The sequence below is a fragment of the Macrobrachium rosenbergii genome, unplaced genomic scaffold (genome assembly GCF_040412425.1).
Source record: "Macrobrachium rosenbergii isolate ZJJX-2024 unplaced genomic scaffold, ASM4041242v1 13864, whole genome shotgun sequence".
Lineage (NCBI taxonomy): Eukaryota > Metazoa > Arthropoda > Malacostraca > Decapoda > Palaemonidae > Macrobrachium > Macrobrachium rosenbergii.
Window position 1 is genome coordinate 550,697 of NW_027100715.1, and position 72,089 is coordinate 622,785.

General features: G+C 43.5%; 1 protein-coding gene and 1 long non-coding RNA gene across 2 annotated transcripts in view; one reads left to right on the top strand and one right to left on the bottom strand.

Moving 5' to 3' along the window:
* Positions 1–9,878, bottom strand: part of LOC136837808 (uncharacterized) — a 110,446-nt gene extending 100,568 nt beyond the window's left edge. The window contains exon 1 of the mRNA XM_067102714.1: positions 9,750–9,878. Coding sequence (XP_066958815.1) covers positions 9,750–9,779 — 30 coding nt within the window. The 5' untranslated portion in view covers positions 9,780–9,878. The remainder of the gene's footprint in view (positions 1–9,749) is intronic.
* Positions 9,879–21,442: 11,564 nt separating this feature from the next.
* LOC136837798 (uncharacterized) lies at positions 21,443–32,946 on the top strand. Its single transcript, XR_010852777.1, has 2 exons — positions 21,443–21,562; positions 31,228–32,946. It is a non-coding gene; the product is annotated as an uncharacterized lncRNA (long non-coding RNA).
* The last annotated feature ends 39,143 nt before the right edge of the window (positions 32,947–72,089 follow it).

Below are 72,089 nucleotides of genomic sequence, written 5' to 3' on the forward strand. Positions count from 1 at the left end.
TGTCTGAGAAGATTTCTCCTCTGAGGAAGCAGCCTTGGGAAGTCTGTCAAAAGGCTCAAAAGATCGGGAAACCACTCTGTGTGGCCAAAAGGGAGCAACTAGTGTCACTGACACGTTGACGTGAGAACTGAACTTCCTCAGCACTTCCCTCACCATGCTGAAGGGAGGGAAGGCGTAAAGGTCGAGATTCGACCAGTCCTACAACATGGCATCTGTTGCCCATGCTTGTGGGTCCAGGGCTGGGGAGCAATACAACGGAAGACGATTGTTCCTAACGTCGTGAACAGGTCTATCAACGGCTTTCCCCCACAGTTTCCACAGGTCGGTGCATACCTGTGGATTGAGTGACCATTCCATCGGTAGGACCTGTTTTCCTCGACTTAATTCGTCCGCCAGGACGTTCAATTTGCTGTGAATGAATCGAGTCACTAAATGAGTTTCGTTGTTCCTTGCCCAAAGAAGAAGCTCCTTCGTCGCTTCATTGAGTGTAAAAGAATGGGTCCCTCCTTGGTTCTTGATGTACGCTAGTGCGGTCATGCTGTCCGAATGAACCGCTACTGTTTTGTGGTAGGTTATCGTTGCAAAATGTAGAAGTGCAAGTTGAATTGCTTTTAGTTCCTTCACGTTGATGTGGAGGTTTCTCTCAGAAGGAGACAAAGTTCCCGATACTTTCATGTTGTTGTGGAGGGATCCCCAATCCAGATCCGAAGCGTCGGAGAATAACGTTAGGTCGGGGTTCGTTGGAGCTAGAGACCTTCCTGCCGAAAATCTCTTTTGCCAACCACCATCTGAGGTCCTCTTTTATCTGGGAAGTGATGTTGAAAATGAATGAGTCCGGGAATGACTTCCTGTTCCAATTGGCTTCGAGGTAAAATTTAAGTGCTCTTGAATGCAGTCTGCCCAATGGAACGAACTTCTCGATGGATGAGAGAGTTCCGAGAAGACTCACCCATGCGTTGGCTGAGCAGGAGTTGCGAGTCACGAAGTCCTGGACTTTCCTTCAACAAGAAAGTATTTTTTGTTGGGATGGAAAAGCCCGAAAACTCCGAGAGTCTATCACTATCCCCAAATAGAGAATAGACTGAGTGGGGACTAATTGCAACTTCTTGAAATTTATCAAAAGTCCTAATTCTTGGGCAAGATGAAGCGTTTTCCGTAAGTCCTCCGTGCATTGATAATTCGAGGGGGAGCGTAGGAGCCAGTTGTCCAGGTACAGAGAAATGTTTATCCCTAGAGGATGAAGCCACTTCGCAAGGGGTGCGAGTACCTGGGTGAAAACGTGAGGGGCTGTGGATAGTCCGAAGCAGAGTGCCCGAAACTGGAAGACTCTGTCCTGGAACACGAATCTTAAGATACTTCCTGGAGTCCGGATGAATTGGAATATGGAAGTACGCATCTTGCATGTCGATTGTGACTATCCAGTCTCCCTGATGGATGGCCGACAAAACTGATTCGTCTCCATTCTGAATTTCGTTGTTTGAGAGAAGCGGTTCAGGGCACTGACGTCCAGGACAGGTCTCCATCCTCCCAATGATTTGGGAACCACGAAGAGACGGTTGTAAAATCCCCTTGAGTTTACATTCTCTACTGTTTCCACTGCTCTCTTTTCCAGAAGGGTTGAAACTTCCCGAGATAGGGCTGAAAACTTCTCTGAGTCTACTGAGTGGGCTGCTAAGCTGATTGGAGAGGTTACTAATGGAGGTTTTTCCTCGAAGGGGATTGTATAACCTTCTCTTAAAACCTTCAGCACCCACGGTTCCACATTCCTCTTCTCCCATACTGGCCAGAAATGTGACAGTCTAGCTTCCACTGGGACACGGAGGACAGAAGTCTCATTTTCTAATGTTGGACTTGATGAATGGTTTTCTAGATGGTTTGGAGGTTCAAAGGTTGGTTCTCGAACGGGACTGTAGACGGCCTCTAACCTCCTCGAAAGGGATGTTGTTGCAGGGGTGACAACGTCCTAGTAGTTGCAGTAGACGTTGTTCTTGCAGGAAAATTCAACCTCTTGGTGGATTAGGTGATGAGGTCTTGGGTTGACTTCTTCTGAAGATCGACGGAAATCCGATCTATGATGTTTTGCGGAAATAGGTTATCTTTGACTAAAGGAGCAAACAGAAGCGAGGAACGTTCTGATGGAGTGACACCTTTAGCTGCAAACGAGCACCATAAATGGTAGCTAGCTCTACTGCTCCATCTCTAACAGCTCTATCTGAACACCCCAAAACACCCAGCCAGTCCAATGCAAAGTTTTCTTGTAGTGACGCACAGTCTTCTATTTTCTTAGTCAAGGCTCCTATAGTCCAGTCTAAGAAACTAAAAATCTCAAATACTTTAAAAATATCTTTGAGAAGGTGGTCCAATTCTGAGGATGAAAAAAGAATTCTGGCTGAAGCGTAGACCGAACGACGAGAGCATCAATTATACTGGAGAAGTCTCCTTGAGAGGGGGCAGCACCTCCCAAGGATGGAGCTTCTCCCGTTGCCTGAGACAGATACTTCTGTCTTACTAAGCGCAAAGGAGGTGAACAGAAAACTGCCTTCCCGACTTTCCTCTTCTCTGCAAGCCAGGCATCCATACGGCCGAAAGCTTTCTTCGAAGACGAAGAAAACATTAGACGCGGAAGTCTGGTGGTACCTGGAGGTTGACGCATGCCGAGGTAGGCTGAACCCGGCGATAAAGGAACGACTGGGGAGAAGGACGACGGGTAGCAGACCAGGAAAAACCTGAGTAAAGCCAAGTAATGAGAGGTAGGATGTTCCTCTTCTACAGGTTCTTCAGCGGACAAAACGGGAGATCCTGGAGGTTCTATGGAGTCCTGTGCGGTGTCCTGTACTGCTGGAGTTGGTTTCTCAAGAAGGCTCAACATTCTGTCAAGCCAGAGTTGAAGCGGCACCAAAGAAGGGTCTATAGGGACTGGAGGAAATTCTTGAAGAGAGGTCACGACCGCATTAGAAGAGGGGTTGATTGAAGATGCGCCACCCGCAACTGGGCGCATGGATGATATGCACCCACCCGCTGTAGAAGCAAACAGAGACTCCTTTGAAGCAAATGCCCTGTCCGTGGACGCTTGGTTCGCCAATAATGGGCGCTCTGAAGACTGCCGTTCCCGCTCCGAATGGACCAACACGGGCTCTTCCGTCTTGGAAGCTGGGTGTTCCCGAACAGGTAAGGTTGGAGCTGTGCGCTCATGTGATGGGCGCTCAGACGAAGGTGTGCGCTCATATGATGATGGGCGCTCGGATCTTGGGCACTCTGAAGGTGAAAGGTCGGATTCTGAACCATCTGTGAACTGGCGTTTACGAACATTACCTGGGCATTTTCTTGCGCGAGAGAGCGAGAATCTCTTGTCGGTGACACCCAGAAACTACAAGACGGGAGAGGGCTATGATCTCTCTCAACTGCTCGCTTACGAGGCTGGGGAGAATCGGAGTCCATAGAAGGGCCTAGCCTTTTCCATGGTCTAGACACATGCGAGAAATGGTAACTACGTCTCTTAGATGTGGGCGAGTCTGATCCACTCAAAGAAAGAGTGAGAGTATCTAATCTAATACCTTTCCAACGGTATTTGTCCGCAGCCTGGGATCGGTGGACAACGGGTTCGGATGAGGCGACGACTGCTCGTGGGCAAACCCCACCGACCTCCCTTGGACTGTCAGTTTGCTTCCTCCCATGTTTGCAAGCAGAGTTTAGCAGGGACCTTGGTCTAGGAGCAACGGTGGGACGAACAGCCGCCCCCTCCACTGACACATCACTTGACACAACACTATTAAATTTGTCCATTAGGACTTTCACAGAATTCCCAACTTGGGACACCGTATTTACAAGTAAATTAAATTTCAGGTCTACCCATGCTTCTAAGCTGGCAATGGCATTGGGTTCAGCACAATAAGAATTAGGTACAGGAGTGACAGGAAAAGCTGTAGGGCTGGAAATGGGAGAAAAGCCTGTCACAGGCGTCGAAGGGATAGGTAAAACATCAATATCTTTCCTTGAAAAATGGCCCATACTAGCAGGAGTCTTTGCTTTGGCCCTAGCTGTGGCTTTCCTAATTCTGTCCCTTTTCAATTTGTCGAAATGAGACTGTCAAGTTTTCCATTTACCCTGATCCCAGTCTTTACATTTGTCACAAGTCAATTCAGGAGAACAAATTTGTTCCCTACAAGTACAACAAATTGTATGTTGGTCGTATTTAACCGACGTGAGTCTAGTTTTGCAGCCTTTGCTGCAGTACCTAAAGCTGGATAAACTAGAGTCGGACATAATGGTCAAGAATTCCAAATGAATAAGTAACAATCAAATTATCCAAAAAACTAGCTAAGCTAATAGCTGCGCTACCAACAAAAGAGTACTTCACCAAAGACAATCTCCGACATTTGGTGAAAACGAAAATGAGAGCTGCTAATAACTGATGTTCAGTCATTAACCGGCAGAAACGAATTGAGCTCCTTAGCTAAGTTGTACCTATTCTTCCCCGAAAGTGGGCGGGGCAACATACCTACTCAAAACAAAAGAGTGCTGCCGCGAATTTCGAATTTTGAGCTGCCACGTAAAGTAGAAACTATAGCTATGTAATTATTTGGTAGGTTACTTATATAAAACTGATTTTTCACACCCCAGCTCAGTTTCTTTACTTTCCCCCAGAGCCACAAAATTTTTGGGTTTACTTTTATAAGTTTCTCTGCCCTTGGTTGCACTCACTGTCACTTGTTGCAACACAGGTATCCCCCATCGGAGAGCCAGACAAAACAGAACATGTTTCTTTCTCACAGGAACGCGATTTCAACCATACAATACCTGCCTACTACCAGTCACGGGAAATGCATTTATTGCCCAAGCAGTACTAATCATGACTAATCTTCCAGCCAAACCCAAATGTGAAAACTCCATTTCCCAAACTTATTTTTATGCTTTCCGTTCCATTAAGCCACAAATTTTTTAGTTTACTTTTGATGTTGTACCCCACCCTTGGTTAATCACTCTTGACTGCCACCTGTTGCAACACAGGTAAGTTTCGTTTTACCTGTCTCAGCCAGTACTAAGCATTTGGTTTCTTTCAATAACATTCAGAACGCAAGATTCTTACATTTTTCAGTAAGGAACAACTTTTATAAACCAGCCATCTGAAATGCAGTTTCACTGTCACTTGTTTGCAACACAGTAATAAGCCAGTACTGAATGCGACACAGGGAAATTTGTACCCCTGAAAAATAGTTTCACAGGGAAATGCATTTACCCCGCCAACACAGACTAAACCCAGCGAAAGTGTCAAGCTCCATTCCTTACTTTCCCCCAAAGCCACAAATTTTTAGTTTACTTTTGTCCAAGTTTCCCCAGTTGCACTCACTGCCACCTGTTGCAACACAGGTAACCCTCTCAGCCAGTAATAATGTGGCAGGGAAATTCAATGCCCAAAGATAACATCATGGTGAAATGCATTTACCCCCGCCAACCCAGTAATAAACTCCAAAGTGTATTGTACCCCTTCAGTTTCCCAAAACACATTATCCACACCTCAACTCCATTTCTTTCATTTCCGTTTAAAGCCAAAGAGCTTCCATATCCAATCCAGTACTGAACCCAGCATAAGTGTCTATGTCCCCCCAAAAAAACAAATCCTTCAAAGACATTTTTCACCCCAGCTCCGTATCTTTGCTTCATGTCCAAACTGCTGGTTTACCCCAAAATAATATTTTATATATATATACACTTTAAACAGCAACCCCAGTACTGAACTATAAAAGTTATTCTCTATATAAAATATATATATATATATATATATTCTCAACGCAATTTTTCACACCCCGAGTTGGTTTCATTGCTTTACTGTCATAACCTACGTCAAGCCTTTTCAGCCGAACCATTCCTGTTACCGCCGCCTAAGTTTCCCTCTTCTCCCCCAAGTTCTGCACCCATTCCCTCCCCCAATCTATTGTGCCAAAATCCCCCATTTTCACCGCCCCCCTGTAACCCACCACACCCCTTATCTGCTACCCACACCTATCCAATATTACATATATATGCTTTTTGCGTGTTTAACTTCAGTACAATGGCTGAATCTGCTCCGTCCACTTCGCGCCAGTCTGAGCCGTTCACTCGGCACACCCTAGCGTTAACTTGCAGTAACTGCTATGTCAGTTACCGTAACTTTTCCGCACATTACTTAGGCAGGTACAAGTGGTTAATAAAGCTGTGCCAGGACCACAGACTCCTCAAAACTCAGTGCTTTTGTCCCAACTGCGGCAGGGAGTACCGTCTCAACCTCCACAAAAGGGCTTTCAGGTGCGACAGGACCTACGGAGCAGCAAAAAAGGGCCGGAAGAGGTGCAACTTTTACCAGTCGCTGTTCCAGATAACTTGGTTTTCTGGTTCCCACCTGACGTTGAATGGTTCCACGCATTCCTAAAGGCAGCCGCTGACCTATACCCTCCCGGGCCCTAAGGTAAGGCCACCTGTTTCTCTTCCTCTGAAGGTTTTTTTGTGTGCAAACTATTATTTGTTTACAAGTTGCTGCTATCAGTTGGCATTGAATACCTTCCTGCCCTTGTTTTTTCTCCACTTTTAGGTGTCTTGGTACCGGTGGTGAGATTTGTTTGTTCACGGTCATATATTCTGCCCCCTGGTTTGTTACTTGGCAGTGTTCCTTCCCAGCCCCCACCCCCTCCCTTACGCTTATCCCCAAACCCGTCCCCAACATGTTTCCCAATTGCATAACTTTCCTCCCACCCTCCGTCGCTCTGCTCCTCAGTTACCCCTGATGCTGGGGTATTAGAGGTAATTTCTCCCTCCCTCCCCCGTTGCTCCCGGCGCTTTCAGCCGCTCCCTCGTTTCTGCGTATGGCTCCCCCTTGTCTTTCCCCTCTACCTTGAGCATCCGTAACAAACATTTCCTCCCCGCTTCTCTGTTGTTCCCCACCCGCAACCCCGTGTTCCCACGCTTCCCCCTTACTGTTGAGTTGAGGTAGGGGGCAAATGACACTTGACCGCCAACAAGCAAGTCCATCTCCACTACCAGGAGACCTAAAAGTCTAGGAAAAACAAGTTCCCATGGTAAAAACAAGCACGGAGCTACTATATAGAATTACCAATAATTCTTGCTAGTGACAGCCAAAGAAAAGTTCTTGGTGATGGCAAGTGAGTAATGGGTCTTCCCAAACTCAACTGCATCAAGGCCACCACTCACATTAAGTAAACCTGCACAGGTGACCTTTGCAGACAACCAAAGTTTTTTTTCTATTAATGCATAAGACATAAGCATAGCTCATCTCAACTGGTATGCTTGCATCAAAACATGCACAGGCAAACCTTAAAGTTAGTGCAGGGAGGCAACTTTAAAACTAAAGTTCCCTTTACATACATAAAGTATGTTCCAGTCATAAACAGAAGTGCTGAATTTCATTAAAACAAGTTTTTATACTTAGTGATGTACCAATTTAACTTTGTTAATGATTGATGGGGATGTCAGTTTTATGTTTACATTTTTCCACTGAAAAAGTAATTACATCTAACGATGACTGAACCCAGCATTCATGAAAGTCCTGATGTCATTGGAATCTATATTAATGAGCATTGTCTTTGGTCTTTGTAAGTAACATCCCCAAATACTGTAAGTGAGAGGGTATTATTTTACTTATGGACATTAATTGCTTTCAACATAAAATATATGTTTTTCTGTTGTATTATGATGTGATTTGCATGATTTTGAGGTTTATTTCCATCGCAAATGAATACTTATCCTTCCCCGGCAAATGATATACAGTATACATAATTAATAAAATTACGACTTGTCAGAATACTGCACCCCCCTCTCCATAGCTAATACGGCAAAACTGTAATCAGTATATCATTTGCCGGGGAAGGATAAGTATTCATTTGCAAAACCTCAAAATCATGCAAATCACATCATAATACAACAGAAAAACCTATATTTTATGTTGAAAGCAATTAATGTCCATAAGTAAAATAATACCTTTTATAAGTTGCCAATACACAATATGAAATTGTAACCTACAATTTTGAAAACAGCTCTTCATTCTCGTTATTTTGAACCCCATAAACACTATGCGCAAATAAATAAAAAAATTTATCAAGTTATGACTTATAAGGTAAAAATACCAGCCTACTCGTCCCTCCATAGCTAATATTGCACAACTGTAACCAGTAATCATCCCTATGTTATGTTAGGTTGGTATTTTTGGGCTCTTCTGGTGCCCTATCATTTCCTAACCATTTTTGCATGAAAAACCCAACTTGGTTTTTCATGTAAAAGTGGCTGGTAATTCTAAGCCGGCTGTCCGCGGTGAGCTAGACTATGGCAATTGACGTTTTCCTGAGTTATTTTACTTGCTTTACAAGAATTTAAAGTAATTTTTTGTCGGCCGGCTGTAACTAAGCTGTCGTTGACCTTTGAAGACTACGCGACTTGAATTGCCAAGTGCAGGGTAGGCCTAAGCCAGCATTCCGCAGCAAGCCCCCCTCCACAGCTAATGCGGCAAAATTGTAACCAGTAAACACCCTTAAAAATACCAACATAACGTACCCTAGAGGTGTTTACTAGTTACAATTTTGTCGTATTAGCTATGGAGGTGGGGGGCGGGCTTGGCGCGGAATGCCGGCTTAGACCTACCCTGCAATAGGTAATTCCAGTCGTGTAGTCTTCAAAGGTCAATCACAGTTTAGTTACAACCGGGCGACAAAATATTACTTTAAATTCTTGTAAAGCAAGTAAAATAACATATAAAAACGCCAATTGCCACAGTCTAGCTCACCGCGGACAGCCGGCTTAGAATTACCAAGTGGCTGGGTGGAGTCTTATGGCAACTTATAAAATGTTACCAGTGACAGAATGAGACCATATTTTTAATGTCAAACGCTAAAGGAGTCTGATTCCACTGCTGACACTGACAGTTGTGAAAAAATTTAACTGAAGCAATCACATGCTAAAAGAAAAAAAAAAGTTGAACACATCTTTTAAATCGGGCATTTACGACTTTCTATTGATATCGGGAAGGTAATTACTGACTAGTTTTGTCTGCTGACGCCATGGCCGAACTGGGAACTGGTAAAATTTAAAAAATTTTTGTGGAGAAGGTATGCCGGTAAAACTGAAGACTACTACCGCGCCCCTCTAGATCTATAACTATCAGTTCAAGTGCTAAATGGGAGGTGTGCTTCATACTAGCCCTTTGCGGATGAACAGAAAAACAAAATGGCGGCCATTGAAGTCACCGGCTGGCGGGAACCAGGTCGCGGTAGTTTAGCAGTCTTCAGTTCCAGCCGAAAGCTAGCCTAGCTTAGGAATCTCAAGACCGTCCCAAAAGGCCACGGTCATTACTTCTGTCGGTACAAATTACAATCTTGAACTGATCAGCTTACCCAGAAAATGATCAAAATTTCAAATCAACAACCGCGACCCCGAGAAGATATCAAGCATTCAAAAGGGTTAGGCTAAAGCCACCGGACAGGAACTAAAAGGCTAGGCTTGGATTGCCTAGTCTGCTACTATAGTACATTATGATAAAGCTGTCAGCATGTCCGACATACAAGGCCGATTGCCAAAGGATGCCGTATATTTTCAAGTAAAGAAAACGATCATATCCTCCTGGGGTCATCCAATACGGAATGTGGCCTAACCGATAAAATGGCGGCACGGCTCCGGCTACCCTGGGCCGGTCGAATCTTTCCCAGAAGAGTTACCGTTTACGGATTGGTTTAAACTTAAAACTAACTGCCTTCGTTTTGATTACTCACCGAAGCACTTCGCTTTCGGTTCCTACGCATCTTGAAAAGCTAGGGTGTAAACCACTTTCGCTTGGATTTCTGGACAGAAAAATCACTGGAGTCACCTAGACGGTAGCACAAACAGTAATGCCGGTTCAACGGTTGCCTATCAGATCTTGATATGATCACGATTGCCGAAAGTTGACCAGCAAATGATATATTTATTAATTTAAATAAAAATGTATATAATTATGAATATTCGCTTTATTTTCCCATCTTTTACTTTTATACGAAAATGAAAAAATGTAGATTCTTAAGAATGATGACCCTTTTGAGTGCAACAAATGCTGAAAAAACATGGTTGTCCTTAGAGAATGATTAAGAATATAGTTAAAATAGTATAAACATTTACTTCCTCCATAACTCATTAATTAGTTACATATATATCAGATTTAAATTCCTCATCGAATTTAAATTTTGTTTTTATGTGGCAACGCCGCGTTTCCGTTTGTAGCGTCATCATGCCTCCGGACCGCCCGCCTCGCCAGTGTTGCAAGTATGGATACGAAAGTATCCTTTGGATACATTTTGATGTTGCTGGTGCGTTTTTACGACGCTGGACAAAAGGATACGAAATTGAATAAAGAGGCCGAAAATGGATACGTTTTACTATTTTTTTAAGAATTGGATACTTTTTACATCCACAATGTTGCAGTCATTATTTTTTACAAAAAGTAAAAACCAGTCAAAACTCATAAATACTAGATCGCTCCTAATCGTATGATAGAGTAACACTTTTGCTCCCAAATCTGTCAAAATTTATGTTATGTCTTTTATTTCTGCCTCATTTTTCTGCTGCAGTGGAGAGGATATTTTCTCAGGTCAAACTAATACAGACACAAGAAATAGGTTGAATACTGAATCAGTAAATGGACTGTTATTATGGCAAAGGCAACGGGGGAGCAGTTCGTTGCTATCAATGGGAGCCTAGTAATTTGATGATAAACTCTGCCCAAAATGTATTCCATTGAGGAAGGATAAACAGTGAAGCATATGTAGCTGTATAGGCAGAAGACATAAGTTTGTATTTTTGTAGTTTTAGATTTTTTTAGTAAAGGTTTTCGTATAATCGTATTGTGCAGTGTTAGTGTATTACATGCAACTTCAATATATTTTTGTTCATACAAAGCATTAATAAATATAATATTTTTTGAAGATCTAACCAATAGTATAAGTTTCGCTCCAAATTTATAGTGTACGACTGTACGTCACTGTGCAATCACAATCACCAGGCAGCAGATAGCAACAGGGTAAGAATTAAAGAATGTTAATAAATTAAAAATACTTTTCTTAACCACATTCTCATTAACTATAACGCATTTTTAAAGAGAATATATTGGATACATTTTGGATACTATTTCATATTATTTGGATACGTTTTGTACATTCTGAATACTTTTTGGATACATTTATATTTTTCCCACATGCAACACTGCTCCGGAGTCACAGGACACAGGTCTTTATTCCGTGGAGTCGTGGACCTCGAATCCTCGCGCTATTGGGCTCGCTCAGGTGTCCCTTGCAAATCTACTCACTGTTCCGATCTATTGACCAACAATTTTTACCGCCATTTACATGCCAAAATTTATATATACATCTGCTACTAATTTCAGAGTGGTCAAACTTTTGATAAAGAAAACAAAATTTCCCTTTTCTATGGTTAACAAAACTACTTAACAGATATGCCACATACACATCACTATTGTTTTTACTAGAGCATATTAGTTGATTCTTTTACCTTTACCAGGCATTCATGCTAGTGTCAAAAAACGCAAGCTATGATGGAAACAAAAACTGATATGATTGTACGGCCAAATGAGATGGGTCTACGACTGAATTATGGCGGCGTTTTCGTTTCGCTCAATCAAGGGCTGATCGCTCATGTATATGAACAAACCACCTGTAGGGATTGTTCAACGCAGTCAGGTGAGCGGGTGACAAATAAACAAAACTTGAATTTGACGAACAATGATTGTTATAATTTCTATCTCTAAACCTTACATGTCATTTAGTGTTATATGAGCACTGTTTGGTACTACAGTATAATAAGAAATTTAGTGCTCAGAACGCGAAAATGTTAATTTTTTTTTTTTTTTTTGTAACAACGAATCCTTTGAAAAACGCATAATTAAAACGTAATTAAATATTTTAGTAAGAAGCTGAGTTAAAACAGAGGTGCTTTTTCGTATTAACGTAACATCTGCTATTTGTAAACCAAATAAACTCATTCTAGAAGTTAATGCAAAATGAAGTGAGCTGTCTTGACGATTATTGTAGGCGCTAATGTCAAAAAGGATTTGCAAGAACTGTTTCCACGACTATTGAGAGCATCCTCATTTTCACCAAATGTCCTTGGATCTGTTTTCCCTAAGTTGTAGTACTGTGAAGGTGTGGCGGAATTCAAACCCACTAACAAACAACACTCACCCTGATCTTCGGTTGCTGGAGATGGAGAAAAGGTCCACGGTCGCCAATCACAGCACACAAAACCACAAAACAAAACTGAGAACAGACCCTCCACCAACAACGAACAAAAAAAAAAAAAGAAAAGAAGAGACACATGAACCATGTACACAACAAGAAAACCAACAACTCTCAAAAGCACAAAAAACTGTCCAAGACCAAACGACTGACCGGCACTAGCTCTGACTCAAGACACTAAAAAAACGAAAAATCCTTCACATATTCCACAGACAGACAGCGCCGTAAACAAACTAACGGCCTCATCCCTCTTCCAACAACCGAAGCACTCACTAAAGACAATTACACTCGCTCTCTCTCTCTCTCTCTCTCTCTCTCTCTCTCTCTCTCTCTCTCTCTCTCTCTCTCTCTCTCTCACTCTCACACACACACAAAACGTTGGGAAATGCTAAATACAAACAAATTTATTCATCCCTCTATAATTCTCCCCCCCTTTTAGCATTTCCCAACCAACACTTTTCACACTGCATTTAAATTGCCTTACGCAACACCCACGGATGCTCACTAGCAGGTCCTCTAGAACGCGTTCGCGGGCACGCAGTCGTTCTCTCAGACTCGCTCTCTCTTCCAGCAACATTCAGATTTACATTTTCTCCTCCATTCTCTCTCAGATTCATGCTATCTTCTTCACTATTACCACTCTCAATTTCATCCACAATCTCATCTATACCCTCTAACTCGTTCCCAAATACCTCCCCCAATTCTTCAACTAACCCATCCCATTCGCTCATTGGCCTTTCCAATTCTTGCAACGATTCATTCATGCTTTCGATCACTCGTATATTACTGCTACGCTCTCTTACTCTTACACTTTCGCTCATCTCCAACCGTTCACTCACCCCTACACGTTCAGTCAACTCAGTTATATCAAACCCGCATATGCTATACGTTCTATTCATACCATCCCATTCATCCGTATTACACGCTTTATCACTCATTTTCACTTTGGCACTCACACCCCTATCACACAACTTATGATCACTCCGTTCACTTACGTTCTTCCCTTTCTTACGTTTCCTACCATACTCTATCAAAACAAATTGCAGATCCTCATGCAAAAACCCCTCACGTACATGCATCACACGCACCGCTTGCATCCTGGAGGATCCACCCATCTGAACCCCCTTCACACTCAGTTTCCCGAATTCGCTGTCACAGTCACCCTCTTTCGTATACATACACTTGATACATGTCCTTCCATTCCACATTCGACACACTTCGCTCTCGGTTCTGAACTAATTCTCGCATAATGCCCATTCTTACCACAGTTGCCACATATTACATTCACTCGGGTACCCCTACAACCATTAGCAATATGACCTACCTATCCGCACCTGTAGCATTTAACCCACCTATCTTTCGTACACTCACTTACCAAATGTCCCGATTGCCCACACCCGAAACATGCTCCTAAAGCCCACCTACACTCATTCTTTGTATGTCCTTCCTTTCCACATCTAAAACACTTCGCTCGACTTCCACTCACCGACCTTCCCTTTGTACACTACTATCCCTAACCTGTCCAACCCGTTGTTCCCTTACAAACCCATTTGCACCATTCATCCTCACTGGCACCTCCACATTACTTGCTCTTACACTCCTATCTATTACACTATCGGCCATTCTCATTGGGCCCCTCAACACTGCATCCCTAAAGCTTCCAAACTCTGGCAATCTCTCATCTACCCCAGCCCTTACACTCACACTTCTGCTCTCTTTTATAACCCTGTCAAGCTCATAATCTTCTACAATTTCCAAAATTTATCCCCAAGTCAACCTTTCACTCGTCCATCTTTTCTTCTCCTTCCGCTTCAAGTTCACAAATTCTCTAACTCCATCTGGCACTGTCCCTAACAACTTCCGTACTAACTCCTTACATTCATCTATCCTATCATCCCCAAACTTCTTCCTTGCCAACGTCTCCAGCCTACAAGCATACAGTGACAAGGTTTCCCCAGCTTTCATTCTTGCCTCATCAAATTCATTCTTTCTCTTATACTTAACACTCGCTTTCATACGCCTCGCTTGCTCAACTAGTCTAGCTTTCACCTTGTCATACTCAACATCTCCCACACTCATAATAACCCTATACATATCAAGCAAAAACCCAGTCAAATATTCTCCTAATTCTCGTGCCCACACTCTCTTACTCTCCCCATACTTATCCTGACAAAACCTTTCATACTCCCTAAAGAAATCATGCACATCCCTACTTCCATACTCATTATACCTTTCACACCGGGGTACCTCCCTCACATACATAGCCTTTCTCACTTCTTTCTCACTTTCACTACTTTCACTCTGTCCTTTCATACCCTCTTCCGAATACAAAGAGTCCACTTCCACACTTACATTCATCTTACTCATTACACTCTTCTTCTTCCTCTTATTATCCACTTTTATCCATTCACCTCCATCCACCTCACTATCACTAGTATCTTCACCCTCTCCCTTCTTTCCTGCCTTTCCCACTTCCTTGCCCTTCTTACCAGTTTCGTTTCCTTTTCTCTTCTTCCCTTTTTCTTCCCCTGACTTATCCTTACCTTCCTTCTGTTCCTTCCCTTGCTTTTCATTCCCCTTTTCCTTACCCTGCCTCTCATTCCCTCGTTTCTTACTTCCTATTCCCATATCACTTTCATCACTCACGCTTCCATTCACTTATTCCTCCTTTTCTTTCTCTCTTGCCCCTTCACGCGTTCCAGAGGACCTGCCTCCAACAGCCCCTTCTCCAAAAACACCCTTGAACATACCTTTCACCATTTCTTCCACACTTTTCATCATTCCCTCCAACTTTTTATCCACCCTCTCTTCCATTCTCTCTTCTGACTCTTTCATCTCCCCTTTCATTTCCTCTTTCGCTCCTTTCACCAATGATCCCATCTCTTCCAACTGAAGCCTCAATCTCTCATTCTCACCCCTCAACCATGTATTCTCCTCTTTCAACCTCACCAGTTCCTCTTCCATCCTTCTCTTCAGTCACACTACCAGCCACCAATCTCAATTGCAGCTGCAACACCAGCTGCCCCACGTTGGGCGCCAAATATAATGTGGCGGAATTCAAACCCACAAACAAAACAAGGAAAAATAAAAAAAAAAGATAGAACTGAACCATATACACAACAAGAAAACCAACAACTCTCAAAAGCACAAAAAACTGTCCAAGACGAAACGACTGACCGGCACTAGCTCTGACTCAAGACTCACTCAAAAACCGAAAAACCCTTCACATATTCCACAGACAGACAGCGCCGTAAACAAACTAACGACCTCATCCCTCTTCCAACAACCGAAGCACTCACTAACGACAATTACACTCGCTCTCTCTCTCTCTCTCACACACACAAAACGTTGGGAAATGCTAAATACAAACAAATTTATTCATCCCTCTATAAAGGAATCTCAGTAGATTGTATCGTGTGCTGTTCATTTGGCAGCACTTTCCAAATCAATAAGCTTCAAGCTCTCTGTGTAGCAAGACTACCTACAAAAGTTGAAACTTGGGATTGCGCGTGCGCTTTTGTTCTTTTACTTTTGCGTTGTCGATTTTATTTCCTAATACTATGATTATGATTACTGAATCTGTTCTGTTAATATTTCTGCTGGTCCTCGCGTTTCCAGTGGCAAACATTAAAAAGGAGTTTCTGTGTATAAATGAGTGTCTCACTTCTGCAGTTAAACTGGAGGAAAGTTGTATTCTGTTAATTTTCTGTTTTGAGTATTAGAGACAGGTTTGTTGTAAAACAATGCTTAACATTTCATTCTTATTTTGTAGCAGATAATCATGAACAGGGGGCTTCACAACGAAAACCAAAGGTGATTCAAACTTGTCGTAAACTTTTGAGTCAAGCAATTCTATTTTTACGGAGAAGGTTAGGAGACATTCAGAGCGGTCAGAATCTATCGAAATCACAAGAAACGGCTAGAAAGAAAAGAGAAATTTACAGGTGAAATTGCCCCCGTTCTCATCGGCAATGAGATACCTGCCTCCAAGGTCTGTAGAGATGTATGTCTATAGACCATGCCTGCCTCTTCAACGGAGGCACGGGGCATTGTGCGGATAAGAAAAATCTCTTTTTTAGCCAGTTGCTCTATGATTTCAAAGCGCAAGTTCGGACCGGATGTGCACCATGGTATAAAGGGCAGGAAACGTGGACAAGAGCAAAAGGAGTTCCAGCTGGTAGATGTGGTTCGAATGCATGGTTGATAAAAGGGTATATTGCAAGTAAGGGAGAGGCAGTAATTCTGGAAAAGCAATTTCCATCCAGCCCGTTTTACGAATTAGTATTTAGAGAGAGCATTTTATATATATATATATATATATATATATATATATATATATATATATATATATATATATATATATATATATATATATATATATATATATATATATCTCCATATAATATATATATATATATATGTATATCATTTATATATCATTTATATAATATTGTATGTATGCATATATATATATATATATATATATATTATATATATATATATATATACGTATATGTATGTAGAGTATATAGAATTTAGGCAAAGGCCAAGCGCTGAGACCTCTGAGGTCATTCAGCGCTGGACGGGAAACTGACAGTAAGAAGGCTTTAAAGGTATACACAGGAGTAAAACCTCCCAGTTGCACTATAAAACAATTGTTAGGAAAGGATGGAAAGTAAGATGGAAGAAAGAAAATAAGAACGGATGCGCAATTAAAGGAATGAAAGGGGTTGTGGCTATGGGCCGAAGGGACATTGCAAAGACCCTAAAGTAATGCCTACAGTGCACCACCACCTTACGAGGATATAATATGTACCGTATGTATGAATGTATATACATATATATATGTAAATATATGCATCAATATGTAATTGAGTGTAGACACAAACACATACATGTCCACGTATTCCACAAAAAATGCTAAAAACCTTTGTACTGAAACAAAATGCATACCTATTGAATACGTATGTGTCAGAATAGAGCAAAACAGTGCTGTTTTTATGTATTGCTATTATACTAACAGGCGAAGGTAAAATTTTTCCCAGTCATTATCCTTGTCATTTTAAGGTTCAGCTACTGTAATTATAATTCTCGTTAATTCCAGTATATTTTCCAGATAAAATTACTCCCCTATTAACGTCATGCGCTGTTCCTGGGAGTGAGGCTGACCTTTTGGCCTTTAATGGTTCCCCAGCCGCCCCACCTATGGATGTTCATGACAATGAATATGATTTCTATATTGTTCGTAAAGGCCTTGACGGAGGTGGCGCGTGTTTGTCTGGATGTGTGCGAGCAGATAATATGCGTCTAATGTATGTTTCTATTTCAAGGTCTTACGATTATGATATGTTGCTCAGCAGTACTAAGACAAGGAGGCTTGACCTACGGAATGGAGTGGAATGTCAAATTTAGGCCCAAGGCCAAACACCGAGACCTATGAGGTCATCCAGCGCTGAAAGGAAAATTAAGAGCAGAAAGGTTTGAAAAGCTTAACAGGAGGAAAACCTCAAAGCAGTTGCACTATGAAACAATTGTTAAGAGAGGATTGGAAAGTAAGATGGAAGAAAGAGAATATGAACCGAGGTACAGTAAATGGAATGAAAGGGGTTGCAACTAGGGGCCGAAGGGACGTTGCAAAGAACTTCAGTAATGCCTACAATGCATCGCGTGAGGTGCACCGACGGCACTAACCCCCTGCGAGGGTCTGACCTACGCTACGAAGGGATTGACTTACACTGTCTTCTAGGTTTAGAATAGACGGCGAAGAAAGTGTCGCAGAAATTGCTGGATGGAATTAATAGTAGACACAAGGTCAATCTTTTAAATCAATGAGAGGACTCTTGAACTGAGTCAAATTTATAATGGAAGAAGTGGTTGATGGATGTGTATTCATACAATAAACGAAATTCGTTGAAGTTAACTTTCTTTGAAGTGTATCTGGAAATAGCAGAGCAGATGAAAAGGTGAAATCGAACGTACGAAGATAGTTGGGTGGCAGGAGAAGAAAAATTAAGGGGAAAAGATTGGCATGCATTGTGTATAAGATATTTCAGAGTTGAGAAGATCATCTCAAAGGGCTTGCAAGTTAAATAGTTCAGTAGTTTCGGTGAGTATGTAATGGGGCACAAGCATTTCATCCTAAAGGTAGCAGCCGGAGACTAGTAGTATTAGTTTTGGTAGCTGTAGTAGGATTATTTCCTTGTAACGTCTCATCCATTGCATGGAGAAAAAGCTGTAGCCAGCTTTTCTCTGAAGTACCCTGGTGGAATGACAAACAATTTATATATATATATATATATATATATATATATATATATATATATATATATATATATATATATATATATATATATAGATATATATATATATATATATAAAACACTATTTGAACGTTGTAATAGATAGATATATTTCAGGCACTAAAACACTATTTGAACGATTTGTAACCATATTCACTGGAAAATATTTTCCAGTGAACAGGGGCACAGAAGGAAGTGCCTGGAAATATATGGTTACAACGTTCAAATAGTTTTATGGGCCTTCTTATCTTCATATTATACTGTAGTATTAATTTTGCTGAAAACAAAATCTACTCTGAGAGAAGCAGTGATCAAATAGCAATACTATTGGCAAAATGCAAAGCAAAAATGGGAATGTTGTTCCGTCACTTCAAAACAAGAAAAGCCGAACACGTGATTATGCTTTATAAAACGCGTGTATGTAGTCCACTTGAATATTGAAATATGATATGGTACCCACACTACCAAAAGGATAATGCACAAATAGAGAGTGTACAAAGGTCCTTTACAGCTAGAATAGAAGAAGTTAGGGACCTAGACTGCTGGGAAAGACTACAATTCTTAAAATTATATAGTCTTGTAAGGACTGGGGTATGAGCGACATACTGGCTGGGTGTTTACTGGTTGTTCCTTACTGAGATTAATGTACATGTTGTTTTAGATTTAGCTGGCCTTGTGCCAGCACGGGCTCTTGTTCCTAGAGCAGCCTGTAACTCTATGTTGATGATGAGTCTGTGAGATGGGTAGGTTAATGAAAACTTTATTATGATACATGAAAGTGATTTTGGTGGGGGATTAATGTACAGAATCATGTTGTTGTTTTAGATTTAGCTGGCCTTGTGCCAGCACGGGCTCTTGCTTCTAGGGCAGCCCGTAAAACAGAATCAGAATCTTCGAAGATGTTATTGACGCGTGCGAGCGGTAAAGTAGCGTCTACACACAGACAGGTAAAAACAGAGGTACAGGCTCGGGCATCTGTGTTTGTCGGCAGACAAACAAATGGCGATATCAAGAGACATGATTAACATACAGTGACGAAACATATATCAATGGAAAGGCCAGGAAATTCTACATGTGGCCAATTGCATGAGATTCGAGACAGATTAATGGATATAATGCAGTAGCATAATATATGTAAAATGGAGAGACGTTTGGCGTCTTCACAACAGAAACACACATACAGTTTGATACAGAAGATTCGTTGGAACATTATGAGTACATGATTATAATGCTTGCCATGGAAATGCAAGTAGTGGTGATTGTACATAAAACAAGACAACAATGGTTAAGGAGAAACAGACGGAAATATTGTATGGTTGAAATCGCTTTCCATTAGAGAAAGAAAACGAGATGCTGTTGTTTTGTCTGGGCACTCCGACGGACGACGATTGACGAACACACGAACACACACGTGTTTGGAAGAGACAGCGTCGGGGCTCTGAAAGTCTCGAAAGGAGAAGAGAACGCTACATGATAATAAAGGCATGGAAACAGATAGAAGGAATTACCGAAAACATCATGGAGCTAAAAATGTCAGAAAGAGCAAGCAGAGGTAGATTAATAGTGCCCAAAACTATACCAGGAAAACTAAGGAAAGCACACAGGACATTAATCCACTACGCACTAGCATCAATAATGCAGCGATTATTCAATGCATTACCAGCTCATCTGAGGAACATATCATGAGTGAGCGTAGATGTGTTTAAGAATAAGCTCGACAAATATCTAAGCTGCATCCCTGACCATCCAAGACTGGAAGATGCAAAATATACCGGAAGATGCATTGGCAATTCTCGTGTAGACATCAAAGGTGCCTCACACTGAGGGACATGGGGCAACCCGAACGAGCTGTAAGGTCTGTAAGGTAAGGTAAGCTCTCTCTCTCTCTCTCTCTCTCTCTCTTATGACCCTCAACAGATTATATTGCTTCAGTCAATAGGGACATGTTGGATTTTTTTTTTAGTAATCGTCTTATTGCCAAAATTGTTTTTTTTCAGTCTTCACCTATGAAATAAAATCAGTAATATTTCTTTCCAAATTGTTATAATCTAATGCTATGAATAATCTTATTTTTAAAATTTCTCTCTTGTTTATCTTGATGTATTCGAAAGAAACCTCTGAAGATTATTCAACTGTTTAGTACGACTTTGGTGTGAATGAGTATTTAGATATATTTAATTTTATTAGTATTTAGATATATTTAATTATATTAATATTTAGATATATTTAATTCTGTTATTATTTAGATATATTTAATTTTATTCAAGTCAAGGTCACTGAATTGACTAATTTATGATTCATGATTGCAAAATGGTGCTTTACTTCCATCGCCGTGTCAATTTTGGAGATTAGTCTGCCTGTTGTTTTGCATGTTTTACCAGTCAGGCTTTGAAATAAAACCTTAACGATTTCTGATTTTCAAGCAAATCATGCATTTTTTTGGCTTCAGTACTAAATTAACAATAAACATCTAAATATAATTTTTTTTAATTTAGCATAATTTAATTTATTATTTGTATTTAAAAAGGCTTAGACAATAATTATATTGTACGCAAGTTGGGACATTTATCATAACTTTTTATTTATCACTTCGAGAAATAAAGTAACCTTATCGCCTTTTAAGTTTTTATATCAAATTTCATTATCAAAGATTTTGACGTTAAAGTGTTCTGTAGGTATGTCATTCTATGAAGGGTTTTCAGTCATTGTGTCTATATGTCTGTAACTATATACATGTATTAAAGCCATAAGAAGTATGAAAAATGCATTTGACAGCATTGTTATTTTACTATATAATATACAATATTACTACTAAATTTCTCAAAAATAACAAGAAATTAACTAAAATAGTATTAACAATGTTAGAACATTATTGGAACCTTTGTTTTGACAGAACTGTGGAAAACATGTGGCTAGACTTCAGATTCCTACCCTACGGAGTCTTTTGTATTTTTTTTGTAGTGATTTCTGCTTTAATTTTCTGTTATATTCGGTATATTTTTTGTAAGTATCATCCATATACAATTATAGATCATTTAAATTACGATTGGGTAGGTTAAAAGTAGTTTGATATATCAAACAATGTAATTATTCACAGACTCTATCTCTAAGACTTATCTACAATCTGACGTTGTTGTAGTACAAACCCTTATTTTATTTTCCCCTTCCCTTGTTTAGCATGTATTTCAAAAACCGCTAAGTGTAAATTATGTTTAATTGATTTAAAGTGGCCTAATGGGTAATTGAAGTCGCGAGCACTAGGCTATTGCCGTATTACCCTACATTAAATTAGATTTATTCCTTGTTATAATTTTGCCTGTAAGGCCACAGTAAGGTTAGGACAGAGGCTCTAACCCTGAATGTGTACCATTTGAGTGTTATTATGTGATTTGTTTTTATTTTACTTCATTATAATGCAAATTAACTTGACAACATTGGCTAGGTATGGCCTATTGTCTAGGGTTCTATGGTAGAAGCCTAGGCTAGGCATAAATCTGTAGTATTTTTAGGTAGATTACTACAATATTCTTACCATGCATTAACCTATACAAAGTACAGTAAATTTCTCAAATTGTCTTACCTGTACTGCAGAAAATTGAATTAGTGGTAATTCAAAGTATTAGCCCTGCTCCCATTTTTACCTTCGAAACTGGTTTTTTCTACACTTTTAGGGCTTATGATACTGAAGGCCAAGCATTATTTGCCCCTAACTCTACTCAATAGTGAAGGGGGACTGTGGGAATCCAGGGTTCTGGGTGGGGGAGAACAGAAAAATGGAGTGGACATGTTTACGTTACGGGGCCGCCGTCTGGATTGGAAAAACGAGAGGGAGCCATACACAAAAGGGAGGGAGTGGTTGAAAGGGTGGGGGGATAAAGGGCAGAGAGGGAGAAAATTCCTCACAAGCCCCAAAAGCGGGTGTAAGTGAGGAGTGGTGCAAGTGGGGGCTGGGAGGAAGGTTGCGCAAGAGGGAAACATGTTGGGAACGAGTGCGGGTAGAAATGTAACAGTGGGGGCTGGGGGGAGGGAGGAAACACTGCCTGGTAACAGGACTGGGGACAAAGAATGTGGCTGACAAAAAGTAAACTTCACCAACTTTACCAGAAGCCCTAAAAGTGTAGAAAAAACCAGTTTCCAAGGTAAAAACAGGAGCAGAGAAACACTTAACGTTGGCTGGATAAAGCAACCTGGTAGGAATAAATAATTTGCACCCAAAAAAATTTGACACGAACAGAACTAACTGGCCTTACCTTAAGGGCTGGGAGGGTAGAGTTCAGTCGCTGCTTACAAAAATGCATGGAACCTGGTGTTTGGGTTGAGGAAGTGAATCTTAAAATAAGCTACAGCCAGGTAGCCTACAAAACTGTACTTCTGGTAAAAATTACACCTTCTCTGCCCTTTCTTCTGCGCTGCACCGTAGGTCCTGTCGCACCTATATGCCCCCTTCTGCAGGTCGAAGCAACACTCCCTACCACAGTGTGGACAAAAGCACTGTGTTTTTAGCAGGCCATGATCTTGGCAAAGTTTAATTAGGCATTCACAAATGCCTAAGTTATAGACAGAAAAGCTGCGGTAACTGAGATAGCAGTTAATATAAGACACTGTAAGGGTATGCTGGGTTACCGGCTCAGACGCACACGATGTGGGCAGAAGGGATTCAGCCAATGTACTGAACAAGAAAGTGCAAAATGTGTATGTTTTAAGGCATAGGCTCAGTAGCAGATAAGAGTTGTGGTGGGTTAAGGAGGGTGGGATGTGGGGGGTTTTGGCGCAAATTGATGTTGGGGGAAGGGTTGGTGTAAGGGACTTTGGTGGGGAAGGGGGAAACTTATGCGGCGGTAACAGGAATGGTTTTGTTGAAAAAGCTTCACATTGGTTATGACAGTAAACCAAATTGGGGTGTGAAAAATGTGGCTGGGCCAAATGCTTTTTTTGGGGTACAGATACACTTTCGCCGTGTTTAGTACTGGGTTGGCATGTTAAATGCATTTCACCGTGTTTAGTAGTGGGTTGGGGGGGATGGAAACTCCCTGGATATGAGAGGAAAGTAAAGAAACGAAAGCGATGTGAAAAATGCGAAAAATGTGTTTAGGGAAAAGCTTTTTTTGGGGGACATATACACTTTCGCTGAGTTCAGTACTGGGCTGGCAGGGTAAATGCATTTCGCCATGTTTAGTAGTAGGTTCGGGGGAATGGAATCTCCCTACGCCACATTCAGTACTGGCCTGGGGGATTACCTGTGTTGCAGCAAGTGTCACTAAGTGCAACCAAGAACGGTGAAACAAAAAAAACTCAAAAACTTATATGTTTTCTTCTTTGCTGTGTTAACTTATAGTTTAGGAGGACTGCATGCAGGGTGTGTTAGTTCCATGCATAGGAAAAACATGTTAACAAGTTATTGCACTTGCTGGACGGGATATGGACCGTTCAGAACAGACGTACCCGTTCCCTGTCTTGTGAAGGACGCGTATGTGAACCCTGGAAACCCCCCACAGTTCCCCCAGTAGGAAGGCATGTTAGCAACTGTGAGTGGTAAGGTTTGGGGGGTTTTCCTCAACAGGGGGCTAACAGCACAACGTGATTGGTTAGATAAGTGTTTGCGGGGTTAGCCCCCCAAACCTCCAAGTTTCCTCAGTAAGGGAGTGAGGGATGAACCAATGGCTCCCCAATAAGTGTTCAAGAGGACAGTAGTAATGGGAGGGGTTGTCTTTGTGTCGGCTCATTTAATGTTCTTGTTTGTTCCCTGTTTATTTAGCAGTTTCCCATGACTGGGGTGCCGTAAAAAGTAAATTTGTTCATGAGACTTACCTGTCAGATATATATATAGCTGTATTCTCTGAAGTCCGACAGAATTTCAAAACTTACGACACACGCAGTGGGAGATCAGGTGGTTAGTACCCATTCCCGCCGCTGGGAGGCGGGTATCAGGAACCATTCCCATTTTCTATTCAGATTTTCTCTGTCGCCGGTACTGTCAACACCTGTTTTCAGTACCTCCGTCTTTGGATTTCGTAAACTTTGTTGTCACTTAAGTATTTGTTTGTTTTTGGTTTTGACTTGGATCTTGTGACTTGGCATACGCTCTTTGTGGACTGTTTTGGATTTTGCTTTTGACTTTTCTTGGATTAAGATGTCTGAATCTAGTTCTGCTAGTCTGTAGAGTTTGTTGTGTGCAAGACTGTAAGGTGAGGCTACCGAAAGTTTCGGTAGATCCTCACACTTTATGCTATGAGGTGTAGGGGGCATGTTTGTTTGTTATGATCGATGCAAGGAGTGTGAGTCTTTGTCTGATGTGAGTTGGAAGACTTATGATTCCTATGTGAGCTTAAGTTAGAGCGTGATAGGATCAGGAGGTCTTCCTCCAGGAGTGCATCAGTAGATGGAGTCAGGGTAGTTTTTTTCACCTGTAACCCCTAGTAGACATAGTATTCCTAACCCTGTGGTGTTGCCTGCAGGCCCTGAGGTTGTGTCCCTGAAGGGATGCCCTCGTTATTATGTCTTCCATTCGTGCTCTTGAAACTAAAATGAATGCTCTTCAAAGTGCTGTGAAGTGCAGTGATAGTGTTTGTGCCCCTAGTGTTGTGGAGGGGGCGTCAGATCGGCCCTATAATGCCTCTAGGCCTGGACCTCTGTCGGACTCCCAGGACTCAGGGAGGGCATGTCGAAAGCCGCAAGAGGGTTACGGGGCCCCCACCGATCTGGCGTCCCTTCGGCAGGTCCTGTTGACGCTTCCCAGGCTGCCAGGGATCGTGCACGGGCACGAATCCTCAAGGATTGCTTCTCGTCCTCCGAATCGTCCTCCCCGCGTCAGGGGTGGAGCTCTGGAAGGACTCTCGCCCTCTTGAAGAGAAGCTTCAGAGAGAGGACGCTCCACGTCCTCTTCCTCTGACGTTTTTGTGCTCTTCTCTGGAGAGTTTTGGATATTCCTCCGCAGAAGAGGACCAGGTTTCATCAGACGATGACGCTTTTGACCCCCTGTCGCTCTAAGGAGAGAGCTGTTGCTTCTTCCCTGTGAGAAGGAAGAAGGCGTCCTCGCCCCTTTCCTTCTCTCACAGAATCAGCCCTTCTCCTGAAGTGGACTTCTCCTACTCAAGAAGATTTTGTTGGACATGCAGCAGCAGTTGGATGCTCTTAATGGCCCAGAAGGAGACGAGATCTGCCTGTTCGTCGCCGGAAGGATTTGACGTCTGCCGATCAAGAAGATCCAAACCGTCCCCTTCTCCTAGAGAGTGTTTCGTCTTCTTCTCATCTTCGCCGCCCTCTAGAAGTCCTTTGGCTCAGCTTCTCTTGTCTGGTCTCAGTGGGATCGCCAATTCGTGCGCTGCACTCTTCAGCGCGCCTCACGCTATCCGTTCTGGCGCTCTGCTTTTTTCTCGCCATGACGCTTCTCATGCGCTAAGCATGACGCTCCTGATGCTGCTTCGGCAAGACGACGCCTGCCTCGCGCGTCTCGACCAGGCGTCAGGACGCTCTCGCCGCAGGACGCTTCTTGTCTTGTGTTGCGACGCTCGGACTTCTTCATCAGAAGTCCCTTTGCAGCTTCAACACTGAGTCCTTCTTAGACCTCCGGAGTTTCCAAGTCTCTTCGGTTGCTCCCGTTGAAGAAGGAGAGCTGGCTCTTGTGCATCAGAACCTGCAGTTGAGGAACAGTCCTCGACTTCATCAGCTTCTTCCGATTACCAGGTCTTTGACGTTTGCTGAAGGACTTGTTTGGGGACAAGTTTCAACCCTCTGCTCAAGCCCTCCTCCTTCTCGCAGTTAACCTCTTTCAAAGTCATGAAGAAGACTTCAGGTTTTGTGAAGATGGCCTTCTTCCTCTGATTATCAGAAGAGGGCCTTTCAAGAAAGTTCAGGAGTGGATGGTTTGGAGGAACTTTTCAAGTACAAGACTTCTTTCGCCCTGCCTCCGTCAAGATTGTCTTTGGGAAAGCGTGGATTTGGTATGAGACGGGAGAGGATGTTGGTCGGAGAGTTCCTTCCTTCTTATATGGGGATTTCTGCCAGCCTTGTCAGAAAGTTTTCCCAGGAGGTCTCTCCTTTGTTTCAGTTATAGGTTTCCTGGACGTTGTCTGAAACTGATCACCATCTGAAAGGTCTCTATTCAGAACAATGGAAGTTTTCAACTTTTGGACTGGTGCCTGGGAGTCCTGGACTTGCAGGCTGAAGCCCTGACTCCATTAGTCTGGGAGACTTATTCAGTGTCCTAGCTTGCATGGACAAGGCTGTCAGGATGGCTCAGAAGAACTGGCTGCCCATTTCTGTACAGGGCTTTTAAAGAAGAGGGCTTGTACTGCAACTTCATTTGCTCCAAGTTTAGTATTCTCTTTCACAGAGGGCAGATTTTTATTGTTCATTATGTCTAAAACATCATCTTTCCCCAGTCCAAGTCAAAGGATACTGCCGCCACTTTGCAAAGAGAAGTTTACTCAAGACCTCCTAAAGTTTCTAGACATTCCAACAGTCCCTTCGACTTCTTCCTTGATCTCAGGCTTCCAAGAACAGAAGCTAAATGTTTCGTGGAGGAGCTTCCATGGGAAGCCTCGAGATCGTCCTCTCGAGGAAGAGGTTTTCCAGAGGAGAGCCCTTCAAACCTAGGGGCAAGAAAGTGACTCCTTTCAACCTCCAGACACCTGTTGGAGCCAGGCTTCATTCCTTTGCACAGAGCCTGGAGAGAGAGAGGGCGGACGTTTGGTCCCTCCAACTGTTAGAGAGAGGTTACAAGATCCCTTTTCCTGTCTTACCTCCGTTGTGCTTTGTTTTTGTTTCCCAAGGATCTGTCGCTTCCTATCAAGGAGAAGCAGCAGATTGTTTGACCTGCTCGAGCAGATGCTCGAGAAGAGAGCTGTGGAACAGGTCTTGGACTGGTGTTCCCGGGATTTTACAACAGATTGTTTCTAGTCCCAAAACAGTCAGGAGGATGGAGACCAGTCCTGGACGTCAGCAGGTTGAACCAACTTGGTTCTGAAAGAAAAGTTCAAGATGGAGACGTCCCAGTCAATACTAGGAGCCTTAAGACCAGACGATTGGATGGTATCTCTGGATCTCCAGGACGCTTATCTTCACGTCCCAATTCATCCTCTATCAAGGAAGTACGTACCAGTGAGGTTTGTCTCTGCTTTGGGGACAGGCCCATACCACGTTCAGGGCTCTCTGCTTTGGCTCAGTTACAGCAGCGTTATGGTCTTCACTTGGTGTTAATGAGACCAATGCTTGATTTTGATGGTTTCACGTCTCATGAAGGGATAAGAGATGCGCTTTATTTGGACGATTGGCTCATTCTTGAGCGACTGGTTGATTCAGCGTCAAGCGGTGTCTGGAGGACCTTCAGTTGACGTTGCAATTTGACAAAGTCCCTGGGACTTCTGGTGAATTTGGAAAAGTCCCATCTGATCCCCGACTCAGTCCATCGTTTATCTGGGGATTCAGATGGATTCAGTGGTTTTTCGAGCTTTTCCATCCCAAGAAAGGCAGCAACAGTGCTTAGAAAAAGTTTCAGCCTTCCTGGGGAAAGAAACATGCTCGGTGAGGGAATGGATGAGTCTGCTGGGGACCATTTCATCGCTGGAGAAGTTTGTTTCCCTGGGGAGTCTGCATCTCAGCCTCTTCAGTTTTTCCTTGCAGAGAACTGGCAAGGACAAGGAGGATCTGAAAGTTTTTCTCTGAAGATCTTCCTTCTGTAAAAGGATCATCTAAGGTGGTGGCTCGATCCCTCAAAGTTGGCAGAAGGGATCTCTCTCAACTTCTTCAGAACCCCGACCTAGTGTTGTTTTTCAACGCGTCCACATCGGGATGGGGAGCAACACTAGGGGAGGGGAGGAAGTGTTAGGCACCTGGAGAGGGGAACAGGTGTCCTGGCACATAAATCTCAAAGAATTGGGGCTATCTTTTGGCTCTTCACTTTTCTTCGAGGATCAAGTTCAACCGAGTAGTTCCAGATCAACTTCCGGACAACACCACAGCCTTGGCATACCTCAAGAAACAGGGGGAACTCACTTGTTCCTGTTCAGCCTTGCAAAGGAGATCCTTCTTTGGGCCATGCTCGGAATCATTTCGATTCTCACGAGGTTTGTTGCAGGGGTGGAGAATGTTCCGAGCAGACCTCTCTCAGTCGGCAACATCAACTGCTGCCGAAGGAATGGACCCTTCACCAAGAGGTTTGTCAGGGACTGTGGAGGCTTTGGGGACGTCCCTTGTGGATCTTCTTTGCGACTTCCAAGAACGAAGAGGCTCCTCTTTACTGCTCATCTGTACTCGACCCGGGAGCAGTTGCATAGATGCTCTTCTCTGGGATTGGAAAGGGATAGATGTTTACGCCTTTCCCCGTTCAAAATCCTGGGAGAAGTCATCAGAAAGTTTTGCGGCCTCGGAAGGGACAAGGATGACGTTGATCCCCCGTTTTGGCCTTCGAGGACTGGTTCACAGAGGTTGTCCTTCCTAGTGGACTTTCCGAGAACACTTCCCATGAGAGTCAGATCTGCTCAGACAGCCCCACTTCGAGAGATACCACAAAAACCTCCCCGCTCTGAGTCTGACTGCATTCAGACTATCGAGAAGCTTGGCCAGAGCGAGAGGTTTTTCAAGACCAGTGGCAAGAGCTATTGCCAGAGCCAGAAGTTCTTCTCTTCCAGTAATTTATACCAATCGAAGTGGACCGTGTTCAGGAGATGGTGTAGAAAGAAGGGCATTTCTCTACCACGACCTCTGTGAGCCAGATAGCAGATTTCCTCTTGTTTCTGAGGAGAAAAAGTCGAAACTAGCAGTCCCGACTATCAAGGGTTATCGGAGCATGCTATCATCTGTTTTTAGGCACAGAGGACCTGGATTTGTCTAACAACAAAGACCTTCACGATCTTTAAGATCTCTTTGAAACTCAAGGTTCCTCAGCAAAGGACTCCTTCTTGGAATTTGGATAATGTCCACGGTTCCTGATGTCCAGTCCTTTTGAGCCTCTCCATCTCTGCATCTCATTGAGGAATGTTACCAGAAAGGCTATTTTTCCTAACCGCTCTAGCGACTGCAAAGAGGGTTAGTGAACTTCAAGCCTTCAGTAGGCATATAGGCTTTAAAGGGCATAATGCTGTTTGTTCTTTAAGTCCTAAGTTCTTTAGCTAAAAATGAGAACCCTTCTAACCCTTGGCCCAAGAGCTTTGAAATTAAAGGGTATTTGAGATTCTATTCAAGAGCCAGAGAGAGTTCTATGCCCTGTTAGGCTCTCAAAGTCTACCTTAGACAAAACGAAGGAAAGTCGAGGTCCCTCGGACAATTTATGGTGTTCAGTGAAGAGACCTGGTTTACCTATGTCGAAGAATGCACTGGCATTCTTCTGAGGAACACGATTAGAGAAGCCCATTTATGCTGTCAAGACACTGATTTTAAACTTCTGAAAGTCAATGCTCACGAGGTGAGGGCAGTTGCAACTTCAGTGGTTTTTCAGAAGAATATGTCACTCAGTAACATTCTGGGTGCCACATTTTGGCGAGTCAATTCTGTGTTTGCCTCACACTACCTGGAGAGATGTGAAGACGACATATGAGAACTGCTTCTCGCTGGGACCATATGTTTCCGCAGATACAATCCTGGGGCAGGGAGTGACACACATCCTATCCTTTAGAAAATGGTTTTTTTTGTGTTTTTTTATGGTTGTTGGGTCGACTGCCAGTGGTGGACTTCCCAATCTTTAGCTTTAGTTTTTACTATCTTAACTTAGTTAGGCTTGGTCAGGTGGTTGTTTTTGCTCTTTTGCCCTCATTGTATGGTCAATATGGTCTAGTCACATTGTGGTCACGCCCCGTTGACAGATCATCTAGAACTCACCAGCTATACAGGTCACTACCTTGCTGGAGACTCTAGTAAAGCAGAAGCAGGACTTGGGTGACAGTAATCACGAAGTCAGCTATGCTAACAGGTAAGGAACCAAATAATTTTCACCTACATGTATTGTGTTTTTCCTAAATCCTATTCTGTCTGTACCCACCTCCAATGGTGGTATTCAGCTATATATATATATCTGACAGGTAAGTCTCATGAACAAAATGATATTTTAATGATAAAATAAAGTTTGTTCATACTTACCTGGCAGATATATATATTCATAGTGCCCGCCCACCTCCCCTCAGGAGACAGTGGCACTAGAAAATCTGAATAGAAAATGGGAATGGTTCCTGATACCTGCCTCCCAGCGGCGGGAATGGGTACTAACCACCTGATCTCCCACTGCGTGTGTCGTAAGTTTTGAAATTCTGTCGGACTATCAGAGAATACAGCTATATATATATCTGCCAGGTAAGTATGAACAAATTTTTATTTTATCATTAAAATATCATTTTTAACCTTTGCATAGTGGCAGGAAATTTTTTCTTGAGACCAATAATTTCTTATCTTATTGACACAAAGAATCACTTTGTTGGTTAATTAAAATGATTTGAGGTTTCAGTAGCATTGGAAATGTTTGATAGCAATGTGTAGCCTTGATTAAGCACTTAAAATGAAATTGATTATCTGTTTGTTATGTTGCAATTTAAAGAACTAATCTAACTAAATTATTGAGGTGAAAATTGAACTCCACCAGTTCTGAAAGGTCTGTAATTCATACAACATTTCAGCTGAAAAATTTAAGTTTTGTTGAAATTTATTATCATCATCAATTTCCTAAAAACATTTTTTTCCAGGAGTATGCCCAGTGATACAGTATCATTTGGTGGAAAGGAACACAACTTTATCGCATAACTCAGTCTCCTAGATGCTGGAACAGGGACCTCCTTGCAAACTTAAGAAGGACCATTTCTTTATGCCATGAGATTTTATAACTCATGGAACTGCCAAGTCCAGTGGCTTTTGGCTTGACAAATGAAGATTTTAGATGTGAATACAAGCTTGTTGCTGATCTGAGGAGAATGGAGCCTTTTTACACAACCTGTTGGAGAAGTGGACGATTTTCATGAAATCCTCCAGACAGTCATTTAGATATGAAAATCCTTGGTCATGTTGCATAATGTGTTTTTCAAGTCAGGTGAGTTTTGAGATATTATTGCCTTTTTGTTATAAATGCTTTGTTTTCTTAAGGTGGTTATGTTTTGTCAGGAAAAGACACTGATTTTGAAGTTCCTCAGTTTATGAATTCTTTATGGATGTTAAAAGCAAACATCATCAGGAATACATTTTTTTTGTGGCTAAAAGTTAGCATAATGATTTAAGTTCAGTAATTAAATTTTAAACATGTGTATAGGTTACAAGCTCATTGAAGTCTTGAATAAAAGTTGTCTTGAAATGTATATGCAGGTCATGTATGAGAAGGTGTTTTGGAAATCAAATAAGTTTTATGTGGTTTGTATAGCAGTACTTAGTTTTTAGTTGTTTTGCCTACAGTTCAGAGTAATCCATGGAATTTTAGATGCAGATAAGACAAAATTCAAATCATGACAAAGATATTTCATTTGGTTATTTTCGTAATGATTTTTCATACTCTTATTTCGACGAGCCATGTATGAACATTTAATAAATTTAACATACTAAGCAATGAAAGTTAATTTTACTATTCACCAGTGCTAAACTGGCAAAATTCAGGTATAGCATCCTGCAATGCTAAGGCCAGTAAGTGAAAGTTATGTATGAAAAGCTGAATGTGGCTGTGTCAAAGTAACATTTGTTTCATAATTTTCATTCTGTGTCTAGATTTGAATTTTTGGTAACCACTGGAAAAGATTTGAACCAGGTTACATACTGCTCAAGAAATCTGTTATTCCAGCACTTCTATCTGCTCAAGTCTTCACTTGCAGGGCACTTCAGAACAGTTGAGGCATTGCATGCAATAACTGGCAGTAACTTAAGTCTTTTGACATCAGTTTTTTTAGATTTTAATCCACAGTTTGGTCTGTAGTGCTTTTATTTTCATTTGGTGATCTCACCTTGCCTGTTTTAACCTTGCAGACTAGGAAATCTCATCTTAGGACAAGTAACTTTTGTTGATTGTTTGATAATTTTGAAATCACAACAATAAAAATCCAAAGCCATTGATGGTCGATGAATGTCATGGAAAAAGCTAATAGTTGCATAGCCATAACAGATGAAGTTTTAAAGCATTTTTTGTGGCTGGATTGGTGTCAAAGTCTAGGCCTGTTATGTTACTAGTTCCAAAAAGAAATTTGTTCAACTTTTATTTGAAACATAATTTAACTTTCTAACTTTGAACAATAACAAGAAGAAAGTTTTTTTTATGTTTTATTATTTATTTTATTTTTGAACAAATTGGAGTTACAGGCATAACCTGATGTAACTGATTGTTATCTTAGGAAATCAATATTGTTTTAATTAGGAATAATATACCACTCTATCTTTACAAAAAAGGTGCTAAACTATAAGCAGTTTTATTTGGGATGAATCTTACCTACTGTTAAGTTAGCTTACATCTATGCACCGATAGGAGAGTCAGCATTCAAACAAAAGATTGAATGGCTCACCCAGATGACTGTCTAGTTCACCTGTTAACCAGGTGTTATTTTGAATGTTTAAGCTCTTGTCAGAAGGACTTAGTTTGCTGAATATGGCTATAGGCATTTGCTGGTATTTCATGGCTTTTTGCTGCTATCACGGTACTACTGTATACGTTTATATTTCCCAGGATGCCTCCACTGGAATCAAGGCTAAGAACATCAGGTTCTGTAGGAATGATTACTGTGTTAGCAGAATGTTGATTTTTTAGGAGATACTATTTACGCCAGCTGGAGTGGTTTTAAGTGTGATCTTCAGAATAGATGGTAGGAAGTAGGGATTTTCGACATACTTTCTGCTTGAATAGTAGTATAGGAAGATCTGATTTGAAACAAGTTAGATTTTAAAACCAGTTAGTTTTAAAAAGTTATCAAACTGTCATTTCTCCCCCTTCTCCAGTTCCTTCTTCTGTAGTTATCCATACTCAGGCTAGGCTTTTCCTTTGTTAATGCTTCAGTTAGTACTGAGGCTTCCTCTTGAGCTCCTCCTTCCACTCCCCTTTCAGTTCAGGAAAAGCATATTGAGAATTTAGAACAGGACATAAACCTTATTTTGTTCATGAGACTTACCTGTCAGATATATATATATACTGTAGCTGTATTCTCCGAAGGACCGACAGAAATTCAAAAACTTATGACACACGCGGTGGGGCCAGGTGGTTAGTACCCATTCCCGCCGCTGGGAGGCGGGTATCAGGAACCATTCCCATTTTCTATTCAGATTTTTTCTGTCGCCGGTATTGTCAACACCTGTTGTCAATACCTCCGTCTCTGGATTTTCGTAAACTTTTCCACTTGAGTATTCTGATTGTCTTTTGGTTTTTGACTTTGGATTTGTGGATAGGCATACGCTTCTGTGGACTGTTTTGATTTTGGTTTTGGCTTTTCTTTGAACACGATGTCTGGTTCTAGTTCTGCTAGTTTCAGGGTGTGTGTTGTGAAGGAGTGTAAGGTGAGGCTGCCGAAAGCTTCGGTAGACCCTCACACAGTATGCATGAGATGTAGAGGGCTTGTCTGTTTGTTGGATGATCGCTGCAAGGAGTGTGAGTCTTTGCCTGATTCCGATTGGAAGGTTTATGACTCTTATGTGCGCAAGTTAGAGCGTGACCGTATCAGGAGGTCTTCCTCCAGGAGTGTGTCTGCTGGTGGGAGTCAGGGTAATAATAATTTGTCACCTGTTAACCCCTCTAATGCTTCACCTATCCCTGTAGTGTTGCCTTCAGAACCTGTGATTGCATCTGCGGAAGGTAATGCCTCTTGCGCAGATTTTGAACTCCATTCGTGCTTTGGAGTCTAAAGTGCTGGCGATTGAAAGTGTTGTGAAGTGCAGTGATCCCCAGTGTTGTGGAGGGGCGTCAGATCGGCCCTATAATGCCTCTAGGCCTAGACCTCTGCCGAACTCCCAGGACTCAGGGAATGGGCATGTCGAAAGCCGCAAGAGGGTTACGGGGACCCCCCACCGATCTGGCGTCCCTTCGGCAGGCCCTGTTGTCGTTTCCCAGGCTGCCAAGGATCGTGCTCGCGCACGCGTCCTCAAGGATTGCTTCTCGTCCTCTGAGGCACCCTCTCCACGCAAGGGGGTCGTGTTCTCGGTTGGACTCGTCGCTTTCAAGAGAAGCTTCGCAGAGGAGGATGCTTCTCCTCCTCCTTTCTCGAGCCCTCGTTTCTTCTCCTGAGTGGTTCCACGAGTTGCTGCCGCATAAGAGGACCAGGACTTCTTCCGAGGAGGACGTTTTTGAGCGTCCCAGTCGCCCCAAGAAGAGAGCTGTCGTTGCCCATGGTAGAAGGAAGAGGACGTCCCCTTCCCCCTCTTCTTCTCACAAGAGCAGCCCTTCTCCTGAGAGGGAGTCTTCTCCTTCGAAGCGTCTTCTCCAGGATATGCAGCGGCAGTTGGCTTCCCTACTTGCTGCAAAGGAGTCTGAACCTCGTAGGCGCCGCAAGGACTTGAAGCTGCCCGTTAAGAGGTCTAAGAGGTCTCCCTCTCCTGCTCCTTGTTCGTCTCTCTCTCCGGCGAGTTCTCCTGGTCGCCCTCATCGTTCGTTGGATCGTCGGGTTTCTTTGCCTCGTCTTGACACTCCCCAGGCGGCTGATCCTTATGCTTATGCTCCTTTCCTGGTCAGGACGCCCTCTCTTGCAGCTCGACAAGACGCCGCAAGGCTCGCAGGACGATTTCCGGCAGGGCGTTCGCCATGGTTTTCGTCAGGCTTCTCATCACACTTGTCAGGACGCTCTTCAGGACGCTCGGCAAGACGCTTCTCTCCTCTCGTCTGGACACTCTTCAGGACGTTTCAGGACGCAGGACGGCAGGTGTACGGGACGCTCCAGATTTTTCTTCTGCTTCTTTCACGCAAGAAGAGGTCTCTTTTCCGAATCGAGCCTCAAGGTCTTAGTCTTCCTCAAGCCCCGGAAGACTCTCCTGTCGCTTCCCGTCGAAGAGGGAGAGTTGTCTCATGATTCGGAGTCTGCAGAGCAGGAACACCCCCTTTGTCGTCTTCTTCGGACTATCAGGTTTTAGCCAACATGCTGAGAGAATTATTTCCTGATAAATTTCAGCCTTCTGCTCCTCTCTCTCCTCCTTTCGCAGTTAGCTTCGTCGAAGGTGAGGAAATCTCCAGCTTCCTTCAGATGAAGACTTCGCTCGTTGGCTACCAAGAAAGCCTTCAAGAAAGTCAATTCGTGGATGGAGGATAGGAAAACTCAAGGCAAGTCTTCCTTTGCCCTACCTCCGTCTAGATTGTGCGGGAAGGCTGGGATATGGTATGAGACTGGAGAAGAAATTGGCTCTAGAGTCCCTTCTTCTTCTCAAGGAGACTTTTTGCGAGTCTGGTCGACGCTCCCAGGAGGTCTCTCCTTTCTTCAGCGAAGGTGACCTGGACGCTTTTCTGAGACTGATCATCATCTCAAAGGGCTTTTTAGGACTATGGAAGTCTTCAACTTTTTAGATTGGTGCTTGGGGCCTTGGACTTGAGGACTCGGAGTCCAGACTCTATCTCTCTGGGGAGCTGTCCAGTGTGCTTTCTTGCATGGACAAGGCTGTCAGAGATGGCGCGGATGAACTGGCTGCTCATTTTGGTACGTCACTCTTGAAGAAGAGGGCTTTATACTGCAATTTTGCAGCAAAGTCAGTTTCTCCTGTGCAGAGGGCAGAATTGCTTTTCACCCCTCTTTCTAGCCATCTCTTCCCCAGCCGTTAGTCAAGGATCTCGCCTCCAGCCTTAAGGAGAAGGCTACACAAGACCTCTTGCGCAGTCTTCCAGGCGTCCTAATGTCCCTTCCACGTCTTCTCAGGGACTAGCCTCCAAGAGGCAGAAGCCCTTTCGTGGCAAAGCTTCCTCCTCTAAATCCTTTCCTCGAGGAAGAGGCCTCTCCAGAGGTGGTGCCCTTCTCACCCAAGGGGCAAGAAATGATACACCAGATCTCCAGACACCAGTAGGAGCCAGGCTTCTTTCGTTTTCGGAAGCCTGGAGAGTAAGAGGGGCGGACTCCTGATCCCTCAGTGTAATCGGGAAAGGTTACAGGATCCCGTTTCTCGAATGTTTCCCCTGTCTTCAACACCCAGGGATCTGTCGCCCTCTTACTGCCCAGAGAAACAACAGATTTTTTCGATCTGCTCGAACAGATGCTCGAAAAGAGAGCCATAGAGCGAGTCCTGGATTTGGATTCTCCAGGTTTCTACAATCGTCTCTTCTTGGTTCCAAAACAGTCAGGGGGGTGGAGACCAGTCCTGGACGTCAGCAGACTGAACCATTTTGTTGTCAAGGAAAAGTTCAAGATGGAGACGTCTCAGTCCGTTTTAAGTGCGTTAAGACCAGGCGATTGGATGGTCTCGCTGGATCTCCAGGACGCGTATTTTCACGTCCCCATTCATCCGCGGTCAAGGAAGTATTTGAGGTTTGTCCTGGGGGGACGAGTGTACCAGTTCAGAGCTCTGTGTTTCGGACTGAGTACAGCTCCTATGGTTTTCACAGTTCTGATGAGGAACGTTGCCCGGTGGCTTCACCTAGCGGGCATAAGGATCTCGCTCTATTTAGACGACTGGCTCATTTGAGCCTTCGTCGAAAGAAAGGTGTCTGGAGGACCTGCACTCAACTTTGAAGCTGACGAAGTCCCTGGGACTTCTAGTGAACTTAGAGAAGTCACATCTGATCCCCTCTCAGTCCATTGTTTATCTGGGGATTCAGATGGATTCAGTGGCTTTTCGAGCCTTTCCATCCCAGGAACGTCAGCAGCACTGCTTCGAAAAAGTTTCGGCCTTCCTGGGGAAAGAAACATGCTCGGTGAGGGAATGGATGAGTCTGCTGGGGACCATTTCATCACTGGAGAAGTTTGTTTCCCTGGGGAGGTTGCATCTCAGACCCCTCCAGTTTTTCCTCGCGGACAACTGGACGAACAAGGAGGATCTAGAGGAGACTCTCAAGATCTCTCTCTCTGCCAAGGACCATCTAAGGTGGTGGCTCGATCCCGCAAAACTGGCAGAAGGGGTTTCACTCTCTCTTCAGAACCCCGACCTAGTGTTGTTTTCCGACGCGTCCACGTCGGGATGGGGAGCAACACTAGGGGGGGAGGAAGTGTCAGGCACCTGGAAGGGGGAACAGGTGTCCTGGCACATCAATCTAAAAGAATTGGGAGCGATTCTCTTAGCTCTTCAGTTCTTCGAAAGTCAGGTTGTAGGCCGGGTGGTTCAGATCAACTCGGACAACACCACAGCCCTGGCGTACCTCAAGAAGCAAGGAGGTACTCATTCTCGGTCCCTCTTCCTGATTGCCAAAGAGATCCTGTTGTGGGCCCATTCTCGACAAGTTACGATTCTCACGCGATTCATAGCAGGGGTCGAGAACGTCCGAGCGGACCTTCTCAGTCGGCAGCGTCAACTTCTTCCGACAGAGTGGACCCTACACGCAGAGGTATGTCAGGAACTTTGGAAGCTTTGGGGCGTCCTCTGGTGGACCTTTTGCAACGTCAAGGACGACAAGGCTACCTCTGTACTGCTCTCCGTGCTCGACCCAGGAGCAGTAGCAGTAGATGCCCTCCTTTGGGACTGGAAGGGTCTGGACCTGTATGCCTTTCCCCATTCAAGATCCTGGGGAAGTCATCAGGAAGTTTGTGGCCTCAGAAGGGTCGAGGATGACATTAATCGCCCCCTTTTGGCCTTCAGCGGAGTGGTTCACAGAGGTCATGACATTCCTAGTGGACTTCCCAAGGACACTTCCCATGAGAATAGATCTTCTCAGACAACCCCACTTCGAGAGGTACCACAAAAACCTTCCCGCTCTGAGTCTGACTGCATTCAGACTATCGAAAAGTTGGTCAGAGTGAGGGGTTTTTCAAGACCTGTGACTAAGGCGATCGCCAACGCCAGGAGAGCCTCCTCTAATGCAGTGTACCAATCGAAGTGGGTCTTATTCAGGAAGTGGTGCAAGCTTAAGGGAATTTCCTCTACCACAACCTCTGTGTCCCAGATAGCCGACTTTCTGTTTTATTTGAGGAAGGACTTAAAGCTGGCAGTACCTACCTCAAAGGTTTTTAGGCAGGCACAGAGGCCTCGACATAACGGACAACAAAGACCTTCACGATCTTCTAAGGTCTTTTGAAACTTCTAAGGTAGCTCACCCAAAGTTGCCTTCGTGGAATTTAGATGTTGTCCTAAAATTCCTAATGTCGAAACAATTCGAGCCTCTACATTCTGCATCCTTCAAGGACGTATCCAGAAAAGCTATTTTCCTAACTGCTCTGGCGACGGCGAAGAGAGTTAGTGAACTTCAGGCTATCAGCAAGATTATAGGCTTTAGAGGCCATGATGCGATATGTTCCTTGAGCCCTATGTTTCTTGCTAAAAATAAAAACCCGTCTTCCCTTGGCCCAGGTCCTTCGAAATTAAGGGTTTGACGGAGATCATTGGACAAGAACCAGAGAGAACCCTGTGCCCTGTCAGGGCTCTGAAATTTTATTTACAGAGGACTCAGAATTGTCGAGGTCCTTCTAACAATCTGTGGTGCTCGGTTAAGAGGCCGGATTTGCCTCTCTCTAAGAATGCTCTGGCGTTCTTTTTAAGGAACACCATTATAGATGCCCATTCCAGTGTTCAAGACAAGGATTTGAGCATTTTGAAAGTCAAAGCTCACGAGGTGAGAGCCATTGCTACCTCAGTGGCTTTCCAGAAAAACTTGTCTCTCAATGACATTCTGGGTGCCACTTTTTGGAGAAGCAATTCTGTGTTTGCTTCACATTACCTGACTGAAGTAAAGACTTCCTTTGAGAATTGCTGTGCGCTAGGACCTTACGTTTCCGCAAATACGATCTTGGGGAAGAAAGCGACACTCATCCTCTCCTATAGTTATTGGTTAGGTGTGTTTTTAATTTTTAGTTATGGTGTTTTTTATGGTTGTTGGGTCACCACCGGGGGTGGTCGTCCCAGTCCTTAGTCTATGTTATAACTTCATGACGTAGCTAGGCTTGGTCAGGTGGTTGTTTTGTTTGTCGTTTGCCCTCACAGTAAGGTCATATGGTCTAGTCACATTGTGGTCTCGCCCCCATTGACAGATCATCTAGAATTCACCAGCTTTACAGGTCGCTACCTCGCTGGAGACTCTAGTAAAGCAGAAGCAGACTTGGGTGACAGTAATCACGAAGTCAGCAATGCTAACAGGTAAGGAACCAAGGCGTCAATCGCCTACATATGTTTGTTTCCTAAAATCCTATTCTGTCTCTTCCCACCTCCAGTGGTGGGATTCAGCTATATATATATCTGACAGGTAAGTCTCATGAACAAAATGATATTTTTATAATAAAATAAAGTTTGTTCATACTTACCTGGCAGATATATATAATCATAGTACCCACCCTCCTCCCCTCAGGAGACAGTAGCTCTGGAAAATCTGAATAGAAAATGGGAATGGTTCCTGATACCCGCCTCCCAGCGGCGGGAATGGGTACTAACCACCTGGCCCCACTGCGTGTGCCGTAAGTTTTTGAATTTCTGTCGGTCCTTCGGAGAATACAGCTATATACGAGTATATATCTGCCAGGTAAGTATGAACAAACTTTATTTTATTATAAAAATATCATTTTGGTCAATACAAGGTTTGTCTGAATTGGTTGGATTCAGAGGAAGAAGTCCGCTGCCAGGGAACTGCATCAGTTCTCGGGGCGATATGGTTCTGTGCCCTCTGTCACCTGCCTCTGTTTTTCATGTTCACAGTCTCTTATAATGCGTTAGCCTAGAGATCGTTTTAGTAAATGTTATCTTTGCTACGTATGCGACTTCTGCCGTCATCGGCACCTAGTATGTGGTGGTTAGTAACGATAGGACTTCAGTCGATCGTTTAACCAATCTCTTCAACTTTTACTCATTCTAAATCCTTGTCTGCTAGCCTATTCTTCTTTTTCCATTGAAATGCACTTGTTCGCTCTTTATCATGCTTTTCTTTGGCCATCGGCAAATCTTTTACTTTTGTCTCGGTTAATGTTTTTCTTTCCCAATCTACCATGGTTACAGTATCTTCTGTTCATTTCCAAGCCAGATATTATTTTAGCTACATAGCTTTCTAAGGATGTGGCATATGGGAATGCTTTTAAGTCTGTTGACACACTTTCGGACGAGGCGGGAGGGTCGTTGTAATTCCACTCCCCCTTGCCTCCCAACTTTCCCATTTCCCTTCAGCACCTCGTTTTCTTTCACTCAACTAAGTCTCTTTGACTGCATTTTCCTGTCTACCTTTCATCGAGTCATGGGTGTGAGGCAGGTGCTCGGCTGCTGTTGTCTCCTGTTGCCAGGTGTCACTAGGAGACAGCTATCTCCTTCTGTGCCAGGGGACAGCTGTCTCCTCCTGTTGCTGGGAGACAGCTGTCTCCTCCTATCAGGGTTGCCATTTCTGATTTTGAAAAAGCTCTGCAGGAGCTTCCAAAATGCACTAGAAACGCACTGAATCCTTTCTTAGGAGTCCTATAAAAGGTGCTAGGGTATTTTGAAATGCCAAAGTAAATTATAGACTTAAATTTTTAGTTTTCAACTAAGCTTCAGATAAAAATTCTCCTAAACAGAATAGTGACTAAAATAAATGAAAGTCTGATTTTTATTTAATCATATTTCTATATTGCCGAGGTGGTGCAGTGGTAAGGTTCTCTCCCGCCAGTCAAGAGGACCGGCGTTCATATCCTGCCGCTCATTGGTGGCTTGGGGATGGTGCCATTTTTCAACTAAGGAAAAAGTGTTTATACAAAGAATACTGGGGAAAAGAAAATAATGCTATAGTAAAATCTGTTCTTTATTGAATCATTTTTCAACATTTGTGTATACAGTATTTATAAATTCGGCCAATTTACAAATTAATTTTGTCTAGAAATCTGATACACTAAGCTCACCTAATGCAATCTCTATTGCTGAGGCCTCCATCTCCATCCCTTGGGACGTTGCAGGCTCATCTTGATTTCAGTACGTTGCCGTCTCTCCAGTTGCATTGACAACACTTTTAGGTAGCTTATACTCATTGCAACATTTTCCATTTCTCCTCAGTCCTTAGCTCACAGAAAGGACTGAATTCAAAGTTTTCACATTCATTCTATTGTGTTATTTTGATTTGATAATATTCATATGGCTAAATGTCCTTTCCGTGTCAGCATTGGAATGCTAAGTCAAGAAAATCTCCAAAAAGGATTCTCATGGGTTTCTGACCATTCTATATGTTGAAGTCTTCTCCATTGAAACTCGGTATTTGTTATGGCTGTGGGATCACTAACTAACAGCTTTGATAAATTAGTGATATCTCTTTTTTGCTGGTTTTAAACACTCACTCACACTTATAGAGGACATTGTATGTAACACAGATACTGTACATTTTCAGGTAAACTCTGTCGAAGTTGCTTAATCAGCTCAATTAAAAACTTGATGCAACAATCCCTGATGTGGAATTTTTCCTCATTTGTTGGATTGATTTTGCAAATTTCTGTCTCAAATTCATACCCTAAGTAGGAATTTGGGTCTAAATGATTTTCAACAGCAAGATCATCTGTAATGCTTCTCCTTGGAATTAGGATTTTTGAGCACAGTGAATTTACTGAATTGACTGGGTCATTTAAAAGTTTTGATGGATCACTTTCTTCTGCTTCAAAAGCTTTGTTAACTCTTTGGACTTCCCCAAGCACTGATTTTATAAACACTAAGTACGCATAATTTTTTCTGTCACTATACATTGAATGGAGCATATCAGCTGTATAACGTTTTTCATTACCCTTTGCCATCCCACAATGAGCCTGCAACTCGACCTACTGTTACATAATTCCAACAATTGCTCCCTCAGTAGACATCCAACATATCTGACTCACTTGTATCAATTTTAGTGGCTTCAGTCTGTCATTTAAACATGAATATAGATCCTTATACTGTATCTGCCTCACCAAACAGATTAATATGCAAACTAATTGTAAGTTTCTTTAATGAGAAATTCTGTGTTGCATGGCAGACATTCAGAAGTTGCATGTGACACTGCTAATAGTAATGAATGGCAAACACACTTGATTAGAATCACGTTAGGTACTTCACTTTTCAGCTTAGCATAAACACCACTATTTATGCAAGTCATTACAGATGCATGGTCAGTACCAATAGTAAGCAACTTTTTATACATGAACTTACCTGTTGTTTACATATAGCTGTAATTCTCGATCTCGACAGAAAATTCAAAACTGGCGGTCCCGCTAATATATGGTCAGGTGATACGACTACCCCGCCCTCTACCGGGGTACCTGGATCCATTTCCATCAACAACTAATCATATTTTCTCTGTCGGGGCCGGCGACTAGTCGTCTGCTCCTCTTCAGGAAATTCATCGGTGTTTTTTCGTTTCTTCTTTGGTGAAGTACCCACTTTTGTTGACGGTTCTGGCTTGTTTTTGGCTTTGGTTGAGATTTTTCTAGTTATGTCTGATTCAGGATCTCAAATTAGATATTGCGGGGGTTGTAAAACTCGAATGTCTCGGTCTAACATAGACCCTCACTCTTCTTGCTCTAACTGTAGAGGGAAATTGTGCACGAATCTGGATAGATGTGATGAATGTTCGTCTTTGTCTGTGCTTGATTGGCAAAAGTTGGCTAAATATCAGGCAAAATTAAGTAAAGATAGGGCACGTAAGGCTTCGGCCAGAAGTTCCTCCCAGAGTAGGAGTAGTATTGCCTCTTGTTCTGTTCCTGTTACCCCTCCTGTTCCTATTCCTGCCCCGGAACCTGTTGTTTCCAACCCACTACCGTGTCAGACCTTCGGGCAGAATTTGATGGTAAGATTTCGGCTCTTTTCTCTGCGATAGAGAAGATTGGCCAGGATGTGAGTGCGATGTCTAGACATCGAAGTGTTGCGAGTGATAGTGTTGTGGAGGAGGTGACTGTTCGTCCCCCTCGTTCTCCTAGGTCGAGGCCTCTGTCCGGCTCCCAGGGCTCAGGAGAAGACATGCCGAAAGCCGAAGGGAGGCGAGTGGGGTCTGCTCACGAGCAGTTGCTCCCTCTAACAGTCCTGTTGCGTCCCAGGCTGTTGCAGCTCGCTATAGTAAAAGCGATGCGGAAGTGTCTTCTTGTGCTTCTGTTTCGTCGAGGAGGAGTTGGAAGCAGTCAGAGTCTAGTAGGCCGCTGAAGAGACGCAGAGCTTCCTCTCCAAGTCAAGTTCCTATCAAGAAACTTTCGGCACGTTCTCCTCTTCCGTCTTGTAGCTTTTGGGATAGCCCAGAGATCTCTTCTTCTTCAGGCAGTCCGGATGTACGTTCTACGGATCGTAAGCGAGCGCCGGATCCTCCTGTTAGCATGCAAGTAGCGGCTTCCTTCCCGTTGGATCCCAAGTCGGCTTTTATGCCTCCGGTTCCTGGCCCCCTTTCGCAAGAGGACAAATTGGACAAGATTTTGAGACTTTTCGAAGGTTTTAAAGCTCCAGCACTTCAGGTTCCTTCTGCAACTGAGGCTCCGGTCTCTGCTCCCGCTCACGCGCCTGGCTCCGCTTCCGCTCGCGCGCCTGGCTCCGCTTCCGATCGCGCTCCTGGCGCCACTTCCGCCCGCACCGCCGCACTCACGACGCTACTTTGGCGCTTGGCGCTCTCAAAACACGTTTCCAAGGCGCACAATGTTTGCGCTTCTAGCGCTACTGTGGTTTTTGGCGCCTCTTTGGCTCTCGGATCTTCTAAGGCTCCTGACTCCTCTCAAGCTCATGTTTCGGATACGCTTGACGCGGGTCGGGCTCTTGGCGCCTCGGTGACGTTCGGCGATACTCAAGAGGATAACGCAAGTTTGGCTCCCGGAGACGTTTCTATCCGCGGTGCTCCAACTGCTTCAGAGATTCTCTCCCCAGTTTCCGATGTTTCGGAAGTAGATGATGTTCCGTCTGCTCCTACGTCCAACTTTAAGCATCTCTTACAACTTTTTGAAGAACTTTTTCAAGAAGACTTTGCTCCAGCTTCCCCTTCGTCTCCGACTACGCAGTTTGCCAAGGATTTTAAACCTCCTTCCTCTAGATTTCTGAAGCTGGTCCTGTCTGTTTCGGCGAAAAGAGCTCTCCGAAGGCAAGAAGGATGGTTGAGCAAGAAAAGATCTCAGGGTAAAACATCTTTCTGTTTTCCCCCCTCTCAACTGTCTTTTAAGTCTCGTTCGTGGTATGAGACTGGGAAGTCTTTTCCTTGGGAGACTCTGCCTCCTCTCAGGGATTTCTCCAGCCTTGTGGATTCTGCCCGTCGCTCAGCTTTTTCTTCGTCCAAAGTCGGCTTCTCGTCTTCGGAAATTGACCATCTGGTGAAGAGTTCCTATAGGATCTTGGAGATCTTTTCTTTTATTGACTGGTCTATAGGAGCCTTGAGCAGGATAGTGAAAGTCTGTGATCTTCCCCCAAGATCAGATCTTGATGCTATTTTGGCCTGCCTGGACAAGGCCATCACGGACGGAACGTCAGAAATTGCCTCAGTGACTGCTACCGGCATTTTGAAGAAGAGAGCACATTGGATTTCGTTTGTCGCGAGAGGAGTCTCCAGGAACCAGAAATCTGCTCTTCTTTTTGCTCCTTTGCTTAAGGAATCCCTTTTTCCCGCCACGTTAGTTAGGGAAATTTCGAGGCTCTCTCACGGAAGTCTACTCAAGACCTACTGGCTCATTCTTTGAAAAGACCCAGGTTTTCGACTTCTCCAGTAGTACCCAAGCCTTCTTTCCCTGTATCCTCTAGGCCTTCTCGGGTACTCCTTCTCGGCCCTTTTCCCGTGCTAGGGGAAGAGGAAAATTCTCTTCTCATCCCCAGAAAGCTAGGGGTACCAACCGATGAGTTCAAGGTCCTTCATGCAACGGTCGGAGCCAGACTAAAGTCGTTCTGGCAAGTTTGGGAGGCCAAGGGAGCAGAACCCTGGGTGATCAACGTTCTGAGAGAAGGCTACACCATTCCCTTCTCAGAGAGTCCTCCTTTAAAGTCTTCGCCAGTAGACTTCAACGTATCATCCAGGGACTCAGAGAAACTTGTGGTGTTGGAGGAGGAAGTTACTTCCCTCCTTCAAAAGGGAGCCATAGAAGCAGTCCTCGAACCTTCATCTCCGGGTTCTACAACCGTCTGTTTCTGGTTCCAAAATCGTCAGGAGGATGGAGACCAGTCCTCGACGTAAGCGCCCTGAACAAATTTGTGCTTCAAACACCATTCAAGATGGAAACCACACAGTCGGTTATCAATTCCCTGAAGGAAGGAGACTGGATGGTGTCCCTCGATCTCCAGGACGCATACTTTCATGTACCTATCCATCCGAGATCAAGGAAATTCCTACGGTTTGTGTTCAGAGGCAGGGCTTTTCAATTCAGGGCTCTTTGCTTCGGCCTATCAACAGCCCCACAAGTTTTCACAAGGACGATGGCTCCAATTGCGAAATGGCTTCACTTAGAGGGAATTCACATTTCCCTTTACCTCGACGACTGGCTGATCCGGTCTCCGTCAAAAGGCCAATGCATGAAGGACCTACAAAGGACCCTTTCTCTTACCGATGAATTGGGACTCATAGTAAATCTTCCAAAGTCACAACTCTCTCCATCTCAAGACTTGTCTTATTTGGGAGTTCGGATGAACTCAGTTCTTTTTCAGGTTTTTCCGACGTCTCAAAGGATCGAGAAATGCCTGCTGAAAGTGAGATACCTGATGGCAGCCAAGACTTGTTCTGCCAAGGAATGGATGAGCCTTTTAGGCACCCTCTCATCGCTAGAGATGTTCGTCAGTCTGGGAGGCTACACATGAGACCTCTTCAGTTCTTCCTACAGCAGATCTGGAACAGGAAGAAAGACACGGATTCGTTTGTTTTTCCTCTATCCACTCCAAGTAAAGCAAGACCTGTCATGGTGGAACGACAGGAGCAAACTAGATCGAGGTTTGTCACTGAGACAGAGGAACCCAGACCTGATGTTGTTCTCCGACGCTTCAGACGAGGGTTGGGGAGCAACATTGGGGATCTTCAAGTGTCAGGCAATTGGTCTTCATCCCAACGGGACTGGCACATAAATGTGAAAGAGTTGAAGGCAATTCATCTAGCCTTGGAACATTTCGTGCTTCTGGTGGAAAACAAAAGATAGTAGTGCACTCGGACAACTCCACAGCTCTGGCGTGCACGTGAAGAAACAAGGAGGCACTCACTCCTTCTCTCTGTTCGAGATCGCAAAAGACCTGCTTTTGTGGGCGGCAACCAAGAACATAGAGCTAGTAACTCGCTTCATCCCGGGAGCTCTCAACGTAAGAGCGGATATCCTCAGCAGGTCACTCCAGGTCATTCCGACGGAATGGACCCTCCACCAGAAAGTCTGCCAAGGCCTGTGGAAGGTTTGGGAACTCCCATGTTAGACCTGTTCGCAACGAGGAAAACCGCAGACTACCTCTCTTTTGCTCTCCTGTTCCAGACCCAGAAGCATTAGCGGTGGATGCCATGCTCCTGGACTGGTCGGGTCTCTTCCTTTATGCATTCCCTCCCTTCAGGATGCTGGGAGAAGTCCTGAAAAAGTTTCGAGCACACAAAGGTGTGTCAATGATCCTTATAGCTCCATGGTGGCCAGGAAGATCATGGTTTCCAGAGCTACTGGAGAAAGTAGTGGATTGGCCAAGGAGGTTGCCATTCAGACCAGACCTTCTGTGCCAGTTGCACAGCAGAAAGTTCCACAGGAACCCGTCAGATCTAAATCTGACAGGGTTCAGACTCTCGAGCGACTCTACAGGAGGAGAGGCTTCTCTAGAAGAGTGGCGCAGGCAATGGCTAGATCAACCAGGCCCTCGTCTACAAAGGTCTATCAAGCGAAGTGGAAGCGCTTCAGGGAGTGGTGCTCCGAGTCTGGAGTGTCTTCCACTTCTACGACTCTAAGCCAGGTGGCGGATTTTCTTTTGTTTCTGCACAAGGAGAAGAAATTGGCTGTCAGCACGATTAAGGGGTATAGGAGTATGCTGGCGGCAGTTTTCAGGAATAGAGGTATAGACCTTTCCTCAGACAAAGATATTGCAGAACTCCTTAAATCCTTTGCTACCACTAAAGGCAAATCTCTTCGTGTACCGCATTGGAATTTGGATGTGGTGCTAAAGTGGCTTACCTCCAAATCTTTTGAGCCTTTGAGTTCCTGCTCCGTTAGGAATCTAACTAAGAAAACTCTCTTTCTCTTGGCACTGGCCTCGGCAAAGAGAGTAAGTGAGATTCATGCTCTGGACAAAAGAGTTGGTTTTTGTGCGGATAAGGCTGTAGTTTCCTTCACCTTGGGTTTCCTAGCTAAGAACGAAAACCCTAGTAATCCATGGCCAAGGGAATTTCCCATTCCTAGCCTATCCTCCTTGAGTGGAAGAGAAACGGAGAGACTTCTCTGTCCGGTCAGAGCTTTGAAATTCTATCTGGACAGGACCAGAAGTGTAAGAGGAACTCATGATTTTTATGGTGCTCAACTAAGAACCCCAAGAACCCTCTATCTAAAAATGGGATTGCTTTCCTTTTGAAAGAACTGATTCAGGAGGCACACAAGGAATTAAGGGATGTGGATTTCCCCTTAGTTAAAGTGAGGCCTCATGAAATTAGGGCTATTGCAACTTCTTTAGCCTTCAAGAAGAACATGGCTTTAAAGGACATTCTAAGTTCAACTTATTGGAGATGTTCGTCTGTTTTTGCCTCGCATTATCTGAGACAGATCCAAACCACATATGAAGACTGCAGTACGTTGGGCCCCTTTATTGCGTCTGACACGGTGATGGGCAAGGAAACCAGAGGCTCTAGATCCTCTCCTTAGTTTCCTTGGGTGCAGAAGTTTTCTTTTGGTCGACTACTAGAGCCTAAGAGGTTAGATGGCCTAGTAGGTCTAATTTTAATAGGTTGGTGTGAGTTTTTATGGTTGGGTGATATGATGGTGGATGCTTTGAGTACTGCGCCTGAGCAGGGGCATTATATGCTTTGGTTGATTGTGTCGAAGACGGCTGGGCCAACAGACCTTTCTCCATATAGCAACCTGCGTCTGAGCTACTAGGCCCCCGCAGTTGCACTAAGGATAGCAGGTTACAGAGGCAGTAACCGAGAAAACAGCTTCCTTAGCAGGTAAGGATCCAAAGTTAAGACGTTTTTTCTTAGCCTGATGATCTCAGGTTTTTTCCATTTAACACTTACAGCTGTCCATGCCCACCGCCTCAATGTGGCAATCAGCTATATGTAAACAACAGGTAAGTTCATGTATAAAAATGACATTTTATAATAAAATAAGATTTTATATCATACTTACCTGTTGTTTATATATAAAACATTCCCACCCGCCTCCCGCAAGGGACAAGGGGACATAGAAAATATGATTAGTTGTTGATGGAAATGGATCCAGGTACCCCGGTAGAGGGCGGGGTAGTCGTATCACCTGACCATATATTAGCGGGACCGCCAGTTTTGAATTTTCTGTCGAGATCGAGAATTACAGCTATATGTAAACAACAGGTAAGTATGATATAAAATCTTATTTTATTATAAAAATGTCATATTTCTCCATTAGTAAGTGTTGGATGCACTTCATATGGTTCCCATTAGACTTCATCTTGCAAAAATACATTGTCTTCACTTCCCTCATTGTAAACTAACTTCTTGAAGCACCAATATGTTCATTGATGTCAGCTCCTTTTCACACCCACCTTGACATTATTCTGCAACAATTTGCAACCTTGTTTGCAAAATGCATGCACTACCTTATTTTCTGATTGCTCTTATTTATATGTTGGTGTTCTGACCTTTAGTTTTCTGTAAAAGAAAACTATTGAGATGGCTTTGTCTGTCCATCCGCACTTTTTCTGTCCGCCCTCAGATCTTAAAAGCTACTGAGGCTAGAGGGCTGCAAATTGATATGTTGATCATCCACCCTCCAATCATCAAACACACTGAATTCCAGCCCTCTAGCCTCAGTAGTTTTTATTTTATTCAAGGTTAAAGTTAGCCATAATCATATGTCTGGCAACGGCTATAGGTACCAACAACACAGGCTGCTATTGGGCCATTGCTGAAAGTTTCATGGGCCATAGTTGAGAGTTTCATACAGCATTATACAGTGTACAGAAAACTCGATTGTGCCGAAGAAACTTGGGTGTATTTTCTACATGTTTAATAATGGTAGGAGGAGGACAGCCATAGGTACAGGCTGCTTGTAGGGACAGTCTCCCAGGTCAGTCATGCTTGTTTTTGTGTGAGCACAGCACCTCTTTGTATTGACCCCATTGTGCAAGGGGCGTTGTGATGCTCTCTACGTGAGGTGCACTGTAGGCAATACTTCAGGTTCTTTGCAGCTTCCCTTCGGCCCCTAGCTGCTGCAACCCCTTTCAGCCTTTTACTGTACCTCCTTTCATATTCTCTCTCCTCCATCTTTCTTTCTTTCTGCCCTCTCCAACAGTTGTTGCATTGTGCAGCTGCTCTGAGGTTTTCCTCCTGATACACCTTTAAAACCTTTTTACTCTCAATTTCCTGTACAGCGCTGAATGACCTCATAGGCCCCAGCACTTGGCCCTTGGCCTGAATTTCATGTGCCATTCCATTCCCATATATATGTGCAAGGCTTGTCAAGTGTTTGTGATATACAGAGTAGTACCTTAGTTCATCAGATGCTGTGGGAGTCTGGGGTTCTGATAAGTAACAAAGGTTGCAGCCTCCACTTGGAGAATGTTTTCCACTTATCTGACAGCTGACAGCAACAATTCAATTGAAGAGATTTCTCTAAAAATGTCTGACTGTTAAAATGGTAGGATTTTAAAAGATTATCATAATGTAGCTGATAAGTATAGAAGTCCTCTAAAGTTTGTATAAAGTTTTTTTTAATTTATGGAACATTTATTTAATCTAAATTTGGTTAAACATTTTAGTAGTTTGGTTAAGATGCACAGTAACACTGGTTTTGTAGGCTACAGCTCACCCATGATAGTTTAAGTAGCTTTCAGTGCACGAGGGAACAATTCAGGTCGCTCACAGCACATCTGAGACGTGGATCACATTTGAATGAGTGTGACAAAATAGGTAGCTTCCATCTCAGTTGTGATGGAGATTTGGCACTTACCCAGACAGTTTATGCAGCAGAAGTTTCTTTGTAATAGCTCTAGCTTGGAAACAGTTCATCTTGCAAGTTTTAGGAAGCCTGCGGCCCTTTATGACTGTTGATGTAATTTACAGTTCAGTTGTTTATAAAGCAGGTTTTGCACCTTTCACAGCATAGGCAGCATACCAATTCCTGTGACCTGTTAGTTTCTGTACTTAAAACTGCCGCAGTTTCATTGCAGCAGTTTTAAGTAACATGCAGCCCACTTCAGACATGGTAGGTCAGTGAGGAGGGTCAGTTCTGATAACTTATGCTTCAGCTACAACTTTTTGGGAAGCAGACAACTTTCTGGATATATTTGATTGAGTCTGAAATTCTTCTTGTGTGACAATGTAAGGTGCTTCTGGTAAGGCTGACTGTTGATGTTGAGAGACTGCAGAACTCTCCTGTGACATCTTAGGTGACCCTTTCAGCAATTTCTGCCTTGACCTTCGGCCCAATAACAAGTTCAACCCTGTAGGGGGTTAGTGCCATCAGTGCACCTCATGTTGTGCACTGTAGGCATTACTTGAGGTTCTTTGCAGTATCTCTTCAGCCCATAGGTGCAACCCCTTTCATTCCTTTTACTGTACCTCCACTCATATTCTCTTCCGTCTTACTGTCCACCCTCTCCTAACAGTTGATTCCTTGTGTCACTGCTAAAGGGTTTTCCTCCTGTTACATCTCTCAAACCTCTTCACTGTCAGGTTCAGTTCCAGTGCTGAATGACCTCTGGCCTGAATTCTGTATTCTGTTTTATCCTGTAACAAGTTCACAATTAACCTGTGACCACTGAGGCTTTTTACAATTTAATATGATCCTGTTTTAGCAGTTATGGTGCACTCCTTATGTTTAGGCAGTTGAGCTGTTTATATTTGTTTCTTCGACCATTAAGGCAGCTTGGGAGAGGAACAACCACCTGTGAACTAGAATTCTTTTTGTTCATTTAGACTTTTCCTTGATAATGAGACTTAACCTACCATATCCTAGCTGAACTAGCTGGTACTAACTAGCCTGGCCTTTACTGAGGTAGGCCTAGTGTATGAAGCCTTTTATTTAGTTCACCCCTTTTGGGGAAAATTTCCTTGGCCATTGAAGCTGTTTGAGGTCAACAAGGACCCTCAGTTCAATTCCATTTCTTGACTGAAGATGGACACATGCAGATGATTTTTTTCTGACCATCAGGATTGTATTTTTGTGTCATAAGTACAGTGTTGTCTTCAAAAGCTGATCAAAATTGGGATATTATTGCTTCAGGTTTCAGTATACAGTAGTACTTTATTACAGAGCACTCAAATAAGTTTTGGCCTGATTCTCTCTCTCTCTCTCTCTCTCTCTCTCTCTCTCTCTCTCTCTCTCTCTCTCTCTCTCTCTCTCTCTTGTTCATTAGTGGTATATTTCGCTCAAAAAAGAAAATGTGTGACGTGATGTACTTCATGAGGAAAAATTAACTATATGTAGTGAACTGCGTAAGGTGCCTTCAGGTTAGCTGCAAAATATTTAGTAGTGTGTACCTCTTATACAAATTTAATATCAATTAATCTTAGATAATCATCTCTTACAGACAACTGATCTTCAGCAGAAATGGGCCCAATTCTTACGTGCTGTAGAAATGGCTTGGCTGATATACTGTACACCCTGGACTGCGTGACCTGATGAAATCCTTCACGGGTGGGTCCTTCTTTTCATCAGTAATTTTATTTGAAGGTTTTTCAGGTAACTGGCAAATATTCAGTTCTGCTCCTCTTCCAGTGGTTGGATCTGGTAACACCATCTTTTTAATCGCATAGCAAAATGATATTTTCATAATAAAATAAATTTTTGAACATACTTTTTGTAGTTATATAGTAGCTTGTCCCTGACGTCATGCAGATTTTACAAAAAAAATTGCAAGAAATATTAGGTATGTAAAGGTGGTTTACTGAATCTTGGCAATTCTATCCACAATTTCTAAAATTTTACAACAGGTATATTCAAAAATATTTCTTCCATGCTTTTATTTCTCTATCTGTTTTGAGGAGGGTGAATTAATTAGCAGTAATAATAATTTTAGTATGTTCAATAAATTTATTTTATTTAGAAAAATATCATTTTCAAACATCTAACTTACCTGGTAGTTATAAATAGGCCCCTTAAGGTTTTGAAATAGTCAGAATTTCAAAAACTGGAAGGTAGGGAAAATTTTTAGAATTTTTATTAATCAGTGTGAACCACCTGTCATTCTCTTGCCATTGATGTACCTGGAACCATTCCAAACTATTCCTCAGATCTTCCCTGCTGTGGATTGATGTCGGTTAACATCCCGATGGAATTTCGCTGGAGATGCCTGTGTTTTAAACTGCCTTCTCCCAAAAGTACATTTTCAAAAGCTTGTCAAGGTTCTATTATTTAATTTGGTTTTCTTATAACATATCTGACTTCATCATAAACTGTGAAAAGTGTGTGGGGATACAAGGTGGCATGAATTTCTAGATGATGTTCTGCACCTGGATCCTTGTAGACTTAGTATTCTCTGATCTTGGGAATACTAGAAAGACTTTTTCCAGAAGAGCCAAGTTACTGTTTCTCAGGCATTTCTTGATATAACCATTAGGGAGATGATCAGCATTAAGGTTTTTTCCCCTGATAACTATCAGCTCAGTACTGATGATCCTTCTCTGTATTTGGTAGTCTCTGCAAAATTTTATCCCAGTTGATTCTTTTGAACTCTGGAATGAGTTCCAATACTTAATGATTTGTTGGCTGCCATCTCAGACCCTGGCCCAACTGGTAAAATCCTCTCAGAAGACTTAAGGGTAATATGTGATCGATCAATAAGAGATCTCAAAAAATACAAGTGTTAATATGTTGTTAGTGCAAGTGCAGTGGAGGGTGAACCACCTTTACGGTCCTGTTGTGCTCCTAGTACCTGGAAACCTCTTCCAAGCTATTCTCAGATCCCCTGTGAGAAGGAAAGTCGATTCATTTGAACCAGGCAAGAGGCTTTTTTCAGAAGTCGTCCCCATGAGTACACTTTGGCGTTCCCAGCTTTTGCTTGTTCATAGGAAAGACGAGGTTAAAGTTTTTTTTTCGTCCATTGGTTGCTGTACGTCAACCGGAGGAAGCTTTTGACCGATGTCGCATCAGGCGGCCAGTTCTCAAGTAACCTCTAGGTTTGACGGGACAGCGAAAGTTAAGTATGGACGCCAGGACGTCCTGAAGCTGTTGCGCCAGGGCGTCTGAGCGTCGAGAAGCTGGACGCCAGGATGATTTGTTGGCAAAAAGCCTTGGCGTTTGGACGCCTGGACGCCAGGGCGTCGGCGTTGAAGCTGGACGCCAGGATGTCAGACGTCCTAGAAGCTGGACGCCAGGACGTCAAGTGTCGAAGTTAGACGCCAGGACGTCAGGCGTCATGAAGCTGGACGCCAAGACATTAAGCTTCAAGAAAATGGACGCCAACACGCCAGGCGTCAAGAGACTGGACACCAGGACGCCAGGCGTCAAGATGATATTTTGAAAAACGTCGCTACTTCCGTCTTCGGAAAATCGGAAGAAGAGAATGATAATATCCGCATTCTCCTGTGAATCCTATTGTAGAGATTTCTGACGAAGACAATATAAAAGGCCATCAGCTTTTATCAGACTTGAAAAGGCTTATGAAGCTATTTTCGGAAATTTTTTCCAGAGAAATTTATCCTGACTGCTCCTTGTTCCCCGCCTTCAGAATTTACTCTTGTGAAGGCGTCTAAGAGGGCAGCATTTATGAAGAATGGATACTTTCGAAGAAACAATGAAAGACAGCCTTTGTTTTTCCTCCAACCAAACTAGCTCAAGGTCTAGCGTTTAGTATCAAACTGGAGAATCGTTCGGCCTCGAAATACCTGCCCCTTCCCAGGAACCTTCTCGAATCTTGTTGACTCTTCTCGCAGTTGAGTGGCCATGGGGAAAACGAAGTTGTTGGTCGATATCAGAATTGGACCACCCCCTCAAAAGAATTTGGAGATTTAGGAAGGAAGATGGAATTATTCAACACGACTGACACCGAAGAACTCATATATCTGATGTCGTGTATGGATAAAGGACTCGGAGATAGTTCCAATGAATCAACTGCACCTTTCTCAGCGGGAATCCTGAAGAAAAGGGCCCATCTTTGCTCTTTCCTGGCTAATGGGGTCACGTCCAATCAAAATCAGAATTGATTTATACCTCTTTTTCCTCTCACCCCTTCTCTCAAGATTTGGTAAAGAGGCCTTTTCATCTTTGGCCCAGAAAACCACGTAGATTTAATATCTAAAACAGCAAGAAAAGTCCTACCTACGACTTTCATCGCTAAAAAGAGTAAGGCTGAGGTTCCTGTGTTTCAGGTATCTCAGCTCTTTCGTGGTCGGCCCTCCGATAGAGGTTCCTCTAGGGCGGGTAGATGAATGGCAACGAGAAGAGGCTCTACACAGGGAAGAAGGAGGACCTGCCTTTCTTCTCCTGCAGACTGCGGTAGGAGCCAGACTGTCCAGCCTGAGTAGGCCCCCTCTAGTAACAAGACAATTCGACCTTTCTGCCAAATGCAACGACAGAACCAAGGCAAAGGTTCTACAGCAACAAGTGTCTATGATGTTGCAAAAGGAGACCAGACAGAGAGTTCAGGATCCGAATTCCCAGGATTCTACATTTGGTTATTCCTGATCCCCAAATGCTTGGGGGTTAGAGACCGGTGCTAGACGGGATTGCACTCAACTTTTTGTGCAATAAACAAAGGTCGCTATGGAAACGACAAAATCGGTTCTAGCAGCGGTCAGACAGCATGACTGGATGGCCTCACTGGACCTCCAGGATGCGTATTTTCACATCCCCATGCACCCGATCTCCAAGAATTTTCTGAAGTTCGTCCAGGGGAAAGGTTTTCTAGTTTCGGTCTCTCTGTTTCGGCCTAAACAGACAAGGTTGATGTCTGGCTCTGGAGCCGAGACCTCTCAAGAGCAAGTTACCCAATATTGAGGGACGTCATGATAAGACTTCATAGACTACAGATTGTAGCCACAGCAGCAGCCCGGAGCTCTTCCCTTCCAGCCCCAAGGGTAGCTCTCCTACTAAGAACAAACGTAGACAGTTCTATTCAGTCAGGATACCAGGCTGCAAGAGCGTGGCGGACACTGTGCTGCCTTCCGTACATCCTCCTCTTCCTCCTTCGGATTGGTACTCGTCTGCTGAACCCCTCCACGGTCCATTATTGACGATGAGGAGGAAATAATTGCCGTAGTTGAGGCTTCCCCAGCCTGTCCCCAACAGCAGGAAGCCCCGCATATAGCTTTACTATAAAATATGCAGCAGACTTTGTCTTCCCGGCTGCAAGCGTGACAACCAGGCAAAGAGAAGAAGGATAATAGACGTCCAACTAAAGCTTCTAGACGTCCAGAAGTTTAAGACGCTGAACGTAGTGAATGAAACTCTAGACGCTGGATGCAGTGGCGTCAAGCATCTAGGAGTGAAACACCATGATGACAAGCGTCAATGAACCCAAGACGTCAAGCGTCAAGGCATTGGACGTCAGGACGTCAGGCTTCAAGATATTGGAAGCCAAGACGTGGAGTTAGCTCAGGACGCAAGATGCACTGGCATCAAGCATCTAACAAAGAATTAGGTCTACTGATAAACAGATAGAAATCTCATCTGATCCCATCCCCAAGAGGTTCTATGCCTTAGGATGAAGATTCAGAGTCAGGATTTTCGGGTTTTTCCGTTTATTGCAAAGACAGGACAAGCCTCAAGAAAATTTCAGAACTTTATAAAGAGACAGTCATGCTTGGCAAAGGAATGGATGAGTCTGCTGGGAACCCTTTCCTCGCTGGAACGGTTTGTCTCCTTTGAGAAGTTAATTTTATGCCCGTTACAGTTTCATCTAAATCGGAACTGGGACAAGGAAATAGAACTGGAGACCAAGTGCATCCCCATTTCGGAACCAATAAGACCGTATTTGTAGTGGTGGAACGTCCCCGTCAAGCTCCAGGAGGTCCCTTCTCTATATTAGAGGAACCCAGACCTAGTGTTGTTATGACATTGGCGTCGGACTCAGTATGGGGAGCAACACGAGGGAAATAAAAAGTCTCGGGCTCCTGAACCAGAGAGCAGGAGAAGTTAAACATCAATTAGAAGGAACTAACTGCAATCCTTCTAGCTCTCAGGAGTTCAGAACACAGTGGGGAACAGAGAGGTGCAGGTCAACACCGACAACACGGCAGCGTTGGCCTACATCAGCAAACAAGGGGGCACTCACTCCAGGTCTCTACACGAGACAACAAGAGAATCTCTTCTTTGGGCAAAAGAAGAGAATGTAAAACTAGTAACCCACTTTATCCAAGGGAGAAAAAATGTGAGGGCGGACATTCTGAGAAGGAAATAAAGTCCTCTCAAAAGAATGAACGCTACATCAGGACTTTGGGGACGTCCTTGCATAGATCTCTTCGCCACAGCGCAAACGAAGAGGTTGGACACTTACTGCTCTCCAGTACCAGATCCCGGGGCTATATACATAGACGCGTTCCTGGTGGACTGGTCCAACTTGGACGTGTATGCATTTCCCTATTTCAAGATAATACAGGGTACTGAAAAAAATTTGTGTCACATGAGAGGACCGGAATGACCCTTGTGGCAAATTTTTACTAAACGACAAGAGATTGGTTCCAGAAGTACTGGATTGGATGGTGGACATCCCCAGTAGCCTACCTCAGAGAGTAGATCTACTCAAACAACCCCACTTGGAAAGATATTACCAAAACCTACAAGCGCTACTAGTAACTGCTTCGGACTATCAGAAAACTCACAAGAGCCAGAAGTTTTTTGAAGGAGGCAGCTGGCGCTATCGCAAATCAAGGAGGTTATCCACCATTAAGGTATACCAATCCAGGTGGGAGGTATTTAGAGGATGATGCAAGGACAACCATGTGTCCTCTTCCAATATTTCTGTAACCCAAATTTGTATATAGAGAACTCACCAGCATGGAACCTAGACGTGGTCCTGAGGTTCCTCATGGGGATAGAGATCCCTTGCAGAGGACATCTTTAAAGGACCTCACCATGAAAACTCTTTTCTTGGTCAGTTTGGCCACCAGCGAAAAGAGTTAGTGAGATACATGCTCTCAGCAAGAATATAGATTTTAGGCAAGGCAAGGCAATCTGCTCACTGCAACTAGGCTTCTTTGCAAAAAATGAATACTCACGTCACAACCCCTGGCCCAGAACGTTCGAGATTCCGAACCTAACGGACATAACAGGGGAGGAGAGAGAGAGAGTCCTATTCCCGGTAAGGGCTCTAAGGCTCTACCTGGATAGGACAAAGGACTTAAGAAGGAATTCAGAAGGGCTTTGGTGCTCAGTCAAAAAGCTCTCTGTATAGATGTCGAAGAATGCTCTGTTTTATTTTATCAGACAGTTGATAAAAGAAGCACATATGGAATGTAGAGAGATAGACTACAAGATTCTGAAAGTAAAGACGCACGAGGTCAGGGCAGTAGCAACCTCTGTAGCTCTTAAACAGAACAGGTCCCTGCAGAGTATCTTTGGTCCCACGACCTTCTGGAGAAGCAAGTTAGTATTTGCCTCTCACTATCTAAAACAAGTCCAGACATTATGATGAAGATTGCTATACGCTGTGTCCGTTTATAGCATCTAATTCAGTAATGGGAGAGGGAATACCCCTACAATCCCATAAACCAATACCCTTTTTCTTACCTTGGAATTGAGAATTTTTATGGTTGTTTGTGAAGACTGGACGCAGTCTTCCGCAATCATTGGGATGAAAGTTCCTTGGTATCTTTGCCGGAACAAAGGGTATTGAGAGGAGGTCTAGTCACATAGAGGTTATACACGGTTGACAGCCCTAGAGATTTTCAGCCCCTGGGTGGATCGCTGGATCTCTTAAGGAATGCAGACATAATGAGGGAGTTCATTGAAGTTTTTCCTTAATCCAATCCCATAAAATAATACCCTTTGTTCTTGCCTTGGAATGGTTGAAATTTGATGGTTGTTTGTGAAGATTGAACGCAGTCTTCCACAATCATTGATTTTAGTCAGATGATCATTTTGTTCCTTGGTGGACGCCCGGAACAAGGGTATTATAGGTTGTCTGTCACATAGAGGTTGGTACACCGGTTGGCAGCTCCTAGAGGTCTTCAGCCCCTGAGTGGATCGCTGGACCTCTTAAGGAATACAGACATAATGACGGGGAGTTCATTGAAGTCAGCTTCCTTAATCCAATTCCATAAAACAATACCCTTTGTTCTTACCTTGGAATGGTTGAAATTTTATGGTTGTTTGTGAAGATTGAATGCAGTCTTCCACAATCATCGATTTTAGTCAAATGATCATTTTGTTCACGAGACTTACCTGCCAGATATATATATAGCTGTATTCTCCGAAGGTCCGACAGAATTTCAAATTTCGCGGCACACGCAGTGGCCGGACAGGTGGTTAGTACACATTCCCGCCGCTGGGGCGCGGGTATCAGGAACCATTCCCATTTTCTATTCAGATTTTCTCTGTCGCCGGACTGTCAACACCTGTTGTCAGTTCCTCCGCTTTTGGATTTCAATATTTTGTCATTTGAGTATTTTGGTTGTTTTTGGTATCGACTTGGATCTGTGACTTGGCATACGCTTTTCTGGACCGTTTTTGAATTTGGCTTTTGACTTTTCTTTTATATAATGTCTTCCTCTAGCTATCGTGTGTGTAGCTTTGGTGGGTGTAAGGTGAGGCTATCGAAGGCTTGATAGACCCTCACACTTTATGTATGAAATGTAGAGGTATGGAATGTTCTGTGGATAATCGTTGTAATGAATGTGAGGGATTATCTGAGGGAGAATGGAAGAAGTATGAAGCCTATATGCGTAAATTGGAGCGTGATAGGGTGAGGAGGTCTTCCTCCAGGAGTGTTTCTGTGGATGGGTCGGTCAGGGATTTCTCATTAGTAACCCTGTAGCTTGTAGTCCTAACCCTTTAGTACTCGGGCCCTGAGGTTGTTGCAGAAAGTAATGCTCTGACTCTAGTTCTTGAGTCTATTCGTGCTCTTGAAAACAAAGTGAATGCCCTGCAAGCGCAAAGTGTAGTGTGTGTTAATCCCCTAGTGTTGTGGAGGGGCGTCAGATCGACCCTATAATGCTTCTAGGCCTGGACCTCTGCCGAACTCCCAAGACCCGGGGAGGGGGCATGTCGAAAGCCGCATGAAGGTTACGGGGGACTCCCACCGATCTGGCGTCCCTTCGGCAGGTCCTGTTGACTCCACCCAGGCTGCCAGGGATCGTGCTCAGGCACGCATCCATGAAGGAATGCTTCTCGTCCTCCGACATGTCCTCCCCTTGTCGGGGTTGGAGCGCTCGGTTGGACTCTCGACCCCTCTTGAGAAGCCTGAGAGGAGAGGACGCTTCACGTCCTCTTCCTCTAGACGCGTTTTGCGCTCTTCACCTGAAAGTTTCGAGGAAGTCCTCATCGGAAGAAGTTTGTTCTTCGGATGTTTGACCCCCTGTCGCGCTAAGGGGGGAGACCTTTCCCCATTGGGAAAGAAGAAGCCTTCTCTCGCCGCTCTCCTTCTCTCAAATTCAGTCCGTCTGCTAAGAGAGCTGTGTCCCCTACTTGCCAGATTTTGTTGGGCATGCAACAGCAGCTGGATTCTCTTATGGATCGTAGGGAAGGCCTTTCGTAAAGATTTGCATCTGCCTGTTAAGAAGTCAGGCCTTCACCACTCTCCCGCTTCGTCGTCTTCGTCTGCTGCTTCTCCTGAAGCTTCTCGTCTGTCGCCTAAGGAAGGTTTTAAAGAAATTCCTTCTCTCTTTGAAGATTTTGACTTCTCTCCCGATGCGCGCCATGGAGTTTCTAGCGCCGCGCTCCTCACTCTTTCGCGCTCCTCACGCTTCACGCGCGCCTCACCCTGTGTCTCGGCGCGCGCCCAGCCCCAGGACGCCTCGCGCTCTCCTTCGTGAAGCCTCTTCGTGCCAGTTCACGGAGATCGCGCAGCTTCACGCCAGGACGCCCTCGCTCTCCTCGTGTTATCTCTTCTCATCTACGGATGTTGCTACCACGCCTGCAGTTTTTCTTGATGACCAACTTCCCGTTTCTTCTGTTCAGGCTCATCAAGATTTAGCCTCTACTTCCAAGCGCGTTAAGTTCCGCTGGCGTATCAGCGATTCGGACTCCTTCCACCCTGCTCTCCTGATCCTCCAGCTGAGGAAGAAGAATCCCCTTTCGTCAGAACCTTTGGATGAAGAGAAACAAGTTCCTTCTTCTTCTTCTGATTATCAGACTCTGACTTGTCTGTTTAAGGATTTATTTCCTGAGACTTTTCAAGCTTCAGCTCCTCGCTCCTCCCCGTCGCAGTTGTCTTTGTCTCAGGCGAGAAATCTCCTGGTTTTCTTAAAATGAAGAAATCCTTCTCTACCAAGAATTTTAAGAAAGTTCAAGACTGGATGTCTACTAGGAAAAACCAAGGAAAGACTTTTTTGCTTTGCCTCCTTCTCGTTTGTCGGGAAAATCCGGAGTATGGTACGACACAGGGGAAGATATGGGTTTGTCAGTTCCCTCTACTTCTAAAGGGGACTTTGCTAGTCTTGTGGACGCCTCTAGGAGATCCCACTTGTCCTCTTCCAAGGTTTCCTGGACTCTTACTGAAATGGACCACCACCTCAAAGGACTTTTCAAGACAGTGGAAGTTTTTAACTTTTGGACTGGTGTCTGGGCGTTTTGCACACTAAGGCTAATAGCCCTAGTTCTATTAGTCTGGGGGAGCTGTCCAGCGTTTTGCGGTGTATGGACAAGGCCGTCAGAGATGGCTCTGAAGATCTGACTTCTCAGTTTTCGTCAGCTCTTTTAAAGAAGAGAGCATTGTTCTGCTCCTTTTTTCAGGAAGTCGGTTTCTCCTTCTCAGAAGGGAGAACTTCAGTTCGCTCCTTTCTCTAGCCATCTCTTCCCCAGACCTTGGTTAAGGAATATCGCTTCCAGCCTTCAGGAGAAGGCCACTCAAGACCTCCTTTCCAGGTCCTCTAAACGTCCCTCAGCACCTTCTTCGTCGTCTTCTTTTGCCTCATCAGGCTAAAAAGAAGCAGCCCTTTCGTGGAGGCTCTTCCATGGGTAGTTTCTCCAAACCCGCACTCGAGGCAGAGGTTTTCCTAGAGGCAAGGTCGTCCCCAAGAGGGGCGGCAAGTGACTCGTTTCTCCTCCAGATGCCAGTAGCAAGCCAGGCTTCTTCATTTTGCTCAAGCCTGGAGAGAGAGGGGGGCAGACTCTTGGTCCCTCCAAGTTAGAGAGAGGATACCTAATTCCTTTCCTGACTCTTCCTCCTCCTTTGTCTTTTTTTTTCCCAAGTACCGCCCTGCCAAACAGAAGATTCTGTTTGACCTTCTCGACCAAATGCTCGAGAAGAGAGCAGTGGAGCCAGTCTTAGACACAAAATTCCCGGGATTTTACAACAGATTGTTTCTGGTCCCGAAACATCCAGAAGGCTGGAGACCTGTCTTGGACGTCAGCAGGCTGAACGACTTTGTCCAGAAGGACAAGTTCAAGATGGAAACGTCTCAGTCAATTTTAGGAGCTCTTCGTCCCGGGGATTGGATGGTATCTTTAGACCTTCAAGATGCATACTTCCACGTCCCGATTCATCCGCTCGATGAAGTATCTCCGCTTTGTCTTGGGGGCAAGACTTACCAGTTCAGGGCTCTCTGCTTTGGACTCAGCACAGCCCCGAGGGTGTTTACTCTTCTCATGAAGAAATGGGTCTGGCGTAGGTGGTTGCACCTCTGGGAACACCAGTCAGGATTTTGCTCTCTTTACCTCATGAAGAACGACGATTGGCTGATCCGTGCTTCTTCGTCGTCACGAAGGTGTCTGGAGGACCTTCATTTTACTCTGGATCTAGTGAAGTCCCTGGGACTTCTGATCAATGTAGAAAAATCGCAACTGATCCCCTCCCAGTCCATCGTTTATCTGGGGATTCAGATGAATTCAGCGGCTTTTCTAGCGTCTCCGTCGCTAGAAAGGCAAGTTCATTGTTGCGAAAAAGTCGCAGTCTTCTTGGAGAAGGAAACATGCTCGGTGAGGGAATGGATGAGTCTGCTGGGGACCATTTCCTCGCTGGAGAAGTTTGTTTCTCTAGGAAGGCTGCATCTCAGGCCTCTTCAGTTCTTTCTGCTGGAGAACTGGAAGAACAAGGAAGACTTGGAAGAAGAATTGAGGATCCTTCCCTCCATAAAAGACTCCCTCAAGTGGTGGCTCGATCCTGTGAAGTTGGGAAAGGGATCTCTCTCAAGCTTCTGAACCCCGACCTAGTGTTGTTTTCCGACGCTTCTTTGGCAGGTTGGGGAGCAACACTGGGGGGGAAGGAAGTGTCAGGAACCTGGAAAGGGCAACAGGTTTCCTGGCACATCAACATCAAAGAGTTGGCAGCAATCTTTTTAGCCCTCCAAGTCTTCGAGTCTCTAGTTGCCAATCACGTTGTTCAAGTGAACTCGGACAACACTACGGCGTTGGCGTACCTCAAAAAACAGGGCGGAACACACTCTTGTTCCCTGTTCAGCCTTGCAAGAGAAATTCTCCTCTGGGCTCAGGCTCGCAACATTACAATCCTCACAAGATTTGTTGCAGGGGTAGAAAATGTTCGAGCGGACCTGCTCAGTCGGCGCCATCAACTCCTTCCAACGGAATGGACTCTTCATCAGGAGGTTTGCCAAGATTTCTGGAACCTTTGGGGTCGTCCTCTTGTGGATTTTCACGACCTCAAGAACAGCGAGGCTTCCCATCTACTGCTCCCTGTTCTAGACCCAGGGGCAGTGGCGATAGATGCTCTTCTCTGGGATTGGACGGGTCTGGATGTTTATGCCTTTCCTCCGTTCAAAATTCTGGGAGAAGTCATACGCAAGTTCTCGGCCTCTCAAGGAACAAGGATGACGCTCATCCCCCCGTTTTGGCCTTCGAACCACTGGTTCTCGGAGATTTTCTCTTCTGGTTGGTGGACGTTCCCAGGTCACTACCTTTGAGAGCAGATCTGCTCAAACAACCCCACTTCGCGAGATACCATCAAAACCTCCCGCTCTGAACCTGACTGCATTCAGACTATCGAGAAATTGGTCAGAGCGAGGGGTTTTCTGGCCAGGTGGCACGGGCCATCGCTAGAGCCAGAAGTTCTTCATCTATCAAAGTGTATCAAGCGAAGTGGGCAACCTTCAGAGGTTGGTGCAGAAAGAAGGCTTTTCCTCTTCCTCGATCACTTTGAGCCAAATAGCTGATTTTCCTTTCTTTTTGAGAGAAAAACTCGAAGTTAGCAGTCCCAACTATCAAGGGTTATCGGAGCATGCTTTCCTCTGTTTTCAGACACAGAGGACTGGATTTGTCTAATAATAAGGACCTCCACGATCTCTTGAGATCTTTTGAAACATCTAAAGTTCCTCAGCCTATTCCCCTACTTGGAATTTGGATGTTGTCCTCAAGTTTTTGATGTTTAGTCCGTTTGAGCCAATTCATTCAGCATCTCTTAAGGATGTTACTAGAAAGACAGTCTTCCTCATTGCTCTGGCGACGGCGAAGAGAGTGAGCGAAGTTCAGGCTTTCAGCCGTCATGTGGGCTTCAAGGGACACAATGCTGTCTGCTCTTTGTCCCCTAAGTTCTTGGCTAAGAATGAAAGGCCTTCTAACCCTGGCCTAGATCGTTTGAAATTAAAGGTTTGACTGACCTTAGCTGGACAGAAACTGAGAGAGTTCTCTATGCCCTGTTAGAGCTCTAAGGTTTTACCTTAGAAGGACTCAGGACCTGCGTGGTCCCTCGGACAATTTATGGTGTTCTGTGAAACATCCTGTTAATCCCATGTCGAAGAATGCGTTGGCATTCTTCATTAGGAATGTCATTAAGGAGGCTCATTCTTGTTGTGACGACTCCAACTTTAAGTTGTTGAGAGTTAACGCTCATGAAGTGAGGGCAGTTGCTACCTCCATGGCTTTCCAGAGAAATATGGCGCTCAGTGATATTATCAGTGCCACTTTTTGGAGAAGTGAATCAGTGTTTGCCTCACACTACTTAAGAGATGTCAAGGTAGCTTATGAAAATTGCTATTCTCTGGGACCATACGTTGCTGCTTCACAACCTTGGGGTCAGGGGGTAGCTCTGATCCTATCCCTTTAATTATTTTGGGTTTTTAATTGTGTTTTGTTGTGTTTTTATGGTTGATGGGTCGATTGATGGTGTCAGTCTTCCCAATCTTTTGCAAATAAATCTTAAGGTGTTGGTTAGGTGGTTGGTAATGCTCGTTTGTCCTGGTTTTATGATCCATGGTCTAGTCACATTGTGGTCACGCCCCGTTGACAGATCATCTAGCAGTCGCCAGCTTTATAGGTCACTACCTTGCTGGGGTCTCTAGTAAAGCAGAAGCAGGCTAGAGGTGACAGTAACCACTCAGTCAGCTATGCTATCAGGTAAGGAACCAAAATATTTTATCTCAATAAATTGTTTTCCATTATTCTTGGCTGTCTCTACCCCCTCCAAAGGTGGTATTCAGCTATATATATATCTGGCAGGTAAGTCTCGTGAACAAAATGATATTTTAATGATAAAATAAAGTTTGTTCATACTTACCTGGCAGATATATATATTCATATTGCCCTCCCTCCTCCCCTCAGGAGACAGTGGCGTTAGAAAATCTGAATAGAAAATGGGAATGGTTCCTGATACCCGCGCCCCAGCGGCGGGAATGTGTACTAACCACCTGTCCGGCCACTGCGTGTGCCGCGAAATTTGAAATTCTGTCGGACCTTCGGAGAATACAGCTATATATATATCTGCCAGGTAAGTATGAACAAACTTTATTTTATCATTAAAATATCATTTTTGTTCCTTGGTGAGGTGGTTTAAAAACCAAAGGGTATTATAGGTTGTCTGTCACATAAGGTTGGTACACCGGTTGGCAGCTCCTAGAGGTCTTTAGCCCCTGAGTGGATCGCTGGACCTTCTTAAGGAAAGCAGACATAATGAGGGGAGTTCATTGAAGTCAGCTTCCTTAATCCAGGTAAGGACCTTAAGTTGGTTTTATCAAAATTAATTCTAAAGATTAAGCAAATTCCAACGATGTTAGCTGTCATTCTGACCCTCCACCAAAGGTGTCAATCAGCTATATATATAACTACCAGGAAGTTAGATGTTTAAAAATGTTATTTTCATAATAAAATAAATTTTGAACATATATACCTGGTAGTTATATTTCTTATAATTATATTCCACATTCCTCCCCTCTAGAGACTAGGGGCATGGAAGATCTGAGGAATAGTTGGAATGGTTCCAGGTACCTGGGTAGAATGGATGCACAGGTGGTTCACCTGACTTTTTGACCAATCGGCGATTGTTTGCGATATTTTTTGAAATTCTGCCGTGACGTCAGGGACTTAAGCTATATATATAACTACCAGGTAAGTATGTTCAAAAATTTATTTTATTATGAAAATAACATTTTACTATGAAAACCTCTTTTATTCAGCACAATCAACAGGTAAAAAGTAAATTTATTGCAAGCACTCTCCTTAAGGTTGTTGTAAGGGAATGCTATCTTATCTTTTTGCATTACAGCTGAGATTGAGGTTAAGGCTAAGTTTTCAGAGAACTGTAAGAATTCCATATAACCTCTGGTGGGGAAGAGGAGGAAACAATTCTCTGTCATGTTGGGGCAATTAAAACTTACTTAGATAGGTTAAGCCTGAAAGAGGCTGTTATCCTTTTATTTTATGATTTTATAACCTAGAACATCTGTATCAAAGGTTAAGCCTGGAGGAGTCAATATTAACTGTTTGTTTTGTGGTTTTAGAAAACCTAGATGTCCTTGTCAAGGTTTAAGCCTGGAAGAGGCAAAGTTAACCATTTATTTTGTGGTTTAGAAAACCTAGCTGTCTTTGTCAATGGTTAAGCCTGGAGGAGGCAAGTTTAACTTTTTGTTTTGTGGTTTTAGAAAACCTAGAATATCTTTGTCAATGGTTAAGCCTTGAAGAGGCAAAGTTAGCCTTTTGTTTTGTGGTTTTAGAAACCTAGAACATCTTCGTCAAAGAACACGAGGTTCCCTGTGACGTATTTGATTAGACTAGTGCATGAGAACTAGCTCCATACCTTTTACCTTTATAGAAGGTAAACATTCATAATGTGGGAGTTGTTGCAACTTCATTTAGTGTTATGACAATATATTGCTTGAGGATGGGATTAATGCGCCGCAGTAGAAGTGCTGTTTGGTTTTGCTCACTCACTACCTTAAGTATGCAGAATTGTGTTTGAAAACAGTAGAGCCCTTAGTCCGCTATTAGTAGTGGGTAGTCTTCTCCTGAACCGAAGAAAGACAATCCTTTAGGCTCTTTATTTTAAATCCCAGGTTTTAATATTTTGTGAGCATTAAGGTACATGTGTTGTAGAGGAGGGTACTTTTATATCATAAAGGTATTTATTTTTAGTAACTGTTGTTTTATAGGGCCTTTGGACCCAGGCGCAGTGGTCCCCTCACACCACTTCTCTCTCATTCTGGCTGAATTGAAGCGGTTTTCTCTGCAAGGCTGCTCTTAACAGGACATGTATGAAAGCCTTGCTCCGTGAAAGGAATCTAACTTCTGGTGATAGTAAGATCTAGAAAAGGATTCCAGATCAGGTAAGAATGTTTTGGGTTTCATGCAAGAACCTTTAGCTCAATTGGCAGAGCGGATTTTGTCTAGCTGCACTACCCACCATCCTCCTTTCAATGTGGGAATTGGCTAACTTTAACAGTAAGATTCATCCCAAATAATATAAATTTTCATAATAAAATTCATTATTTGGGTACTTACCTGACTGTTTAAAGTAGACCCCACCCAGCTTCCCCCCACAACTTAGTGGGCTGTCAAAGAGAATTCTGACAAGAGCTTACTTAAATGTTCGAAACACACCTGGTGGACAACAGGTGAACTAGACAGTCATCTGGGCAGCCATTTGGTTTTAATATTGATAATATTGTTTTGGCTTTTAAAATAGTTCTACAGCTCTGCAAACCTGTAAAATTTTAAACAGATTTTATCGTTTTTCAAAATTGTCTTTTGCCAGTTACTGCATGTTACACCTCAGTTTAGCATATTGATATGAACTAGCAATTTAGTCTCATTTCTTTGTATTGTTCAAGCAATTTTATTTGATTAATGAAAATTATATTTGAACCTTTGGTAGTTAATGTTGTCCAAAAGGTAAAGATGATGCTACTTTCTGGATTTCACAGTTTTATCATGAGTAGTTATGTATAAATTTAATTGTATGTAACTTTTAAACAAGGAGGTTCTGATACGTTGAAAAATAGTTTGGTTGCTAATTTGTCATTGTCACAATGTACTGTACTAGTATGGTTGTAGGTTGAAACAAAAAGCTTTTGTCAACTGTGACAGTCATGGTATTCAAATTGGTTTGAAATGCATTGAAAGCTGACTTTGATGGTCACCTGAATCAGACAGAATTGGTTATGTAAATAATGTAAGCTAGTGTTGGCAGTTACGAGTTTTGTCACATTTCAAGTGAATGTGTAACTTGAGGGAAAGCACCACACAAGCACAACATTCAAATACATGAAAGTATGTAAAATTACTTGATTACATGTAAGTAAAAGTGCAACCCAGACTAACTTCTGCAGTAACAGATTGAGACTAGATTTTGAAATTAAATGCCGCATCAAACTTTGAAAGTCATAAGTAAGATCTGATTTTCTTTCTGTATCTTCATAGTTATGATTATGCATCATTCAGTTGCCTAAAACCTGATTGCTTTTGTTCATTTATTTAGTTTTCAAACTGTATTGGCACTGATGTGTTGCTGAAAGATGTTTAGTCTTACATTAAACTGCATAAAACTTAGTGCCACATTTGAATCCAATTTGAATTGTAGTTTTGTTAAATTATTCAGCATCCCTTGAGCCTATTGTTTGTGATAGATCGCGTATGCTATGTTTTAGTATCAAACTGAATCACTGTCTGATTTTCATTTTACACCATTAAATATCAAAATAAACTGAGAATGAAGTTTATATTGGAAATGTAGTCACCAGGAATATGATGCCAAGTAATAATTGATTCTTGTAGGTTTAGTGTATGCAGAATCTTAGGAAATTTATCAATAACATAAGTGCTGGTATGGTTGACAAAAGCATTTTGTTAAACTTGTTTAAAGAAGTACTGTACCTCTCTTGGTGTGGAATTGTAAGTTTAAATTTGAGAGTAAGATTGTACTAGATGTCAGGAACATGTCTTTCATCCATAGCTCTGCATAGTTTAAGGCACTGCACACACTAATTTGTGGAAGGTAAATTTTACATAAGGAAAGGTGTTGTTCATGCTATTTCTAATGAAAGAGTGATTTTGCTCAAGTGTTAGTGACAGTGGCAGTTACTTCATATATAATGCTGTAATCAGTATTTCTTTTATTGAATGTTTTTCATTTTCAGTAAGGACTTAAGGTCTATCCTGAACTGAAATAGGGATTCATTTGTAGTTCCAAAGTAAGGATTATTTGAGGGGTGATATTTGAAAAAATCCTTATAAATGGCAGGTAGTGCCGTCAGTGCAAGCAACAATGTGCATTCCCAGGCATATTCACACAAGGTTCTCTTTGGCGTCCCTTCAGCCCCTAGCTGCAGCATCTTTCATTTCTTTCACTGAACCTCTGTTCATAAGCTTTTTTGCCTTTGGCCCTTGGCCTAAATTATATATATTCTATTTATTCTATTCCGTAAGCTTTATCTCCACCTTACTTTCCACCCTCTCCCAAGAATTCTTTCAACATTATTTTCAGGACTGAATGATCTCATAGGTCCTAGTGCTTGGCCTTTGGCCTAAATTTTATATTCCATTCTGACATTTGAAAATAGGATTAATCTAGTCCTGTATCAGGAGGGAGTTTTCACCATTTAGGACTGGTATTTTTCTTGATCTGTTAGTTTTCTTTGAAATAGTGAAATAGTGTTGTGACTTCCATGAATCTTGAACTTGTGTTTTTTAAGTTTAGTAATTAGTAACTCTAAAGTCTCAGTATCAGGCACTGGTGATGTGGGGAATCACTAGTATATTCGGAATTAAAATTCTAAAATTTGTATAGTTTAGTCCACTACACTTGCCCCCATAAACATTGCACATAACACATTAAATTTAGAATCTGAGAGCTGACAAATGGATTTTTTAATATAAGTTGCATGTTAGAGTAAGTGAAACCTATTAAAAAATTGTATTGCAATACACTCCCTGAACACCTGAATTAGCCCTGGTCACCTACCAGCCCGAACTACATCCCCATAGCTTTTACCCACTAAGTGGGTAATAAACTGTCAGCGTTACCAACGCTTACAGGAAAATCTAGTCAAATGAGTTACCTGAAGAACCGTTGGTAACACTGCTGCAAGTCTTTTTTATCTAAGTGAGGCCGAGATACAAGATATTGCTTTTTGTTCGCCATGCTGTATGGGTGTGTAAACATCAGGCGAATTTTTGGTCATTTAGCCCGACCCCATTTAAGAATTTGGACATCAGATCACGATTTGGACTGTTTTCAGCGCATTTTCTCCTGGATGGATACTTTATTGATAGGATTTGGAACTTCTCTCCCGAATTTGACTTTGGGATCGGTACTTTGGACTCGTTTGGATAAGTCAAACAAGACGTCGCCGTTGATTGCTAGCGCCGATGCTTCCATTTTTGTTTATATCTTCGACAGACAGAGCCTTCTTCTGCTGGAGATGCTGATGCTCATCGCCCTACACGTCCTGCAAGCATAGGGATGATAACCCTCAAACACGATCGACATTCTGTTTGTATTTTTGTAGGAAGGTATGGTGTAGTATCAGTCAGATAGGTGACTGAGTCTTGGTCGGTAGATCAGATGGAAGAATTATTAAAAAAAGAAAAGTTAGAGGACAGGTTACTAGCTGAGTATGTCTAGTCTATTTTTCTAGCTTTATGACTAAATTAACGGAAACTAGAGATAAGGATAGTAGTAATAGCACTGTTGATACTAATCGTTCTTTTTCAGCCCCCCTGCCTGTTCCAGAACCAGCCCTAACGGGTGCCGGGGTCATGGAGAACTGCAAACCTTGGGGTCAGGTAGGATCTGCTGGCCCCAGCTTTTGGAGCAGGCAGTGTTGGCAGCAGATTTCCCCCTTCCTCTAAAAGCGTAAGTTCTAAGGTGGATTTAGAATTAGGAATCACTCAGAAGGGTAGGAATTCTAATTTAGGAAGTATTCAGGAAAGTAGTTGAAGTTGTGTTCAGGTGTCAAAGAAACGAGTTTAAAGTCTGCTATTTATTACAGATCAGGTTGGTTTATTTAGCTGCTTCAGTGCTCTGTGCAACAAAGGTTTCCAGATCCGTGGAGGGTCGTTTGACTGTGACCTGAGGTATCTGAAACAATAAATTTTGTTTTAAAGTGAATAGTACAAATTACAGTTACAAAACATACAGGGTTTACAATTGGATACAGTCTTGATGCCTGTGAATGAAGAAACATGTTTTTCCAATATTCATGATCATTTAAAGAATTTTCTGATTTGATAAAGTAAAAATGATTTCAGGGGACCTGGGGGGAAAAACCAGTGAGCTGGTATTTTTTTTGGCGTGACTAATTGAGTTTGAAGAAAATGGGAAGTCACCTAAACGGGAAAACATGCTCAGCGGAGACTTAATTAATGGCGTTTTCGCCGAAACACTATCCTGGTATCAGCCGATGTGGTGACTTTACAAATACTCCCCCCAAGACGAGGGACGCGTCTGACTAATCCCCTGTATCTGCTGGGGGCTGAAATAGTGCGGCGGCTCCTCCAGGATAACGGAGGGTCTACCCACCTGTTACCTTCGGGCTGCTGCACCAACTTCCTTCAATCCTCCCTTTGTTTCTCCATCTGGTGTCGGGCTGGGCGTGCTGGAGTGCGGTTGGCGGAAGGGGTGCTGCTTCCTGGCCGGGACTTCTTTCCGACAGGAAGGCGGGTTTTTAACCGGTCCCTATCTGAGGCACCCATTTCGTTCCTTGCCTGGGAGTGCCAGTTGGAACGCCTTGCTGTTTTCGTTCCAGATTTGACGCGGAAGGGTCCCCTGTAGGGCTTTGTTAGTGGTGGACGGATGGCGCCGACTCTGACGAATCATCCTTTTGTGGTGGCGGATGACAGCTGTGGCGGCATGAAGGTGGTTGCGATTGGTTCGGGTTTTGAGCGCCTGCAAGGGGATCATCCTTGCTTTTCCTGTCCACGTCGCGGAGCCTCTGCAGTGATGGGGAGTGGCGTTCATCCGTCACGAGCTCTCCGGCTTCGAGGGGTTCCCCAGGTTTGTTCAGCTGCAGGATGGGGTGTTCTCCTCAGGCTCTGGGGCGGATGGTAGACTTTTCAATCCAGGAGGTTTTGATACGGCAGCTGATGTTTCCAGTCCTCGGCGGTGCAGTAGTTGCTCAAAGGGATGACTTTAGGGACCTGTGGAACCGTTCACCAGGCCGTTGGCTGCTGACTGTACAACGTTGAGTGGTGGTGGTGGGTGCGTGGTTCCC